General features: G+C 43.6%; 4 protein-coding genes across 4 annotated transcripts; 1 reads left to right on the top strand and 3 right to left on the bottom strand.

Moving 5' to 3' along the window:
- Positions 1-11,922: 11,922 nt before the first annotated feature.
- On the bottom strand, positions 11,923-12,873 carry LOC307029806 (olfactory receptor 6N2-like; the record flags this gene model as incomplete). The annotated part of the gene is made up of 1 exon (XM_079665890.1): positions 11,923-12,873. The coding sequence occupies one exon, from the start codon at positions 12,871-12,873 to the stop codon at positions 11,923-11,925; it is 951 nt and encodes a 316-aa protein (XP_079522016.1).
- A 24,305-nt stretch (positions 12,874-37,178) lies between these two features.
- On the bottom strand, positions 37,179-38,129 carry LOC307029805 (olfactory receptor 6N2-like; the record flags this gene model as incomplete). The annotated part of the gene is made up of 1 exon (XM_079665889.1): positions 37,179-38,129. The coding sequence occupies one exon, from the start codon at positions 38,127-38,129 to the stop codon at positions 37,179-37,181; it is 951 nt and encodes a 316-aa protein (XP_079522015.1).
- A 12,917-nt stretch (positions 38,130-51,046) lies between these two features.
- Positions 51,047-51,997, top strand: LOC307029804 (olfactory receptor 11A1-like; the record flags this gene model as incomplete). Its single annotated transcript, XM_079665888.1, has 1 exon — positions 51,047-51,997. The coding sequence occupies one exon, from the start codon at positions 51,047-51,049 to the stop codon at positions 51,995-51,997; it is 951 nt and encodes a 316-aa protein (XP_079522014.1).
- A 15,705-nt stretch (positions 51,998-67,702) lies between these two features.
- LOC307029803 (olfactory receptor 6N2-like) lies at positions 67,703-68,653 on the bottom strand (the record flags this gene model as incomplete). The annotated part of the gene is made up of 1 exon (XM_079665887.1): positions 67,703-68,653. The coding sequence occupies one exon, from the start codon at positions 68,651-68,653 to the stop codon at positions 67,703-67,705; it is 951 nt and encodes a 316-aa protein (XP_079522013.1).
- Positions 68,654-72,089: the final 3,436 nt, after the last annotated feature.

The following is a 72,089-nucleotide window of genomic DNA, read 5'->3' as shown; positions in this document are numbered from 1 at the left end:
TCCAGGATTTGTGGGATAAGCTCCATAATCTGACAAAATCACCCAAAAATGTCACTTTTATAGCCCAAACATATATAATACAAATATATTTAAATAGTAAAAGGTACAATTGTGCTCCGAATTACCCGGAATTTGATTTATATAGCCCCATGATAGTGAATAAAAATCATTTTCATGGAAAAAACTGTTAAAACGCCTGATTAAAGCACATGCAGGACCCCAGTGAGCTCCAGACTATGTGCATTGTGTTAGGGAACCATATTAACTATGTACATGAGTGTTAAAAGTGCATTAAACTGTTTTTAATTCAACAGCTGCTGATACGGACGGAAATCTGTCCATTTAGTTAAAATTTGACTCACGAAATGTACAAGAAGGTTATAAACCGCAGAGTCACTGCTGTTTGTGTCTCAGACTCACAGGCACACACACATGCAGAGGTTCAGGGTGATGCACATGGCTTTTCTACCCAGAAATAAGTCTCTGAAACCTGGGGAAAGTGCTGTGAATAGAGGCAGAGCGCAGCCAGAGAGGAGCGGGCTGCGAGACCCCACAGAGCGCACCCAGAGAACAGAATGCTTCACAATCAAGAAAAGTGATTGAATCCTTGGTATGCATGTTTTAAATAGTAGGATACCTACCGGGCGCATCACCGCATTTTACAAGCCAGGGAAGGTGCATGGGTAAACATTGTTTAATTGTTTAAGTGTTTTTAAATGTGTGGAACAGTGTTTTGTCACTTTCAAAACTCTCCCGCCATTGACTGGAGAAATTGGGTCGATGTTGTATTCAGTCTGACCGTTAATATTCCATTGAGACGAAGTACGTACAATGACCGGAGTGATCCCATGTTCATTTAGTCCCAAAACCGGAGCATTCCCTCACCTCCGGTACACAGCACCGCAAGATGTAGTGTGGAGTTGCATTAGGTAACGCGAGATACGGCTGATACTTGCGCATTAGTTTCTGTTATGGATCAGTATCAACAGTCCTGCCAGTAACGTTACTATATTATCAATGCTACTTTAGTTATTGCCTGATATATTATAGCTAACTTCACAATGTTGTGATGTGACGTTAGCTAACATTCTGTAGCTAACGCCGGTCACTCACCAAGATAGCTGCCCGGTTCTCCACTGGTTCTCCTCACACCAAAGCTCCATTTCTCTCTGATGGCCGTTATTTATTCTAATCCTTGGCTGCTCCTGGTCTCTTGGACGCCTAGCAGGCTCATAATTATAATCATATACATTTGAATATATATTTTCAACCTCTTATGTGTCAAAACTAGCATTGTGATCCATGTTTATTCGTACGTTAGACCGGCCGCTCTCCCCCATGTTACGTCACACGCGGGAGGTCACGTGGGGAGGCTTTTTTATGTGGAAGTAAAAATGTCTTACAAAAACGATGCCAGATGCCACCGTAGAGTATATTTCTGTATATATTTTTGAAAATCTAGTTTATTCATCATTTTCCTACACATGTATTCACTGGTGTGTCTAACCTTCAAATTGATCTTTAATAAGCAGAGCCTGTCTCTCTCTCTCTCCTGACAGCCCGTCTGTGTCTCATGCAGCTCGCTGATCCAGTAATGAGTGACCCGACATGACAGTAAATAATAAACATTTATAACCAGTTTAGCTAGTTCCAGGGGTAGATACGATTGGTAAATGTGATGGTCTAACTTTTAACATTTTAAATATTTCAAGTCACGAGAGGCATTTCCACCGCAGGTTTATATTTGCGTAACAGTTGCGCGACTTGTCCACATGCAGCTGTCTCAGGGGTTGAGCTGCAGACTGAGACAGAGACATCAACAGGTATAACTTTCGAGGGGTGGAGGTATGCCCATTATTTTTTATTTGTAAGAAGAAAGGACAGGAATGTGACGGTAAGGTGCTCTGCTGCAAACACAACAACATCAATCCTCTCCAAGCACCTGCGGAGGCAACATGCTAACACCAAGCTAGTAGCTAAAGACCCTGAACCCAAAGTGATGATGATGAGTGAGTGCAGACTCCGAACATGCAGCAAAAACTAGAATCTTTACCGTTATTAACTTGTGTTATGTCTTACTTATTGCAAAAATTAATTGTTATATGTGTGCACATGTAGGCCTAAGTTATTTGTTTTGACTAGGCTGTTGCTGAGTAACGATCGTAGGTGACTTTAATATTCATGTTGACGATGATAAAAATAGCCTTACTGTTGCATTTAATTCTATATTAGATTCTGTTGGTTTCTGTCAGAGTGTAAATAAACCAACCCACTGCTATAATCACACTCTTGACCTTGTTCTGACTTATGGTATTGAAATTGAGCAACTATTAGTCGAATCGCATAATCCTGCTTTATCCGACCATTTCTTAGTAACTTTTGAAGTACTGTTACTAGACTACAAAGCATTAGCCAAAAGCTCCTGCAGCAGAAACCTATCTGTTAGTGCTATAGCCAAATTTAAGGAAGAGATTCCACCAATACTTAACTCGATAGCATGTCTGCATGTAGGGGAGGAAACTTATACAAAATGTACACCCCCCCAAATTGATCATGTTGTTGATAGTGCTACAGATGCGCTGCGAATAAAATTAGACTCTGTTGCTCCTTTGAAAAAGAAGAAAATAAAACAACATAGATTAGCTCCATGGCATAATGCCCAAACCCGCAAAATAAAGCAAAAGTCGAGACAACTTGAAAGGATATGGCGTTCCACTAAACTTGAAGAATCTCGTTTAATTTGGCATATTACTCTCAATGAATATAAGAAAGCACTGCGTAAAGCGAGAGCAGCATACTACTCTTCATTAATAGATGAGAATAAGAATAATGCAAGATTTCTTTTCAGCACTGTAGCCAGGCTGACAGAGAGCCACAGCTCGACTGAGCCTTCTATTCCCATAGCACTCAGTAGTAATGATTTTATGTGCTTTTTTAACGATAAAATTGTTACTCTTAGAAACAAAATCAATGACCTCTTGCCTTTGACCAGTATAGTGTTATCAACAGCTCCCGGAAACGTAAGTTCTAATAATATTACACTAGATAGTAAACTAGAATGCTTTTCAGCCATAAACCTTGAACAATTAAATTCAATGATTCTCTCTTCTAAACCATCAACGTGTATCTTAGACCCGATTCCAACTAAGCTGTTAAAAGAAGTTTTTCCATTAATTAGCACTTCTTTATTAAATATTATGAATATGTCTTTATTATCAGGCTATGTTCCAAAATTATTCAAAGTAGCAGTGATAAAACCGCTTCTTAAAAAGCACAACCTCGATCCAGAGGTTTTAGCCAACTATAGACCTATTTCTAATCTTCCGTTCCTCTCAAAAATTCTTGAGAAAGCAGTCGCAAAACAGCTGTGTGATTACTTAAGAAACTATGATTTATTTGAAGATTTTCAGTCTGGCTTTAGAACACAACATAGCACAGAGACAGCTCTGGTTAAAGTCACAAATGACATTCTAATAGCCTCTGACAAGGGACTTGTCTCTATTCTTGTCTTACTCGATCTTAGTGCTGCATTTGATACTATCGACCATGATATCCTATTGCAAAGACTAGAGCACTTAGTTGGCATACAGGGAACTGCTTTAGGCTGGTTTAGGTCTTATCTATCTGAACGCTCTCAGTTTGTACGTGTCAACGATGAATCTTCCATGCAAACCAAAGTTAGCCATGGAGTGCCACAGGGCTCAGTGCTTGGACCTATTTTGTTCACCCTATATATGCTTCCATTAGGCAATATTATAAGGAATCATTCTGTAAACTTTCATTGTTATGCGGATGATACTCAACTATATTTATCAATCAAGCCTGATGAAATTAATCATCTAAATAAAATTCAAGACTGCCTCAAGGACTTAAAAACGTGGATGACCTTAAATTTTTTGATGTTAAACACGACCAAAACTGAAGTTATTGTACTTGGCCCGAAGAATCTACGAAACAAATTATCTAAAGATATATTAACTATGGATGGCATTAATTTGGCCTCCAGTGAGACTGTAAGGAATCTTGGTGTTATATTTGATCAGGATTTATCCTTTAACGCCCACATAAAATCAATTTCAAGGACCGCCTACTTCCATCTACGTAACATTGCAAAAATCAGGCATATCTTGCCTCAAAACGATGCAGAGAAACTAGTCCATGCATTTGTTACTTCAAGGCTGGATTATTGTAACTCCTTATTATCAGGGTGTACCAAGAAGTCAGTCAAGTCGCTTCAGCTGATTCAAAATGCTGCAGCTCGTGTACTAACCAGAGTTAGGAAAAGGGACCACATTACTCCTGTTCTGGCTGCCTTACACTGGCTCCCTATAGAACACAGGATAGAATTTAAAATTCTTCTTCTCGCCTACAAAGCCCTTAATGGGCAGGCGCCATCTTACCTTAAAGAACTCATTATACCCTATTGTCCTACTAGGGCATTGCGTTCCAAGAATGCAGGGTTGTTGGTTGTTCCTAGAGTCTCTAAAAGTACAATGGGAGCCAGAGCCTTTTCTTATCAAGCTCCACTTTTGTGGAATCAGCTTCCAGTTTGTGTTCGGACGGCAGACACCCTATCCGTTTTTAAGAGTGCGCTTAAGACTTTCCTTTTTGATAAAGCTTATAGTTAGGGCTGATTAGATTCAGCCCCTAGTTTTGCTGATATAGGCTTAGTTTGTCGGGGGACATCTTACTTCTTCCTTCTCTCTGTCTATACCTGTGTACTCTCATGTTCCGATTAACCCAGCTTCCCCAAATTTCTTTCTTTTTGGTGTCTATATACGCCGGGATCCGGAGTCATGGATGATCCTGCGGTCCTGTGTCATGGATTGCGAGTCCTGGATCTTGAGTCGTGGCTGCGGTCCTGGATCATAAGTCCTGGATGGATATCCTCGTGGATTCATCTTCTTATTATACACACATGCATTTCAAAACATTTGGACTACCTATGTTGCAAATGTATTATCTTTTCAATTTACACACGGCATCTATTGCACGTCTGTCCGTCCTGGGAGAGGGATCCCTCCTCTGTTGCTCTCCCTGAGGTTTCTCCCATTTTTCCCTTTAAACTGTGGGGTTTTCTCTGGAAGTTTTTCCTTGTACGATGTGAGGGTCTAAGGACAGAGGGTGTCGTATTGTCATACTGATATTCTGTACAAACTGTGAAGTCCACTGAGACAAATGTAACATTTGTGATATTGGGCTATATAAATAAACATTGATTGATTGATAACGCAAAAGTAATATAAGGAGTAACAAGTTACTTTATGTAGAGAGAAACGAAGTAAAGTCATATATTACTTTTTTTTAACGTAATAAGTATATTACTTTTTTAGAGTAACGATCCCATCTCTGCCTGGGGCCCCCACCGACTCTAGGATCGCCACTGAACATTTCTACAGCATAAAAGACAATATCACAAATAACACACAATATTAAAAATACTGGAAAAATTTAATGTTGTATAAAAGACATTTATTGTTTATGTACTCTTTACATGTGGAACCTTTGTCCTTTGTTAGGCGGGTTAACTGAATCCCTGCTCCACTTTACTGTCTCTCTACAGGTCAGGACGTGATGTTACCGTGTGTAGGCATGGTGCTATGTTCAAGGTTCAAGGCTTTCATTGGTCATAAGTACGGTGTAGTTATGACGATGACAATCTGAGGTCACAGGCTCCTCCAACAGAGCAACACAATAACACAGATACACAGAAAAAATAGTGCAAGTCAATACAAAGAGTAAAATAATAAAATAGTGCAATAAGAGTATATATACAAGTGATTGGAATATGCTATATTAGATCAATAATTTCTAAGTTGCAGCCAGATTCATGTTATGGGTGCTGTTTCAAAGGTTCAGGTGTTTCACAGTCTTATGGCCTGTGGGATGAAGCTGTCCCTGAGTCTGGAGGTTTTAGTTGGACATGTTTTAGAGAGTTTCAGTAAGTTTGGAGCATTTTTTACATTTATAAGAGTAGAGGTAGTACATTAGCTCCATGAAGATGACTTTGCACTTTAGTTACAGTGAGATATAAACTCAAACAATCTGCATTTGATAAAGAAACAATGAATGCAGCTGCACTTCCTAATATGAGATGTTATAGTCATATGTCACCCTGCAGTAACTAACAGAGGATGCTATAAGCCATCTGATCAACTCAGTGTAGCTGTGAATGATCTCTAATACAACTCACTATTTACAAAGCTGCTAGAGCAAAACCAGAATAACTATCACATGGCTGAGCTGTCCTCCCTGCTGGACCACAGGTCCTTCAGTGAGGCTGCTGCACCACGGTGTTTCAGAGAGAGATACCACAGCTCCTTCAGTGAGGCTGCTGCTCCACGGTGTTTCAGAGAGAGATACCACAGCTCCTTCAGAGAGGCTGCTGCTCCACGGTGTTTCAGAGAGAGATACCACAGGCCCTTCAGTGAGGCTGCTGCTCCACGGTGTTTCAGAGAGAGATACCACAGGCCCTTCAGTGAGGCTGCTGCTCCACGGTGTTTCAGAGAGAGATACCACAGGTCCTTCAGAGAGGCTGCTGCACCACGGTGTTTCAGAGAGAGATACCACAGCTCCTTCAGTGAGGCTGCTGCTCCACGGTGTTTCACGGAGAGATACCACAGCTCCTTCAGTGAGGCTGCTGCTCCACGGTGTTTCAGAGAGAGATACCATAGCTCCTTCAGTGAGGCTGCTGCTCCACGGTGTTTCAGAGAGAGATACCACAGCTCCTTCAGAGACGCTGCTGTACCACGGTGTTTCAGAGAGAGATACCACAGCTCCTTCAGTGAGGCTGCTGCACCACGGTCTTTCAGAGAGAGATACCACAGCTCCTTCAGAGAGGCTGCTGTACCACGGTGTTTCAGAGAGAGATACCACAGCTCCTTCAGAGAGGCTGCTGTACCACGGTGTTTCAGAGAGAGATACCACAGCTATTTCAGTGAGGCTGCTGCACCACGGTGTTTCAGAGAGAGATACCACAGCTCCTTCAGTGAGGCTGCTGCTCCACGGTGTTTCAGAGAGAGATACCACAGGTCCTTCAGTGAGGCTGCTGCTCCACGGTGTTTCAGAGAGAGATACCACAGCTCCTTCAGTGAGGCTGCTGCTCCACGGTGTTTCAGAGAGAGATACCACAGCTCCTTCAGTGAGGCTGCTGCTCCACGGTGTTTCAGAGAGAGATACCACAGCTCCTTCAGTGAGGCTGCTGCTCCACGGTGTTTCAGAGAGAGATACCACAGCTCCTTCAGTGAGGTTGCTGCTCCACGGTGTTTCAGAGAGAGATACCACAGGTCCTTCAGTGAGGCTGCTGCTCCATGGTGTTTCAGAGAGATACCACAGCTCCTTCAGTGAGGCTGCTGCTCCACGGTGTTTCAGAGAGAGATACCACAGCTCCTTCAGTGAGGCTGCTGCTCCACGGTGTTTCAGAGAGAGATACCACAGCTCCTTCAGTGAGGCTGCTGCTCCACGGTGTTTCAGAGAGAGATACCACAGCTCCTTCAGTGAGGCTGCTGCACCACGGTGTTTCATGGAGAGATACCACAGCTCCTTCAGTGAGGCTGCTGCTCCACAGTGTTTCAGAGAGAGATACCACAGGTCCTTCAGTGAGGCTGCTGCTCCACGGTTTTTCAGAGAGAGATACCACAGCTCCTTCAGTGAGGCTGCTGCTCCACGGTGTTTCAGAGAGAGATACCACAGCTCCTTCAGTGAGGCTGCTGCTCCACGGTGTTTCAGAGAGAGATACCACAGCTCCTTCAGTGAGGCTGCTGCTCCACGGTGTTTCAGAGAGAGATACCACAGCTCCTTCAGTGAGGCTGCTGCTCCACGGTGTTTCAGAGAGAGATACCACAGCTCCTTCAGTGAGGCTGCTGCTCCACGGTGTTTCAGAGAGAGATACCACAGCTCCTTCAGTGAGGCTGCTGCTCCACAGTGTTTCAGAGAGAGATACCACAGGTCCTTCAGTGAGGCTGCTGCTCCACGGTGTTTCAGAGAGAGATACCACAGCTCCTTCAGTGAGGCTGCTGCTCCACGGTGTTTCAGAGAGAGATACCACAGCTCCTTCAGTGAGGCTGCTGCTCCACGGTGTTTCAGAGAGAGATACCACAGCTCCTTCGGTGAGGCTGCTGCACCACGGTGTTTCATGGAGAGATACCACAGCTCCTTCAGTGAGGCTGCTGCTCCACGGTGTTTCAGAGAGAGATACCACAGGCCCTTCCTTCCTGCAGCGGTCGGACTGTACAACCACCACGGCCCCTAGTAGACCACCTCAAATGCTGGAATAACCCTGATGGGGAATGTCACTGTCTGTAACAATATTTGAGGAACAGACTAAATATGTTTGAAGAATTCTGTGAACCTTTTCCTTAGAAATGCAAACCTCAAATATACGTTTAACATAAGTAAACAATCTTCTAGTACCTTAAACATATTATGCACCGGAACGGTATTGACAGTATTCTTAATATTTCCATCCATCCATCTTCTCCCGCTTATCCGTGGTCGGGTCGTGGAGGTATCAGTTCCAGCAGAGAGCCCCAAACTTTCTTTTCTCTGGCCACATCAACCAGCTCTGACTGGGGGATCCCAAGGCGCTCCCAGGCCAGCGAAGAGATATAATCCCTCCATCTGGTTCTAGGTCTACCCCTTGGTCTCTTCCCAGCTGGACGTGCCTGGAACACCTCCCTAGGGAGTCGCCCAGGTGGCATCCTAACTAGGTGCCCGAACCACCTCAACTGGCTCCTTTCGACGCGAAGGAGGAGCGGTTCAACTCCGAGTCCCTCCCGGATGACCGAACTTCTCACCTTATCCCTAAGGGAGACACCAGCCACCCTGCGGAGAAAACCCATCTCGGCCGCTTGTACCCGCGATCTCGTTCTTTCGGTCATGACCCATCCTTCATGACCATAGGTGAGGGTAGGAACAAAAATGGCGCTGTAGACAGAGAGCTTTGCCTTCTGGCTCAGCTCCCTTTTCGTCACAACGGTGCGGTAAAGAGACTGCAGTACCGCTCCCGCTGCTCCGATTCTCCGACCCATCTCACGCTCCATTGTTCCCTCACTCGAGAACAAGACCCCGAGATACTTGAACTCCTTCACTTGGGGTAAGGACTCATTCCCTACTTGGAGTGGGCAGTCCATCGGTTTCCTGCTGAGAACCATGGCCTCAGATTTGGAGGTGCTGATCCTCATCCCAGCCGCTTCACACTCGGTTGCGAACCGATCCAGTGAGTGCTGAAGGTCGCAGACCGATGAAGCCATCAGAACCAGATCATCTGCAAAAAGCAGTGGTGCAATCCTTAGTCCACCGAACTGCAGACCCCCTCCCCCACGACTACCCCTCGAAATCCGATCCATGTATATTACAAACAGGATTGGTGACAAAGCGCAGCCCTGGCGGAGGCCAACCCTCACCTGAAATCGGTCCGACTTACTGCCGAGGACCCGAACACAGCTCTCGCTTTGGGAGTACAGAGATTGGATGGCCCTGAGTAGAGACCCCCTCACCCCATACTCCCGCAGCACCTCCCACAGTGACTCCCTGGGAACTCGGTCATACGCCTTCTCCAAGTCTACACAACACATGTAGACTGGATAAGCATACTCCCAGGCCCCCTCCAGGATCCTTGCGAGAGTAAAAAGCTGATCCGTCGTTCCACGACCAGGACGGAATCCGCATTGTTCCTCCTCAATCTGAGGTTCGACAATCGGCCTGACCCTCCTTTCGAGTACCTTTCGATTAAACTTTCCCGGGGAGGCTGAGTAGTGTGATGCGTCTGTAATTGGCACACACCCTCTGATCCCCCTTTTTAAAAAAGGGAGCCACCCCCCCGGTCTGCCACTCCTTCGGTAGTGTTTCCGACTTCCACGCAACGTTGATGAGACGTGTCAACCATGACAGTCCCTCAACACCCAGAGCCTTCAGCATTTCTGGGCGGATCTCATCCACCCCCGGGGCTTTGCCACTGTGAAGTTGTTTGACGACCTCAGTGACCTCCCCCCGGGAGATTGGTGTCGATCCCCCGTCATACTCCAGCTCTGCCTCTAACATAGAGGGCGGAGTTGTCGGGTTCAGGAGTTCCTCAAAGTGCTCCTTCCAACGCCCTAACACTCCATCAGTTGAGGTCAACAACGTCCCATCCTTACTGTACACAGCTTGGATGGTTCCCTGCTTCCCCCTCCTGAGGTGTCGGAGAGTTTTCCAGAACAACTTTGGTGCCGCCCGAAAGTCTTTTTCCATGTCTTCTCCGAACTTCTCCCACACCCGCTGCTTTGCCTCGGCCACGGCTGAGGCTGCTGCCCTTCGGGCCTGTCGGTACCTTGCCACTGCCTCGGGAGTCCCCCGGGATAACAAATCCCTGAAGGCCTCCTTCTTCAGTCGGACGGCTTCCCTGACCACCGGTGTCCACCAGGAGGTTCGAGGGTTACCGCCCCTTGAGGCACCTAGGACCTTGAGACCACAGCTCCCCGCCACGGCTTCGGCAATAGAGGCTTTGAACACCGACCACTCTGGTTCAATGTCCCCAACCTCCACAGGAATGCCCGAAAAGCTCCGCCGGAGGTGTGAGTTGAAGGCCTCCTGAACTTGGGCCTCCTCCAGACGTTCCCAGTTCACCCGAACTACACGTTTGGGCTTACCAGGTCTATCCAGAGGCTTCCCCCGCCACTCGACCCAACTCACCACCAGATGGTGAGCAGTTGACAACTCCGCCCCTCTCTTTACCCGAGTGTCCAAAACATACGGCCTCAGGTCCGATGATACGATAACAAAATCGATCATGGACCTTCTGCCTAGGGTGCTCTGGTACCACGTACACTTATGAGCATCCTTATGTTCGAACATGGTGTTTGTTATGGCCAATCCATGACTAGCACAGAAGTCCAGTAACAAACCACCACTCCGGTTCAGATCAGGGGGGACGTTCCTCCCAATCACTCCCCTCCAAGTGTCTCCATCATTGCCCACATGTGCGTTGAAGTCTCCCAGCAAGATTAAAGAGTCCCCTTCAGGAGCCCCATACAGGACTCTTTCCAGGGTCTCCAAGAAGGCCGTATACTCTGAACTGCGGTTGGGTGCATAAGCACACACAACAGTCAGAGTTTTCCCCCCCATAACCCGCAGGCGTAGGGAGGCAACCCTCTCGTCCACTGGGGTAGACTCCAACAACGAAGCACCCAACCGGGGACTTGTGAGTATCCCCACACCCGCCCGGTGCCTCACACCTTGAGCAACTCCGGAGAAGAATAGAGTCCAACCCCTATCCATAAGTAAGGTTCCAGAGCCGACGCTGTGCGTAGAGGTGAGCCCAACCAGATCCAACTGGTAACGCTCCACCTCCCGCACAAGCTCCGACTCCTTCCCCCCCAGGAGAGGTGACGTTCCACGTCCCCAAAGCCAGCTTCTGTCGCCCGGGTCTGGTCCGTTGAGACCCTCTGCCTTCACTGCCACCCTTCTGGCAGCACACCCGACCCCATCGCTGTTTCCCGTAGGTGGTGGGCCCGCGGGACGGAGAAGCGGAGGTGTTGCCCACGTCGCCTTTTCGGGCTGTGCCCGGCCGGGCTCCGTGGCAAGCCCGGCCACCAGACGCTTGCCGACGAGTCCTCCTTCTTAATATTTTGTTTACGTATTTATACTTTTTAATTTCTAGTTTTTGTATTTGTTCATACATTTTGGTACTTTCTTTTATGTCACCTATTCATATTTGATTAGATATAGAAGTTGACAGGACCCTCTAGGGGAGGACGGAGACGGGACCCTCTTGGGGATGGCCCATGGGGACGTGGAGCCGAGAAGGAGGCCTAGAAAATGTTTCCCGCTCTCAGTTATGTTCGTGGTGATCAACTGAATATGGGCCACACTGTTTCCCCTGATGTGCACCAAGTGCTTCTGTCTACATGGACCTTTGTGTGGGGCAATCAAACAGTGTTGGGATCAGCTATCTCTGCGGCAGCTCAGCAGCCTCTTCACATGCGTGAACACCTCCTTTAACTTCAGTCCGTACACCACGGGGTTCAGTACAGTGGGTACTAACATCATCAGGATGGAGGTGATGAGGGTGGAGTCAGAATCTCTGTTGCTCTGCAGGCGGCGAAGCATCAGATCTAAGAAGACGCTGATGGAAAAGTTAAAGAAGACGAGCAGGTGAGGAAGACAGGTTTGTAGAGCTTTGTTGCTGAAGCTACGTGAGCGCCGCAGACAGATGAAGAGGATCCTAGCGTAGGAGAAGAGAATGAAGGCGGAAGGCAGGAATATGATAACTGCTGTGAACAGCAGAATATATATTCCACTCAGCTGCGCTTCAGCACCACCGCAGCTCAGGCTCACAAGGCTGTAGATGTCGCAGTAGACCCTGTTGAGCTGTGCCCTGCAGAGCGGTAAGCGGCTAACCAGCATCGTTGTGACTCCCCCTAAAATAACAGGCAGCATCCAGCAGAGAAGCAGCATCAGCACCACCTTGGCAGGAGTTACCAGCACAGCGTAGTGCATCGGGTGGCAGATGGACAGGTAGCGGTCAAAGGCCATGGCCGACAACAGCATGATGCTAGCTCCACCAAGAGAGTTAACTAAGAGACCCTGGCACAGACACAAAGTCCAGGAGACCTGCACCAAGCCGGAGCCGGACAGCAACAGATCTGACAGAAGTTTAGGATAAGTCAGTGTGCTGACTGTGAGAGAGTTCAGCAGAAATGATGCCACGAAGGCAAACATGGGCCGGTGAAGAGCTCGCTGCGAACAGATGATATAAATCACCAGAGAGTCACTGAACAACACGAAGAGGTACAGCAACAAAAACACGAAGAAAAAGAGCGAGCTGTGGCCAGACAGCGAGGAGAAACCGACCAGCGTCAGGGACGAGGTCACGTTAAACCCTGCTGACGTCATGAGGAGACCCCAACAAACAACACGCTGTGACCTCAGGTCAACAACAACAACAGTAACAACAACAGAGCTCACCAACCTGTTAACATCTAAATAAAGGATATAACATTAGTTTATATCACATTGACATATACAGTAGTAATAAGGAAACTGGAATATTTAGAACACACATTTATTTAACATTCATATTTAAAACGTGTCTTCATAGAATATGAATTCACAGATAATTAATCAGATACTAAAATATCTGCTTTAACATTAATGTATAAGTCAATGATAAATATCTATCATGAATCAGAAACAGGCAAAAGCATCATCGCAATGAACACGAAAAATGAGAAACATGAGATTAATATATGAAATTAGTCATAAACCAGCAGAACAATCACAAGGAACACGAAACATGAGGAGAAACTGACCTGAATCCACCTGTTTCAACATTTATGTTAATATATACACAGAAAATTAATAGTTATAATATTCATTTAAAGAATGTTAATATATGATTAATCATGAAAACAGAGAAACATAATCTCAGTAAACATGAGGAGAAACTGACCTGAGACCAGCTGGTGAAACATTAATATCACATTAATGTAGATATGATGAAGCACGTACAGACAGAGACAGCCTCTCAGTAAACCTGAGGAGAAACTGACCTGAGACCAGCTGGTGAAACATTAATATAACATTAATGTAGATATGATGAAGCACGTACAGACAGAGACAGCCTCTCAGTGAACCTGAGGAGAAACTGACCTGAGACCAGCTGGTGAAACATTAATATAACATTAATGTAGATATGATGAAGCAGGTACAGACAGAGACAGCCTCTCAGTAAACCTGAGGAGAAACTGACCTGAGACCAGCTGGTGAAACATTAATATAACATTAATGTAGATATGATGAAGCACGTACAGACAGAGACAGCCTCTCAGTGAACATGAGGAGAAACTGACCTGAGTCCAGCTGGTGAAACATTAATATAACATTAATGTAGATATGATGAAGCACGTACAGACAGAGACAGCCTCTCAGTGAACCTGAGGAGAAACTGACCTGAGACCAGCTGGTGAAACATTAATATAACATTAATGTAGATATGATGAAGCACGTACAGACAGAGACAGCCTCTCAGTGAACATGAGGAGAAACTGACCTGAGACCAGCTGGTGAAACATTAATATAACATTAATGTAGATATGATGAAGCACGTACAGACAGAAACAGCCTCTCAGTGAACCTGAGGAGAAACTGACCTGAGACCAGCTGGTGAAACATTAATATAACATTAATGTAGATATGATGAAGCACGTACAGACAGAGACAGCCTCTCAGTGAACATGAGGAGAAACTGACCTGAGTCCAGCTGGTGAAACATTAATATAACATTAATGTAGATATGATGAAGCACGTACAGACAGAGACAGCCTCTCAGTGAACATGAGGAGAAACTGACCTGAGACCAGCTGGTGAAACATTAATATAACATTAATGTAGATATGATGAAGCACGTACAGACAGAGACAGCCTCTCAGTGAACCTGAGGAGAAACTGACCTGAGTCCAGCTGGTGAAACATTAATATAACATTAGTGTAGATATGATGAAGCACGTACAGACAGAGACAGCCTCTCAGTGAACATGAGGAGAAACTGACCTGAGACCAGCTGGTGAAACATTAATATAACATTAATGTAGATATGATGAAGCACGTACAGACAGAGACAGCCTCTCAGTGAACATGAGGAGAAACTGACCTGAGTCCAGCTGGTGAAACATTAATATAACATTAATGTAGATATGATGAAGCACGTACAGACAGAGACAGCCTCTCAGTGAACATGAAGCTGTGTTGCTGCTTTTATCACCATCCTTCTTCCTCCGTGGAGATCATTATACATTCATTAAAGGTCATCGGCCAATCACAAATATCTTGTTGTTTGGAATGGCAGGTTCTGAGAAGGCAATGTCAAGTTAATGTAAAACAGACAAACATCTTAAAATAGTAAATATTGAAAGCGTTCCTTTGATTAGTTCAGTGCTTTGTTTGATGTTAGTAATATGTTCAGGTATCAGATACACACAGGGGTTAAGTTGGAGCCCGGCTCATTGGACGATGCTCTGACTTCCTCACCCTCACATATTTGTCATATGTTTACTAAAAAATACATATATGTTAAAACCTTTCTCGTTCTTAACATAGACTCTATTTAGGGTCGATATGGGTTGAACTGAGATTTCCACACACACATTTTAAGATGTTCTGATACGCCCGACCAATACAAAGCACGGCTTTGAAGGAAAGGATAAAGTCACTAATCATGTAGTTGCTTTGAACTGTTCTTTGGTAAGTGTGCAGAGCAATGCTGATTTAAAATGGTAATTTGAAGGTTGAATATTTGTGTATATGTTAATAATTAATGTAAATGAATTCCAGTTAAATGTAACTATTAAGAAGACGGTTCTGTTTGTAATACTTTCTATTTTCATTGTGTTATTTGGTGGCATCAATGTGTGCATTTGATACAGGAGCAGTGTCTTTAGGGCCTCACAGCCCTTAAGGTCAGAATAAACAGATCCTCGACCACGCACCGCATAGAAAGGTTCAAACTGTCTGGGAATGGATGCAAAACATCTATGTCTCATTATCCATCTATTTGCTGGATGATGTTTGGTTTTGAGTCTAAACGTGTTAAAGGAGGAACACGTGCAGCGCTGTGGGCCGCTGGTTAGCATCTGTTCCCTTCATGAGCACATCCAGTGTGACTGACATCCAATTAACATTCATGACAGAGCACACATTTAATTAACCAGAAAAACACAATCTTTCACTTATTCGGGATGGACATGATCCTCAGAGACATTTTATTACATTTCAATCATCCGTCTTTCTTGTTCATTGTGCAATATTACTCATTATGAATAAAACACACCAGGAGACAGCTCTTCGTGTCCCGTGGGGAAATACCCGTTGTGTCCTCGTTACGGCCTCTAATGTAATCTGACTGGCAGCTCAACCCCCTCTCTCCATCACTGTGCTGGACAAAGACGACAACTCCACTCATTTAATACAAAAAAGCCAAAGTTAGACAGCTAATTAGAAATGCTTCTACGACAAAATACGTTGGTGAATTTACTTTTTACGTTTCCTCTGGTTTGACCGGTATGATGCACCATCCAGTACTGAGAGTGCATTTTAACATACTACATATTGGCCCTCATGCTCTCAGACAGTACACGTACATACTAAAGTACTGAGATGTCACTCACATAAAGTGAAGCCTGCAGGGCAGAGGTCAGGGCGGTAAAAACATCCTGCAGATGATGAAATTATGTTTGTGGTTAATGAGCTGCAGCTTGGACTCTGTGGACTAACGAGCTCCGGCCTTAATGAGAGCTGTTAACGAGCTGCTCTCAGGTGACCTAATTCACACACTGACCTGTTTGCTTCTTTACATTATCCTGCTGTAAACATTGTAAGAAATTAAAATCAATGTTTATATGGCGTAAATTAGATTAAATATACTCTTTTAATTAAAGCTGTTTTATTCTGAAAAACCGGAAGTTCACACACACTCTCTTAACTTAAAATTCTTCATTTCCGGTTAGCATTAGCATGTGGCTAATGTTACATTTTTAACCTGTTAAGCCCCGAGCCTGTTTTTCAGGCCTCATGCTCGAAAATGACATGCCCAGAACAAATGACAATATCTTCCCTTCTAAAAGGCGTAAATTAATAATCTTTTTTCTCAAAGCAATGATAAACCTGTGAGTTGGATGTAGATGAGTTTTATTTGATTTGAAAGGGGACATATCATGCTATATTTGAACAATATATTGTAGGGCCATACCTAGGGATGGGTATCATTTGAAATGTATCGATTCCGATTCCGCTTATCGATTCCCCATTTCGATTCCAAAATTGTAAAAGAAAGAGGTCAAACGTTTAGACAACAAAATTATTTTTATTCTTTTAAGCTTTAACTGACATTTTTATAAACAAAAAATATACAAGCAAGACAAATGTATTGCACAATAGCTGTGCTTTATTTTAACTGAGCTATGCCTGTGGGGAAACTGTGGACCTCTGTCGCCGCAACTTACATGATGCCGTTTTAAAAAATGAAGGGCGGTGCTGGCCGTCAACGGCCCGCTGACGACTGGCCGTTCTGTGATTCTCCAGAAAATACATAGATGGCCAGTCCGCCCCTACCCCACTTTAGAGGCAATGGACGTCCACTCTCGGGAGACTTCCGAGAGTGGTGCGGTTACCCAAAGTGACAGACCTAATTTTACCCTATTTAGAGGCAATGGACGTCCACTCTCGGGAGACTTCCGAGAGTGGTGCGGTTACCCAAGGTGACAGACCTAATTTTACCCAGGGAGAAGTGGTGAAAATGAGAAAATGTATCCGAAGATAGTGCCTCATAATGCGGGCATGTGGACAGTAGCCAGAGACTCACAGACACACACACATGCAGAGATCCAGGGGGCGGAGCACATGGCTTTTTTTACCCAGAAATAGGTCTCTGAAAGGCGGGGAGACTCCACGGATGGCGCACACCCAGAGCAGTTTGAAACCATTTGAAATGACTCTGAGACATTACCTGGAAGAATGCTTGCATGTGGATAGTAGCCAGAGAGGAGCAGGCTGCCCCTATTTAGAGGCAATGGACGTCCGGGGCGGGGAAACTCCACGGATGGCGCACACCCAAAGTGACAGACCTAATTTTACCCACGGAATAGTGGTGAAAATGAGAAAATGTATCCAAAAATAGTGCCTCATAATGCGGGTAAGTGGACAGTAGCCAGAGACTCACAGTCACACACACATGCAGAGATCCAGGGGGCGGAGCACATGGCTTTTTTTACCCAGCAATAGGTCTCTGAAAGGCGGGGAGACTCCACGGATGTCACACACCCAGAGCAGTTTGAAACCATTTGAAATGACTATGAGACATTACCTGGAAGAATGCTTGCATGTGGACAGTAGCCAGAGAGGAGCAGGCTGCCCCTATTTAGAGGCAATGGACGTCCGGGGCGGGGAAACTCCACGGATGGCGCACACCCAAAGTGACAGACCTAATTTTACCCAGGGAAAAGTGGTGAAAATGAGAAAATGTATCCAAAAATAGTGCCTCATAATGCGGGTAAGTGGACAGTAGCCAGAGACTCACAGTCACACACACATGCAGAGATCCAGGGGGCGAAGCACATGGCTTTTTTTACCCAGCAATAGGTCTCTGAAAGGCGGGGAGACTCCACGGATGGCGCACACCCAGAGCAGTTTGAAACCATTTGAAATGACTCTGAGACATTACCTTGAAGAATGCTTGCATGTGGACAGTAGCCAGAGAGGAGAAGGCTTCCCCTATTTAGAGGCAATGGACGTCCGGGGCGGGGAAACTCCACGGATGGCGCACACCCAAAGTGACAGACCTAATTTTACCCAGGGAAAAGTGGTGAAAATGAGAAAATGTATCCAAAAATAGTGCCTCATAATGCGGGTAAGTGGACAGTAGCCAGAGACTCACAGTCACACACACATGCAGAGATCCAGGGGGCGAAGCACATGGCTTTTTTTACCCAGCAATAGGTCTTTGAAAGGCGGGGAGACTCCACGGATGGCGCACACCCAGAGCAGTTTGAAACCATTTGAAATGACTCTGAGACATTACCTGGAAGAATGCTTGCATGTGGATAGTAGCCAGAGAGGAGCAGGCTGCCCCTATTTAGAGGCAATGGACGTCCGGGGCGGGGAAACTCCACGGATGGCGCACACCCAAAGTGACAGACCTAATTTTACCCACGGAAAAGTGGTGAAAATGAGAAAATGTATCCAAAAATAGTGCCTCATAATGCGGGTAAGTGGACAGTAGCCAGAGAATCACAGTCACACACACATGCAGAGATCCAGGGGGTGGAGCACATGGCTTTTTTTACCCAGCAATAGGTCTCTGAAAGGCGGGGAGACTCCACGGATGGCGCACACCCAGAGCAGTTTGAAACCATTTGAAATGACTGAGACATTACCTGGAAGAATGCTTGCATGTGGATAGTAGCCAGAGAGGAGCAGGCTGCCCCTATTTAGAGGCAATGGACGTCCGGGGCGGGGAAACTCCACGGATGGCGCACACCCAAAGTGACAGACCTAATTTTACCCAGGGAAAAGTGGTGAAAATGAGAAAATGTATCCAAAAATAGTGCCTCATAATGCGGGTAAGTGGACAGTAGCCAGAGACTCACAGTCACACAAACATGCAGAGATCCAGGGGGCGGAGCACATGGCTTTTTTTACCCAGCAATAGGTCTCTGGAAGGCGGGGAGACTCCACGGATGGCGCACACCCAGAGCAGTTTGAAACCATTTGAAATGACTCTGAGACATTACCTGGAAGAATGCTTGCATGTGGATAGTAGCCAGAGAGGAGCAGCAGGCCGCCCCTATGTAGAGGCAATGGACGTCCGGGGCGGGGAAACTCCACGGATGGCGCACACCCAAAGTGACAGACCTAATTTTACCCAGGGAAAAGTGGTGAAAATGAGAAAATGTATCCAAAAATAGTGCCTCATAATGCGGGTAAGTGGACAGTAGCCAGTGACTCACAGTCACACACACACATGCAGAGATCCAGGGGGCGGAGCACATGGCTTTTTTTACCCAGCAATAGGTCTTTGAAAGGCGGGGAGACTCCACGGATGGCGCACACCCAGAGCAGTTTGAAACCATTTGAAATGACTCTGAGACATTACCTGGAAGAATGCTTGCATGTGGACAGTAGCCAGAGAGGAGCAGGCTTCCCCTATTTAGAGGCAATGGACGTCCGGGGCGGGGAAACTCCACGGATGGCGCACACCCAAAGTGACAGACCTAATTTTACCCAGGTAAAAGTGGTGAAAATGAGAAAATGTATCCAAAAATAGTGCCTCATAATGCGGGTAAGTGGACAGTAGCCAGAGACTCACAGTCACACACACATGCAGAGATCCAGGGGGCGAAGCACATGGCTTATTTTACCCAGCAATAGGTCTTTGAAAGGCGGGGAGACTCCACGGATGGCGCACACCCAGAGCAGTTTGAAACCATTTGAAATGACTCTGAGACATTACCTAAAAGAATGCTTGCATGTGGATAGTAGCCAGAGAGGAGCAGGCTGCCCCTATTTAGAGGCAATGGACGTCCGGGGCGGGGAAACTCCACGGATGGCGCACACCCAAAGTGACAGACCTAATTTTACCCAGGGAAAAGTGGTGAAAATGAGAAAATGTATCCAAAAATAGTGCCTCATAATGCGGGTAAGTGGACAGTAGCCAGAGACTCACAGGCACACACACATGCAGAGATCCAGGGGGCGGAGCACATGGCTTTTTTTACCCAGCAATAGGCCTCTGAAAGGCGGGGAGACTCCACGGATGGCGCACACCCAGAGAAGTTTGAAACCATTTGAAATGACTCTGAGACATTACCTGGAAGAATGCTTGCATGTGGATAGTAGCCAGAGAGGAGCAGGCTGCCCCTATTTAGAGGCAATGGACGTCCGGGGCGGGGAAACTCCACGGATGGCGCACACCCAAAGTGACAGACCTAATTTTACCCAGGGAAAAGTGGTGAAAATGAGAAAATGTATCCAAAAATAGTGCCTCATAATGCGGGTAAGTGGACAGTAGCCAGAGACTCACAGTCACACACACATGCAGAGATCCAGGGGGCGGAGCACATGGCTTTTTTTACCCAGCAATAGGTCTCTGAAAGGCGGGGAGACTCCACGGATGGCGCACACCCAGAGCAGTTTGAAACCATTTGAAATGACTCTGAGACATTACCTGGAAGAATGCTTGCATTTGGACAGTAGCCAGAGAGGAGCAGGCTTCCCCTATTTAGAGGCAATGGACGTCCGGGGCGGGGAAACTCCACGGATGGCGCACACCCAAAGTGACAGACCTAATTTTACCCAGGGAAAAGTGGTGAAAATGAGAAAATGTATCCAAAAATAGTGCCTCATAATGCGGGTAAGTGGACAGTAGCTAGAGACTCACAGTCACACACACATGCAGAGATCCAGGGGGCGAAGCACATGGCTTATTTTACCCAGCAATAGGTCTTTGAAAGGCGGGGAGACTCCACGGATGGCGCACACCTTGAGCAGTTTGAAACCATTTGAAATGACTCTGAGACATTACCTAAAAGAATGCTTGCATGTGGATAGTAGCAAGAGAGGAGCAGGCTGCCCCTATTTAGAGGCAATGGACGTCCGGGGCGGGGAAACTCCACGGATGGCGCACACCCAAAGTGACAGACCTAATTTTACCCACGGAAAAGTGGTGAAAATGAGAAAATGTATCCAAAAATAGTGCCTCATAATGCGGGTAAGTGGACAGTAGCCAGAGACTCACAGTCACACACACATGCAGAGATCCAGGGGGTGGAGCACATGGCTTTTTTTACCCAGCAATAGGTCTCTGAAAGGCGGGGAGACTCCACGGATGGCGCACACCCAGAGCAGTTTGAAACCATTTGAAATGACTGAGACATTACCTGGAAGAATGCTTGCATGTGGACAGTAGCCAGAGAGGAGCAGGCTGCCCCTATTTAGAGGCAATGGACGTCCGGGGCGGGGAAACTCCACGGATGGCGCACACCCAAAGTGACAGACCTAATTTTACCCAGGGAAAAGTGGTGAAAATGAGAAAATGTATCCAAAAATAGTGCCCCATAATGCGGGTAAGTGGACAGTAGCCAGAGACTCACAGTCACACACACATGCAGAGATCCAGGGGGCGGAGCACATGGCTTTTTTTACCCAGCAATAGGTCTCTGAGAGGCGGGGAGACTCCACGGATGGTGCACACCCAGAGCAGTTTGAAACCATGCGTGAGTGGTATAAGCGCATTAAACTGTTTTAATCCGACAGCCGCTGATGCGCACGGAAATCTGTCCATTTCGTTAACATTCTGATAGGCAAATGGACGGAAATCCGTCCTTTTCATGAACATTTGAATAGCCAAATGGACAAGCAGGTAAAAACGAAAGAGTCACTGCTCTCAGGGCCCCAGGCTCACAGGCACACACACATGCAGAGGTCCAGGAGCAGGAATCCTGGGTACGTGGGTGTTAAAAGTGCATTAAACTGTTTTAATCCGACAGCCGCAGGTGCTGACGGAAAGCAGGCGGAAACAAATGGATTATTTTACCCAGGAATAAGTGTTTGCAAGACGGGGAAAGTGTTCCTGCATCCCCTCCATAACGGTAATAATGATTAGAAATGATTTGCAGGGCAGAAAGCGGTTTTTAAAAGTGGAAAAGCTATTTTAAACCGTTTGAAATGACTCCCAGGGTGCTGATGGAAAGCAGGCGGAACAAATTGATTATTTTACCCAGGAATAAGTGTTTGCAAGGCGGGGAAAGTGTTCCTGCATCCCCTCCATAACGGTAATAATGATTAGAAATGATTTCCAGGGCAGAAAGCGTTTTTTAAATGTGGAAAAAACTATTTTAAACTGTTTAAAAAGCACAAAGTGATTTGAGTGCAGTTCTCATGTGTCCCCACAGGAGGGCGTATCATCCCAGGGAGCACAGTGCATTAACAGTAAAAAATACAACAAAAACAGGGCAAATCAATGGATTTAAAGTCCAGGGAAGCTCCGCAGCACACACAGGTACATTCCTAAATACCCACCATGGTGACCATGGTGATTTAAACTAGTTTCTACAGGGAAAAGAGTGCTAAAAATCTGATTAAAGCCTGCTAACAGTGTGGTAAAAGTCTGATTGTTTCAGAGACCCATAGTAATGCAGGGTTGGGCAGGGTCAGTACTTGGATGGGAGACCGCCTGGGAATACCCGGTGCTGTAAGCTTTATTTAAATACAGGTACATCCATGGTGATAAGATAAGATTTATACCCTAAAATAGCATGCTAAGCGTGGGTGTATTAGTTTCAAAGCATGCACACTCTGCTCATGTCAGACTTCCATGAAATAGACCGGGAAAAGCACCTCTCTGTGGCTGCTCACAGACCCCCGAAGTAGCTCCAGCTCAGCTTCCTAATACGGGCAAACAGGTTTTTTCACACCTCCAGGACAGGGACCGGGAAAAGCACCTCTCTTTGGCACCTCACAGAGCCCCAAAGGACGGCTTAATGACCTCCAGCCTCTCTCCTTCACATGGAGATCAGGTTATTTCATACATCCAGGAGAGGGACCGGGAAAACCACCTCTCTGTAGCCCCTCACAGAGCCCCAAAGGACGGACTGAGGACCTCCGGCAACAGTGGCACTTCCATAACCTCGTGTACCGTGAGTCCCCGGGCCACCGGACTTAAGCACTCCTCCACGGACTAAACCCAGATGATCACACCCGACAGAACCTCATGCCCCTGGTAACCCTAAAGGGGGTGGATTTTGCGGTGTTTTACCGTCCGCAAATCGGCATCCATATTCTGCCTTATTCACGGCACCACCACCCCTTCTTTGGAGGATATTCTCATGCTCCTGGTAACCCTTTAAATAATCTGATACCTCAAGGGCTCATCACCGCACTTTACAAGCCAGAAATAATATTTAAATGGTCGGGGAAAGTGTTTTTAAACGTCTGGAAGAGAGTTGTAGCCTGTCATTTTGCACGATATAATTTAACATGTAACCTCTCCTGGAAATGCACAGAATATGTGCATTTCCAGGAGAGGTTACATGTTAAATTATATCGTGCAAAATCACAGGCTATAACCCAGGAATAAGTGTTTGAAAGGCGGGGAAAAGTTGTTTCAAATAGTCTGATACCTCCAGGGCGCATCACCGCATTTTACAAGCCAGGGAAGGTGTCTGAATCATGGGTAAACATTGTTTAAATAGTCTGACACCTGGGAACCTTCAAGGTTATACTAATGTTTTATTATTTATTTAATTATCACACGATCTTTACAAAAACAGTATACAGAATATACATAATAAACATAATAACAACATGATTAACAGGGGCCTGGGGGCCATTTTAGCCGTCTAACTTGTACGGTACAGCGGGGAAAAAAGGTTGAGTCCATGGCCCCTGTCCCCTCATTAGGAGTATCAACCGGCCCTGAAGAAAAGGTGTCGCTGCTCTCCGCCCCTAAGCCCTCTTCGGAGGTATCTGATGGCGGTAGACCTCCTTCTAATGATGCTGCTGCAGTGGCTGCCGCCCTGAACATGGAGCGGATCTCCAATCCCTCCTTTATTTCAGGCGTATTCGCGTAGAACCGGTCTGCAGTGCTTACGTCGTGACACATAAACCTGGCGAGAATTTACCTGCTTTCTGGATCTCTGTGATGCTTGATATTGTCAGCCAGGGCAGTGCGCAAGATGGTGAAGGTGACGGCTGTTTCTAGCCCAGCATCAGCCCAAGCCCTCTTCAAGTGAGCGTTCAGGTTCTTGGAAGCGTGCTTCCCATTGTGAAAAGGAAGAATTCATTCTGAGGACCAGACAAGCCCTCTTTTATCCCCATCCACCGCATGACCCAGCTAAACTCCTTTATTGTAAGCACCAGCTGTGCTTCACCAAATGTCTTGGCAGTCTTGTGATCCTGCACGTGGATAATGTAGCCCTCAGCAGTTCCCCTTCTGTCCGCCTCAAAGACCTCTGTGTTGGTCATCTTTGCGTACACACCCGGACGGTGGCCATACAGGAGGCTCCAATGGAGGGTTAGATAGCCATATAGCAGGTACTGGGTGATTGAGGTCGGATTGCTAGCCATCAGGTCAAGGAGATCAGGGATGCGCTTCTCAGCGTGCCAGATCTTGTAGCAGACTCGAAGTCCATTTGCCATAAAATGTACTGGCATCGCCTCCATAATCACTGCAACGGATTTACTTGGGTTTGTAAAATAGGGGGACGCATCGGGAGTCTAGGGGGAGCAGCACACCCTCCCGGCCATCAGAGACGAACCCGCAGGTCGGAGGAACCGACTGCCAGAGTACCGGCACGAGGCCGGGCTGGCGGAGGCCCTCTGATGGCAGGTCGCATTTGCCATTCGATCAGTGAGAAATCAGAAAAAAGTCTGAGTTAACTTGTTGGAGATCCATAGAAAAAGGGTGAAAATGAAAAAAAAGTATCCAAAAATAGTGCCTCATGACCCCACAAGAGAGTCTGTCATCTCTCGGTCCTATCCTCCAGGCAAGGCGGCGGCGGCCAAAATTGGGTGAAATTGAGCAAAAAGTTAAAATAAATAAAATAATTCATCCATAAAAAAAGGGTGAAAATTAAAAAAAGTATCCGAAAATATTGCCTCATAATGCGGGTAGAGTCCCCTGGCAACTCCCCTTACATTCCTCCAGAGGCCAGTTCAAAAACTTAAAGTTTGGTAAGAACCATGCTGGGGGGTCTCCGGGCAACAAATGTATCCGAGCCAGAGTGCACATGGAGCGGATGAATTCCTCCATGATGTTACACAGTCGTTTTTTTTCTGAGTCCTCTCAAAAACCGGGTTTCCGATTTCGTGCAGACAGTAGTCTGAAAATGATGAATGAATTTTTTGGACGGAGTAGGGGAGGCTTGGTTTCCCCTCTCCGTTGTAAGTTGCAACGGGGTGGGGGTGGAAAAGTGTCCGGGGCTTCGGGCCGAAGCGCCGAAGGGTTGAGCTTTTCGGAGCCCCTTCTCCTTTGGCACTCAGTCGTTTTTTCGAGAATGTTTGAAAACTTCATATTTGATTATTTTAAGATATAATTGACCGTTTTCTTTCATTTTTTCTTCTTTCCACGGGTGGGGGCGCATAACAGGCCGCCTATGAGCTCCCAAAATCGGCCAGGAACCTCCAGGATTTGTGGGATAAGCTCCATAATCTGACAAAATCACCCAAAAATGTCACTTTTATAGCCCAAACATATATAATACAAATATATTTAAATAGTACAAGGTACAATTGTGCTCCGAATTACCCGGAATTTGATTTATATAGCCCCATGATAGTGAATAAAAATCATTTTCATGGAAAAAACTGTTAAAACGCCTGATTAAAGCACATGCAGGACCCCAGTGAGCTCCAGACTATGTGCATTGTGTTAGGGAACCATATTAACTATGTACATGAGTGTTAAAAGTGCATTAAACTGTTTTTAATTCAACAGCTGCTGATACGGACGGAAATCTGTCCATTTAGTTAAAATTTGACTCACGAAATGTACAAGAAGGTTAAAAACCGCAGAGTCACTGCTGTTTGTGTCTCAGACTCACAGGCACACACACATGCAGAGGTTCAGGGTGATGCACATGGCTTTTCTACCCAGCAATAAGTCTCTGAAACCTGGGGAAAGTGCTGTGAATAGAGGCAGAGCGCAGCCAGAGAGGAGCGGGCTGCAAGACCCCACAGAGCGCACCCAGAGAACAGAATGCTTCACAATCAGGAAAAGTGATTGAATCCTTGGTATGCATGTTTTAAATAGTAGGATACCTACCGGGCGCATCACCGCATTTTACAAGCCAGGGAAGGTGCATGGGTAAACATTGTTTAATTGTTTAAGTGTTTTTAAATGTGTGGAACAGTGTTTTGTCACTTTCCAAACTCTCCCGCCATTGACTGGAGAAATTGGGTCGATGTTGTATTCAATCTGACCGTTAATATTCCATTGAGAAGAAGTACGTACAATGACCGGAGTGATCCCATGTTCATTTAGTCCCAAAACCGGAGCATTCCCTCACCTCCGGTACGCACCACCGCAAGACGTAGTGTGGAGTTGCATTAGGTAACGCGAGATACGGCTGATACTTGCGCATTAGTTTCTGTTATGGATCAGTATCAACAGTCCTGCCAGTAACGTTACTATATTATCAATGCTACTTTAGTTATAGCCTGATATATGATAGCTAACTTCACAATGTAGTGATGTGACGTTAGCTAACATTCTGTAGCTAACGCCGGTCACTCACCAAGATAGCTGCCCAGTTCTCCACTGGTTCTCCTCACACCAAAGCTCCATTTCTCTCTGATGGCCGTTATTTTTTCTAATCCTTGGCTGCTCCTGGTCTCTTGGACGCCTAGCAGGCTCATAATTATAATCATATACATTTGAATATATATTTTCAACCTCTTATGTGTCAAAACTAGCATTGTGATCCATGTTTATTCGTACGTTAGACCGGCCGCTCTCCCCCATGTTACGTCACACGCGGGAGGTCACGTGGGGAGGCTTTTTTATGTGGAAGTAAAAATGTCTTACAAAAACGATGCCAGATGCCACCGTAGAGTATATTTCTGTATATCTTTTTGAAAATCTAGTTTATTCATCATTTTCCTACACATGTATTCACTGGTGTGTCTAACCTGCAAATTGCTCTTTAATAAGCAGAGCCTGTCTCTCTCTCTCTCCTGACAGCCCGTCTGTGTCTCATGCAGCTCGCTGATCCAGTAATGAGTGACCCGACATGACAGTAAATAATAAACATTTATAACCAGTTTAGCTAGTTCCAGGGGTAGATACGATTGGTAAATGTGATGGTCTAACTTTTAACATTTTAAATATTTCAAGTCACGAGAGGGATTTCCACCGCAGGTTTATATTTGCGTAACAGTTGCGCGACTTGTCCACATGCAGCTATCTCAGGGGTTGAGCTGCAGACTGAAACAGAGACATCAACAGGTATAACTTTCGAGGGGTGGAGGTATGCCCATTATTTTTTATTTGTAAGAAGAAAGGACAGGAATGTGACGGTAAGGTGCTCTGCTGCAAACACAACAACATCAATCCTCTCCAAGCACCTGCGGAGGCAACATGCTAACACCAAGCTAGTAGCTAAAGACCCCGAACCCACAGTGATGATGATGAGTGAGTGCAGACTCCGAACATGCAGCAAAAACTAGAATCTTTACCGTTATTAACTTGTGTTATGTCTTACTTATTGCAAAAATTAATTGTTATATGTGTGCACATGTAGGCCTAAGTTATTTGTTTTGGCTAGGCTGTTGCTGAGTAACGCAAAAGTAATATAAGGAGTAACAAGTTACTTTATGTAGAGAGAAACGAAGTAAAGTCATATATTACTTTTTTTTAACGTAATAAGTCATATATTACTTTTTTAGAGTAACGATCCCATCTCTGCCTGGGGCCCCCACTGACTCTAGGATCGCCACTGAATATTTCTACAGCATAAAAGACAATATCACAAATAACACACAATATTAAAAATACTGGAAAAATGTAAATGTTGTATAAAAGACATTTATTGTTTATGTACTCTTTACATGTGGAACCTTTGTCCTTTGTTAGGCGGGTTAACTGAATCCCTGCTCCACTTTACTGTCTCTCTACAGGTCAGGACGTGATGTTACCGTGTGTAGGCATGGTGCTATGTTCAAGGTTCAAGGCTTTCATTGGTCATGCGTACATAAGTACGGTGTAGTTATGACGATGACAATCTGAGGTCACAGGCTCCTCCAACAGAGCAACACAATAACACAGATACACAGAAACAATAGTGCAAGTCAATACAAAAAGTAAAATAGTGCAATAAGAGTATATATACAAGTGATTGGAATATGATATATTAGATCAATAATTTCTAAGTTGCAGCCAGATTCATGTTATGGATGCTGTTTCAAAGTGCAGGTGTTTCACAGTCTTATGGCCTGTGGGATGAAGCTGTCCCTGAGTCTGGAGGTTTTAGTTTGACATGTTTTAGAGAGTTTCAGTAAGTTTGGAGCATTTTTTACATTTATAAGAGGAGAGGAAGTACATTAGCTCCATGAAGATGACTTTGCACTTTAGTTACAGTGAGATATAAACTCAAACAATCTGCATTTGATAAAGAAACAATGAATGCAGCTGCACTTCCTAATATGAGATGTTATAGTCATATGTCACCCTGCAGTCACTAACAGAGGATGCTATAAGTCATCTGATCAACTCAGTGTAGCTGTGAATGATCTCTAATACAACTCACTATTTACCTAAGCTGCTAGAGCAAAACCAGAATAACTATCACATGGCTGAGCTGTCCTCCCTGCTGGACCACAGGTCCTTCAGTGAGGCTGCTGCTCCACGGTGTTTCAGAGAGAGATACCACAGCTCCTTCAGTGAGGCTGCTGCTCCACGGTGTTTCAGAGAGAGATACCACAGCTCCTTCAGTGAGGCTGCTGCTCCACGGTGTTTCAGAGAGAGATACCACAGCTCCTTCAGTGAGGCTGCTGCACCACGGTGTTTCAGAGAGAGATACCACAGCTCCTTCAGTGAGGCTGCTGCTCCACGGTGTTTCAGAGAGAGATACCACAGCTCCTTCAGTGAGGCTGCTGCTCCACGGTGTTTCAGAGAGAGATACCACAGCTCCTTCAGTGAGGCTGCTGCTCCACGGTGTTTCAGAGAGAGATACCACAGCTCCTTCAGTGAGGCTGCTGCTCCACGGTGTTTCAGAGAGAGATACCACAGCTACTTCAGTGAGGCTGCTGCTCCACGGTGTTTCAGAGAGAGATACCACAGCTCCTTCAGTGAGGCTGCTGCTCCACGGTGTTTCAGAGAGAGATACCACAGCTCCTTCAGTGAGGCTGCTGCACCACGGTGTTTCAGAGAGAGATACCACAGCTCCTTCAGTGAGGCTGCTGCTCCACGGTGTTTCAGAGAGAGATACCACAGGCCCTTCCTTCCTGCAGCGGTCGGACTGTACAACCACCACGGCCCCTAGTAGACCACCTCACACGCTGGAATACCCCTGATGGGGAATGTCACTGTCTGTAACAATGTTTGAGGAACAGACTAAATATGTTTTTTTTTTTTTTTTTTTGTCTGAATTATATTTTTAATAAGGTTTTCTCCGCTCAACAGCCTCAAAATGTAACCCTGAATGCAGCTTGAATACACCTGCAGTGCTTGACAGATGTTTTGAATGACATTGTAGATAATACACTAAGTCTGTGTTTCTTCCCTGCAAGGTCAAAACAAGAGGTTCGGTGTCAAGCTTGCGTTAGCTAGACTATACAACACAGCCATGGAAAAAACATTAACTTTCCAGATGTGTTCTCATGTCTTTTAACCCTGTAATAATAAATTACAATTAAAAGATAGGTTCACAATTGTTCAAGTCTGTGTTCAAAACATATGGACTAAATGGTGAAGTTCTTCTTTTTTTCTTTTTTTTTTCAAAATCTTTTTATTGGCTTTTTGACAGACATCACAGTTGCAATACATTAGGTACACACGTAGAGAAGATGGTCTGTAGGAAGACTAAATAGTTACCCCACCCCCCCACCCTCGCTCACCCTCACCCCTATGGGCTATGATCACATTATAAACAAGACATCAATCAAAAAGTTACAAAACACCAACATAAAAAAAATAATAATAAAAAAGATAAAAGGGGATAAAAATGACATGAAATACGAAGACCAATAACTGAAAATTACATAAAAATACAGATGCTTCTTCATGTTATTAGTCAGTAAAAATAAATACCAGGGAAATAATGGTACTGCAAGTTACATGAGGAAACAGAGAAGACAAACAAAGCAATGGTCAATATATTAGGGAGATAAGGAAAGGGGGAAGTGAAGGTCTCTTCCCCCCCCCCCCGGGTTCATTCACAACTCATCAGCATCAGGGTTGATTTTCAGGTCATTGATTAGCAGTAGTAAGGGAGTCCAGGTCTTATGAAAGAGTGTCAGGGATCCTTGAAGTGAAAATCGTATCTTTTCGAGATTAATACACTGTAATAGTTCCTGTATCCACCTGTCATGTGTGGGCGGGGAAACGTGCTTCCACTTCAGAAGAATGGAACGCCTGGCCAGCAGGGTTGTGAAGGCGATGACCCGCTGGGTCGTGGTGGGCATGTTCTGTGTTGGGGGGATGCCGAACAAGGCAGTTAGAGGGTTAAGGGGTATGGGTGTGTTAAGGGCCTGTTCAAGGGTTTTGAAAATACTAGACCAGAATGCATTCAGGCTGGGGCATGACCAAAACATATGCGTGTGATTGGCAGGAGATTGCTTGCATCTGTTACAGGCATCGCTTCTAAGAGGAAATATTTTGGCTAGTTTAGCATTGGTAAAGTGAGCCCTGTGGAGCACCTTACACTGCATTAGACCGTGCCTAGCACAGATAGATGAGGTTTGCACCAAACGAAGAATGTCCCTCCACTTACTGTCAGATATGTCTACACCCAACTCACCCTCCCAGGACTCTTTTACAGATGTAGTAGAGGCTAGGTCAAAGGAGGCAAGTTTTCCATAAATAGTAGATACCAGCCTTTTTTGGTCACAATCAAGGGTGAGAAACTGGTCAATTCCTGACTCAGGGGGGCGGTTGGGAAAATGGGGAAATTGCTTTTGAGCAAAATGTCTAATTTGGAAGAAGCGGAAAAGATGACTATTTGGCAGGTGATATTTGGCTGACAAGGATGCAAAGTCAGAGAAAACCCCATCCTTGTAAAGATTACTGATTGTGACAAGCCCGTTACCAGCCCACATACGGAAGGTGGGGTCCGAGCAGGATGGGGAGAATGAGTGATTATTTAGTATTGGAGCTAGGATTGAGGCTCTGTGTAAGCCATGTTGCCTTCTGAATTGAAGCCAAATCTTAATAGTACTGGTAACAATTGGGTTGACTGAGATTTTGTGCGTCATTACGGGAAGTTGGGAGCAAATCACAGAGTGTAAGGAGCTAGAGGAGGAGGAGATCTCCATGGAACCCATGGTGGGCCGGAGTTAGGAGTCTTGGGGCCAATCCAGTAAAGGAGTCGGTTAATATTAGAGGCCCAGTAGTAGTGACGGAAGTTCGGGAGTGCCAAGCCACCCTCCGACTTGGGGAGCTGAAGAATTGATTTTTTAAGATGGGCGGGTTTATCATCCCAAATGAACGCATTTAGTTGACTGTCAAGACTGGTGAAAAAAGATTTATTGATGTAAATTGGGATATGCTGGAAGAGATATAAGAATTTCGGCAGAATTACCATTTTAATAAGATTGACACGGCCAACAAGGGATAAGGGAAGGGAAGACCACCTAGATAGATCCGATTTGCATTTAGCTAAGAGTGGTTGAACATTTTTGGGAAACAGATCTTTAAAGGAGCTGGTGATGGACACCCCCAAGTATCTGAAGCCATCTGATGCAATATTAAAGGGAAAAGCGGTTGGGGGGAGTGTCTTCGCCAGTTGGTTTACAAAAAATAGTTCGCTCTTTTGGAGATTTAATTTGTAGCCTGATAAACGACCAAACTGCTCAAGGATTGACAATATAGGAGGGAGAGAGGACACAGGATTGGAGACGTATAGGAGAAGGTCATCCGCGTAAAGGGAAAGTTTGTGAACTATACCATGACGAGTGATGCCCTCAAACCCATTATGGCCTCTGAGCCATATAGCTAGAGGCTCGATGGCTAAATTAAACAATAGGGGAGAAAGCGGGCAGCCCTGGCGTGTCCCACGTTGGAGAGGGAAAGCAGACGATTGAATGCCATTTGTGTTTACCGATGCAGAAGGTGAGGCATATAAAAGCTTAATCCAAGAAATACATTTTGAGTCAAAGCCACATTTTTCTAAAATGAAGAACAAGTAGCTCCACTCCACCCTATCAAAAGCTTTTTCCGCATCGAGTGAAACTATGACTTCGGGGACATTGGACGGGGCGAGAAAATAACATTAAGTAGCCTCCTGGTGTTGAAGAAAGAGTGTCTCCCTATCATAAAGCCTGTTTGGTCAAGCGGAACTATAGAAGGTAAGACAAAATCTTAGCCAGTATTTTTCAATCAACATTTAGGAGAGAAATTGGTCTGTAGCTGCCACAGAGAGTAGGATCTTTATCCTTCTTCAATAGTAGAGAGATGGATGCCATGGACAGGGTTTGAGGTAATCTGCCTTCTTTAAGGGAATCATTATACATCGTTGCTATAATTGGGGCCAAAAGAGACGAATATGCCTTGTAGAATTCGACTGTGAAGCCGTCCGGACCAGGGGATTTCCCATTTTGCATAGATTTGATGGCTTCCTGTATCTCTAAAGTGGAAATGGGGTCCCCCATTCCGCCTGCGTTAACTACGTCAATTTGGGGGAAAGTTAAGGAGTCAAGAGGATTTGGGTTTATTGTGCCAATTGTGGGGCATTCAGAAGTGTACAAATTATTATAAAATTCAAAGAAAGACTTGTTTATTTCAATCGGGTCAGAGACTAAATTGCCTTCGGGCGACTTTACTTTGGGGATTAATCTGGAAGCGTTAACTGCCCGAGCCTGTTGAGCCAGAAGCCTCCCAGCCTTGTCCCCCTGTTCAAAAAAGCGCTGCTTAGTTTGCCTCAGTTGTCTCTCCACTACGCTCGTCATTAAAAGGTCATGTTCCAAATGTAATAATATGCGTTCTTTATATAAGGTTGGTGAGGGGGAGAAGGAATACGTTTCATCAATTCGGAGAAGTTCTTCCAAAATTGCCGACAGCCGAACCCTTTCATCCTTTCTTAGTTTGGAAACATACGATATAACCTGCCCACGAACATAGGCTTTGAGAGCCTCCCACAGTGTTCCACAACTTAGGTCAGCAGTGTCATTAATTTCGATATATAAACGAATCTGAGAGTTAACAAAGTCCTTAAACTTGTCATCTGACAGCAGGTGGGAACTGAACCTCCACAACTTAGCGAGAGTAACACTAAGAGGGAAGTGGATGTCAATTGATACAGGGGCGTGATCTGAGGTGGCTATAGGATGGTATTGACACTGGCAAGGTGTAGCAAGCTGTCATCAAGCAGAAACAAATCTATTCGCGAGAATGTGTGGTGGACGTGTGAGAAAAAAGAGAAAGCTTTACTTTGAGGGTTTTTAAATCTCCAAGGGTCTGAGATTCCTAATTGTGCTGCATAATTTGAGACTACATTGGCGGATTTTGAGAGAGTGCCAAGTTTAAGGGATGACCTGTCGAGATGCACATCTTGAATCAAGTTAAAATCTCCACCCACGATTATGCGGTGATTGTCTGCGTTCGGGATTTTAGCAAAAAGGTTCATAAAGAATTGGTCATCATCCCAGTTGGGTGCGTAAACAGAAACCAAAATTACAGGCATGCCCTGCAAGACACCTGAAACTATGACGTAGCGGCCATTATTGTCGAGAATAGTATTTGTTGGTACGAACATCACACTCTTGTGAATAATAATGGCAGCACCTCTGGCTTTACTAGAAAATCTTGAGTGGAAGTAATGGCCCATCCACGCCCGCTTGATGCGAAGGGTGTCAGATGTTTTAAGGTGTGTTTCTTGTAAAAATATAATGTCCCCTTTAAGATGTTGCAAACGAGTCAAGACCTTACCAATTTTAATAGCTTTGTTCATTCCTCTGGTGTTCCAGGAGATCAGGCGCACACTTCTGCCAGCAGTCGTCATACTGTTAGTCATATGGGGAGTCTAATGAAGGTGGTCTGAAAACGTTGTGCTTCCCGAGGACTGAGGGGAGAGGAGTGGTGGGGGGGAAGAAGAAGACCGGGGAAGGGGAAAAAACAGTACAAAAAAAACAAGCAAAGGCAAAAATAGACAAACCATAAACAAAACACAACCCATAAACCCAAATGTGACCATACCCGGAGCATCGCAAATACAAACCCTGACTGAGCGCTATATATCAAAGCTCAACAGCAGAACTTATCTTCCGGGGTCCCGTTCCCTATACTAAAAGCGGGAAGCCCATTGTAACACGGAAGAGTATCAAGTGAACAAACAAAAAAACAAAAAACTCAAGTGTATATATATATATATGCATAAAATAGCAATTATACTAACATCCATAGATAGGTAAACAGCCTACCAATATAGGCATAGCAGGGGGCAATAAGGCACTGACATAGATCTCAAGTAACATACATAAATAAAATAAGGCCCAGAGATCAAGTAAAACAAAAATAGAATTGCACTTTAAGGGTTAAAACCCATAGAAGGAATCAGTTCAAACAGCATTCAGAACAGTCCAAGTACCTGGGTCCCATGTAGTGTAAACAGTAGCAGGTACATTCATGTTCATTGCAATATCAGCACTAGGCTCAAACTATCAGTGCAAATACCAGAGCGGCCAAAGTGCATGTACAAAAAGTGTCCATGAAAGCAGAATACAAAAAAAAGTAATAATAGTCTCTTACTAAACGTCCCATCAGACGCGTGAGACTGATTCAGCGTCAGGACGAATGGATGCTATGTAGCATTTAGCCTCTGCCACCGAGGAGAATATCTTCTTACCTCCCTCCTTCGATACGATGGAAAGCCTCGCAGGGAACAGCAGGGCTGGCTTGAGCCCTAGGTTGTAAAGCTCCGCCATCACCTCTCGGTATTTGTAGCGCTGTTCCATCACTTCGGGTGCGTAGTCCTCGTAGATGGCGATGGGCGTACCTTGGTATTGTAGCTTGCCTCTCCTGGCCCGGGCCTCACGGATAATATTCTCCTTCTGCTGGTACCTGTGGACGCGGATGATGACCGGCCGTGGCCTCTGTCCCGGCTTGGGCTTGTCGGTGAGTGAGCGGTGGGCCCTGTCGCACTCCGGCGGCGAATCAAGGACGCCCTCACCAAGGACCTCCATCAGCAGCTTCGGGAAGAATGTCGAGGGATGAGGGCCCTCAATGGATTCTGGCAAACCGACAATTCTTATATTGTTGCGCCGGCTGCGGGACTCGAGATCAGTGACCTTGGCCACCAGTTTAGCATTGCTGTCCGTTAGCGTAGCACAAGTAGCCTCCAGGGCTAACATGCGTTCGTCCTGCAAGTTAGCATTGGACTCGAGCGAAGCAATTGTCTGCCCGTGGTCTGACACAGTCGCTTGGATTCGGTCTAGTTTGGCTTCAAGAGTTGAGATGGCAGACTTAAAGTCGGCAGAGAGAGCTCTACGGTGGTCTTCAAGGAGGCTAGCCATGTCCGCCATGTTGAGATCGTTGCTAGCTAGCTCGGGGCTATCGGTCCCGGCGGTTTTTTCTTTTTTGTTGCTTTTCGCCAATTTGGACGGCATAGTATGGTGGCGTTGTGAGCGGAATAATATTAATGTTCACTTGAATGTAAGTTAAAGAAAAGTTATGGGCTTCAGAAAAGTTACAGCACAAAAGTTTGCGGGAGCAGAACTACGCACGTCTCTACTCCGTCATGCCCAACCGGAAGTTCCCGACTAAATATGTTTGAAGAATTCTGGGAACCTTTTCCTTAGAAATGCAAACCTCAAATATACGTTTAACATAAGTAAACAATCTTCTAGTACCTTAAACATATTATGCACCGGAACAGTATTGACAGTATTCTTAATATTTTGTTTCCGTATTTATACTTTTTAATTTCTAATTTTTGTATTTGTTCATACATTTTGGTTCTTTTCTTTTATGTCACCTATTCACATTTGATTAGATATATAAGTTGACAGGACCCTCTAGGGGAGGACGGAGACGGGACCCTCTTGGGGATGGCCCATGGGGACATGGAGCTGAGAAGGAGGCCTAGAAAATGTTTCCCGCTCTCAGTTATGATAGTGGTGACGCGTGCAACTGAATATGGGCCGCACTGTTTCTCCTGATGTGCAACAAATGCTTCTCTACATGGATCTTGTTAACTGTGTTCGTTATTCTCGCATCCAGGGGAGAAGCTTTAAAAAAAATGAGACTAAATGGAGTCTCTTGGAAGGTTCAAATGGGTACTTTAATTAAAAAAAGCGTGGGAGTGTTACAAGCAGAATATTGTTCAGACAGAAAACAGCTGTGTTCTGGCTCTCGTTAGCGAAGAAAAGAGAGCGAGCTCCACTTTTTCAGCTGTTATATATCCGCTGCTGGGGGCCGGCCCTCCACGTCTTTAATATCCGTTGTTGCGTTAAACAGAGGATTCAGACATTGTCCATTCAATATATATTTAAACACGCCTCTTCTCCTCATATTCTCTTTCATCACTTTTCATTTAACACATTCTAAACGCTGTAATCCATACTCTAAAAGATACAGGAAATACTTCAGGCTGGTTATTATTTCCGGTAGTTCCGGATGTTGTCACATGCCACCCACATCTGTAAACAAACGTATTCAAATAAACTGTACCTTCATTTAATATTCAGCAATAATAATATCTCAAAGTCTATAGTTGTAGTGTTAGAATCAGTAGGTTAGGTTTCGGTGTGTGACACTCTGTGTTATTTCGCTTCTAAATTCACCTCTATAGGAATTGGTATATTAGCCACATGCTAAATGCTAACCGGAGATGAAGGATTTTCAGAATAAAAGCTTAACAACTAGTTGTGCACGAGATCTTCTGGTTTTTCAGTATAAAAGAGCATTTAAACTGGCGGTATGTTTAAGCTACTTTATGCCATCAAAATATTGATTTTAATTTCTAACAATCTTTGTGTGGTGCAATCAAACAGTGTTAGATTCAACTGTCTCTGCGGCAGCTCAGCAGCCTCTTCACATGCGTGAACACCTCCTTTAACTTCAGTCCGTACACCACTGGGTTCAGTACAGTGGGTACTAGCATCATCAGGATGGAGGTAATGAGGGTGGAGTCAGATTCTCTGTTGCTCTGCAGGCGGCGAAGCATCAGATCTAAGTAGACACTGATGGAATAGTTAAAGAAGACGAGCAGGTGAGGAAGACAGGTTTGTAGAGCTTTGTTGCTGAAGCTACGTGAGCGCCGCAGACAGATGAAGAGGATCCTAGCGTAGGAGAAGAGCATGAAGGCGGCAGGCAGGAAGACGGTAGCTGTGACGATCAGCAGACTGTATATTCCACTCAGCTGCGCTGCAGCACCACCGCAGCTCAGGCTCAAAATGCTGTAGATGTCGCAGTAGGCCCTGTCGAGCTGCGCCCTGCAGAGCGGTAAACGGCTAGCCAGCAGCGTTGAGACTAACACTAGAATAGCAGGCAGCATCCAGCAGAGAAGCAGCATCAGCACCACCTTGGCAGGAGTTACCAGCACAGCGTAGTGCATCGGGTGGCAGATGGACAGGTAGCGGTCAAAGGCCATGGCCGACAATAGCATGAAGCTAGCTCCACCAAGAGAGGAAACAAAGAAACCCTGGCACAGACAAAAAGTCCGGGACACCTTCACCAAGCCGGAGCCGGACAGCAACAGGTCTGACATAAGTTTAGGATAAATCAGTGTGCCGGCTGTGACAGAGTTCAGCAGAAATGATGCCACGAAGGCAAACATGGGCCGGTGAAGAGCTCGCTGCGAACAGATGATATAAATCACCAGAGAGTCACTGAACAACACGAAGAGGTACAGCAACAAAAACACCAAGAATAAGAGCGAGCTGTGGCCAGACAGCGAGGAGAAACCGACCAGCGTCAGGGACGAGGTCACGTTAAACCCTGCTGACGTCATGAGGAGACCCCAACAAACAACACGCTGTGACCTCAGGTCAACAACAACAACAGTAACAACAACAGAGCTCACCAACCTGTTAACATCTAAATAAAGGATATAACATTAGTTTATATCACATTGACATATACAGCAGTAATAAGGAAACTGGAATATTTAGAACACACATTTATTTAACATTCATATTTAAAATGTGTCTTCATAGAATATGAATTCACAGATAATTAATCAGATACTAAAATATCTGCTTTAACATTAATGTATAAGTCAATGATAAATATCTATCATGAATCAGAAACAGGCAAAAGCATCATCGCAATGAACACGAAAAATGAGGAGAAACTGACCTGAGTCCACCTGTTAAAATATTAATACATAAAACATTATGCATCACCACAGTGAACCATTGAATGTATGTGAACACGAAACGTGAGAAACATGAGGAGAAACTGACCTGAGACCAGCTGTTTCAACAATTATGTTAATATATACACAGAACATTAATAGTTATAATATTCATTTAAAGAATGTTAATATATGATTAATCATGAAAACAGAGAAACATAATCTCAGTAAACATGAGGAGAAACTGACCTGAGACCAGCTGTTAAAACATTAACGTGAATATATAACAATAATGTAAGAAACATTTATGATTTCAAAATAACATTTATAAGTGAAATATTAAACTAACGTTAGCACAAGGAACACGAGACCTGAGGAGAAACTGACCTGAATCCACCTGTTTAAACATTAACTTCAATTTATATAACATTAATATATACAGCATTAATATAAAGTACATATTTAGTTTCATAATGAATCAGGAAAAGACAGAAAGATTATCACGTGAACCCGAGACCTGAGGAGAAACTGACCTGAGACCAGCTGGTGAAACATTAATATAACATTAATGTAGATATGATGAAGCACGTACAGACAGAGACAGCCTCTCAGTGAACATGAGGACAAACTGACCTCAGACCAGCTGGTGAAACATTAATATAACATTAATGTAGATATGATGAAGCACGTATAGACAGAGACAGCCTCTCAGTGAACATGAGGAGAAACTGACCTGAGACCAGCTGGTGAAACATTAATATAACATTAATGTAGATATGATGAAGCACGTACAGACAGAGACAGCCTCTCAGTGAACCTGAGGAGAAACTGACCTGAGACCAGCTGGTGAAACATTAATATAACATTAATGTAGATATGATGAAGCACGTACAGACAGAGACAGCCTCTCAGTGAACCTGAGGAGAAACTGACCTGAGACCAGCTGGTGAAACATTAATATAACATTAATGTAGATATGATGAAGCACGTACAGACAGAGACAGCCTCTCAGTGAACATGAGGAGAAACTGACCTGAGACCAGCTGGTGAAACATTAATATAACATTAATGTAGATATGATGAAGCACGTACAGACAGAGACAGCCTCTCAGTGAACCTGAGGAGAAACTGACCTGAGACCAGCTGGTGAAACATTAATATAACATTAATGTAGATATGATGAAGCACGTACAGACAGAGACAGCCTCTCAGTGAACCTGAGGAGAAACTGACCTGAGACCAGCTGGTGAAACATTAATATAACATTAATGTAGATATGATGAAGCACGTACAGACAGAGACAGCCTCTCAGTGAACCTGAGGAGAAACTGACCTGAGACCAGCTGGTGAAACATTAATATAACATTAATGTAGATATGATGAAGCACGTACAGACAGAGACAGCCTCTCAGTGAACATGAAGCTGTGTTGCTGCTTTTATCACCATCCTTCTTCCTCCGTGGAGATCATTATATATTCATTAAAGGTCATCGGCCAATCACAAATATCTTGTTGTTTGGAATGGCAGGTTCTGAGAAGGCAATGTCAAGTTAATGTAAAACAGACAAACATCTTAAAATAGTAAATATTGAAAGTGTCCCTTTGATTAGTTCAGTGCTTTGTTTGATGTTAGTAATATGTTCAGGTATCAGATACACACAGGGGTTAAGTTGGGCCCCGGCTCATCGGACGATGCTCTGACTTCCTCACCCTCACATATTTGTCATATGTTTACAAAAAACTACATATATGTTAAAACCTTTCTCGTTCTTAACATAGACTCTATTTAGGGTCGATATGGGTTGAACTGAGATTTCCACACACACATTTTAAGATGTTCTGATACGCCCGACCAATACAAAGCACGGCTTTGAAGGAAAGGATAAAGTCACTAATCATGTAGTTGCTTTGAACTGTTCTTTGGTAAGTGTGCAGAGCAATGCTGATTTAAAATGGTAATTTGAAGGTTGAATATTTGTGTATATGTTAATAATTAATGTAAATTAATTCCAGTTAAATGTAACTATTAAGAAGACGGTTCTGTTTGTAATACTTTCTATTTTCATTGTGTTATTTGGTGGCATCAATGTGTGCATTTGATACAGGAGCAGTGTCTTTAGGGCCTCGCAGCCCTTAAGGTCAGAATAAACAGATCCTCGACCACGCACCGCATAGAAAGGTTCAAACTGTCTGGGAATGGATGCAAAACATCTATTGTCTCATTATCCATCTATTTGCTGGATGATGTTTGGTTTTGAGTCTAAACGTGTTAAAGGAGGAACACGTGCAGCGCTGTGGGACGCTGGTTAGCATCTGTTCCCTTCATGAGCACATCCAGTGTGACTGACATCCAATTAACATTCATGACAGAGCACACATTTAATTAACCAGAAAAACACAATCTTTCACTTATTCGGGATGGACATGATCCTCAGAGACATTTTATTATATTTCAATCATCCGTCTTTCTTGGTCATTGTGCAATATTACTCATTATGAATAAAACACACCAGGAGACAGCTCTTCGTGTCCCGCGGGGAAATACCCGTTGTGTCCTCGTTACGGCCTCTAATGTAATCTGACTGGCAGCTCAACCCCCTCTCTCCATCACTGTGCTGGACAAAGACGACAACTCCACTCATTTAATACAAAAAAGCCAAAGTTAGACAGCTAGAAATGCTTTTGATTAAAGCATATGCAGGACCCCAGTGAGCTCCAGAGTAGGTGCATCGTTTTAGGGAACCATGTTAATGATAAAATAAATCACTTGAATTCAAAAGTATTGATTATAAATCATTTTTAGTGAGAAGCAAGCACCTCACTTTCTAACCCAGGAAAAGTGCTTTAAATGTGGGGCAAAGTGTTTTAAATGTGGGGGAAAGTGTTTTAAATGTGGGGGAAAGTGTTTTAAATGTGGGGGAAAGTGTTTTAAATGTGGGGGAAAGTGTTTTGAATAGGAGGAGAGAGTCATTAACTGTTACCCAGAGAACAGTCTGCAGCACCTCAAATCCTGGGTAAAGGTATTCCATCCACTCATGAACACCAGCGTGACCCCCACCTCCATAACCTGGCACACCAGCTGAACCTGTGTACCCAGAATTTCCTGTCCGCCCCTCAGCATCCAGCTCCCCTCCAGCAGGGAAATGTATGTCAGTGCAGTTTTCCAGACTTCCAGCCAGTTTCAAGGACTTAGCACTTGAAATTGACATCACATTTCCATTGTGAGGAAGTGTGTCGAATATTAGGAACCATCCCATGGTTGGTGTGCCAATAAGGGGGAACTTTCCCTTACTAATGCCCTATCAAACGTTCAATAGCTAGCTTACGTTAGCTTTCTAAAAACACGAACATTTTGGAGGACTGCCTCAGCCCAGCTGTATTCGCCTCTAAGAGCTGATAAGCCATGTTGCTACAGGATCAAAACAAACTTCCTTAACGGGTTTTATAAGTATATCTTATCCTATAGTGAGGCGAAGTCACGCCCATCTACTTCCGCCCCATGGGACCTTATTTCTGAAAAATTATGTATTGAAGTCAATGGAGAGAGAAAGATTATCTTTCGATCCCGTTTGAGTTGTGCCACAAATTACACATATGATGTTTGTCAATCTTAAAAAATAATTTCCATGTCAAAAAAGTCACAGTTTGTCGTAAAACTGTTGAAATATAAGACTATGAAAAATATGCAACTAGAAAGACTACAAATCCCAGAGTTGCGTAAGTGATGTCATAACTCATGTCTAACTTTATAACTTTATTTATTTTCCTCCACTAAATAAGAGATAGCTAAGATAAGATAACTTTAACAAGATGCCTGTGTGCTTAGTACCAGGTTGTTATCATACCAGCAATGGGTCTTGCTCATTCTTTCGCTTCCCGTCTGATGAAAGGAACAGGAGTGGCTGGATCAAGTTAGCTACCTAGCTAGTAGCTAGCACGTTAGTTAGCATTACAGTCTTGTCATTTTTATTAGCCTTAACATGAAATGACATTAAGTAACCCAACATGTTAAACAGTAAGAGTAGTAGTCATATTTCGTGAACCCTTTGAAGAGTACTGTCACACCGGTGTGATCATTCTATAATACACAATTTAAGCCCGGGGGAGAAATGCTAACGCTACATTAGCATCTGCGATCTTTTCATTACACATTAAAAAGACCAGGCAGTTCAGAGAGAATCAAAGGAAGGCAGGCAGCTTTGCATGACATTCTTCGAGACGTTTTTCATTGTGGTGATAGTGAGGGTAGACATTCTCTTTTTTGGACAGTAGTGACGGCCATCTTGGTGAAGTGTGTTGTTGTGAGAGACCAGAGTTGTAGTTTATTGAGCATTTCACACAACAAAAATGTGTTATTTCACAGTTTTACGACATATTTTTTTTTTTTACTTGCAAAATTTTCTTTTAAATTGACAAACATTATATGTGTAATTTGTGGCACAATTCAATCGGGATCGAAAGATAATCTTTCTCTCCCCATTGACTTCAATACATACTTTTTCCGAAATAAGGTCCCATGGAGGTCCACCGGAAGGGGAGGGACTTCGCCTCTCTATAACCACCTCAAACACAACCACGAGGGTGGGTTTGTGTTCAAATAAGCATACAATGTAGTTATGGCTGGTATGTATAACGTGTTGTAGTTCCATAGTAGTAACATCCATAATTTAAAACAACAATATTTTTTTCAATATTACGGAGCTGTGAGATCCCGTTATATCGTGGCTCAAATTATTTCTGGTCCCACATTCATCAGGTTAGGATATCCTTTATTGAAAAAATGGTACCATGCATACCGATCTGATCTGAGACATATTATATAAACAGCAGACAACGAAAGACCTTTCACATGTGACCTGCTCCATCGAACTCAGTCGCATTGACCCGAAGACACATTTTGAGTTGTATACACTGCTGGAAAGAGGATATTCCTAGCTTTCTAATGATATCAGGATTGTTGTTGTACTCCAAATATTAAGCGAAAGATGTCACATTATATAATGAATGTCACCGAGTCATCATTTTGAGAAAAACGCCTTCAAAGTTTCCCCTTCTATGGAATCCATCGATCTGATTGATTATTAGCAAATTATCAAAATACTACGGAGGGAAGATATTTTCGTTTGGATTACTGGTCTGGGGGAAGCTCGCAAGTGCGTGTATCTATACGTGTGTGTGTGTGTGTGTGTGTGTGTGTGTGTGTGTGTGTGTGTGTGTATGTGTGTGTGTGTGTGTGTGTGGTTGTGTAATTTTGCGTTTGTGTGTATTGTGTTTGTTTCCCGGGGAAAACCCTCACGAGAAACACCGGCTGTTGTTACGCCTGCTGTGACGTCAAGTTACTCCGTTCTTCTCTTCTCATTATGCCGAAGCTTCAAAGTTGTATTTATCATCTGAATTTGCCGAAACAAGTTTAATATTCAGAAAGCCAAGACTTTGAAAATCAGATGAAAACAAACTATAACAGACCCTGCCGTGTTATTTATGATTGCTCTACGCTTACATTCATAATGTCAGCCGGAGGGAGGGGGGGCGGCGCTGCGGAAGAGCAGATTGCCTGTCCTCTTCCCTTTACAAGTTTAAATAATGTATTTATCGTATTATTGGAAATAAAAGTTTCATATTCTGAAAAGCCAAGACACGAGACGAAAACACCCGAACCCCGAAAAAATGGTTTGTTGCGCAAATCCACGTTTATTTTGAAATGAGCCGTTGTTTGCGATATCCGACTGATTTCGATAGAGCGGGTCACATGTGTTATAAATGAGATATAGATGCAGGACTCTCGGCTAACTTTTTTCACCATCCTCCCGGAACCGTCCCGAAATACAATCTAAGTCGTCCCGAAATTAATGTGGACTGTCCCGAATTTAAAATATTATTTTTTCTACATTATCATAAGTTAAAATCATTCAAAGTGACCTTTAACATAAATAAAGCATCATAAAAATCTAGATGATAATTCATCAACCTCTTTATTTGAGAAAATCAGTCAAACACAGAAATATATTTTTAAAAAACACACAAACGAGAAAGTTACTCTAATATTGAATCCAATCGAGTCCCATCCAACTAACAAAATAATCCAACACTCTGTCCTGAAGACAGAACCCAGAGTAACCACCAGGAGGACAGTCTGTAATGTTAGAGTATTCGTTGTTCTCACGTCCAGGAGAGAAGCTTAAAACAATGAGACTAATGGAGCCTCTGGCATAAGGTTCAAATGGGTACTTTAATTAAATGGCGTGGCAATGAAACAAACAGAAGGAGGTTGGTGGGAGAGAGAGGCTGCAGCTCCCTCTCCCAGTGGCGGCCGTCGAGAAGTGCCTTAGATCGCGTTGTCCTCCGTCTGTATCGATCCAGCGCTCCTCATTCAATGGCGGCTGGTGACGTCGTTCTCCCACCTCTTTCTCCAATGTCCGATATCGCACATAACAGATGATTTAAACGTTGTGTGGTCATTGTATAACTTCCACACGCATTTTCTCCTCATACTCTCTTTCCTGAGTTTTTATTTAATGCATTATAACGGCTGTAATCGATCTTAACGGTCTTGCAGTCTGAGTCGGGGAAACAACAGAGGGGACGATGTTGATTGTTAGGTCAAGAGTGGGACAATCTTTTCCCGGAAGGAAAAGCAGTTCAGTCTTGTCAAGGTTGAGCTTGAGGTGGTGAGCAGACATCCACTGAGAGATGTCTGCTAGACAAGCAGAGATGCGTTCGACGACCTGGGTCTCTGAGCGGGGAAAGGACATAATTAGTTGGGTGTCGTCAGCGTAGCAGTGGTATGAAAAACCATGCGGGCTAATGACTGATCCGAGCGAGTTTGTGTACAAGGAGAAGAGGAGGGGACCGAGAACAGAGCCCTGAGGGACCCCTGTAGTTAATTGACAAGGGTCAGACTCGGACCCTCTCAAAGTTACCCTGTAGGTGCGGTCTTTGAGGTATGCTAATAGTGAGTTTGGAAGTAATAAGCTGTATAATAGTGATTGAGTATTATTGTATTCTCTTTTTTTGGAGTTGCACTTTGCAGACGATCCCTGAGCACTCGTTTCTTCTCCGGCTGCAGATAGAGACCAATGTAATGTGTCCAGCTCGGAGGACGACGCGTATTAGCTTTTTTTTAATTTATTGTGATTGTAGTTTGTTGTCAACCTTACCGCGGTACTTAGGAGACGTCCTCTGTGTCTGAATAACGTTTTGTTCGTGAAATCAGAATCTCCCAATATCGTTCCAACTTTACTGAACTAAGCCAGAAGACTGTCTCATTTCGTAGACCGCTTGGTTTGCTGTTCCTTCACTTTATTCTTATATACATTTATTTTTGAGGAAACGCATGTGTGGCGTGAGATATGTGTTAATTGCTTGACTCTCACGCTCAATGAGTGAGTGTTGGCTGCCCTGCATAAGACGTATATTTTTGAAATATCTCCAGTACCATAACGTCAGAGTTTAACGGTACCACGTTCTTTAATAATTCAGGCCCGGGGCCCGTTTGATACCGGGGCTCGGTACCCATCTCTACATGGGGAGAGGTTCAGCATATTGCTAAGGACTGAATGCGATGGAGAGTTCTCATTATTCGCGGGCCAGGAATTTGCGGGCAGCTGTGCCGCTGGCTGTCGGGATACGTACTCTGTGTGTGTGTGTGTGTATTTCGCGGGTTGCTAAATGTTCTGTGCGTGTGTGTTTATGTTGACAAGGAGGTTTAATAACTGTGTGCTACACATTTTCATGGCCGTTCGTAGTACAGTTAGCAGGGTCTTTTTATTTTAACTCTCGTCCCAACATTTTTTTTTATCCTCCCCGACCCCATTTGTTTCGGCCCCGGGACGACGAGACGCCCTTAACCCTTCTCTTGCGTTAGGTCATACCCCCTTTCCCATGCTATTTTCGTTCAAAATTGACCGGTGTGTTTTGCACAGGGATATCTCTGGAACACCTTATCCAATTTTGATGGTTGACATCTCATTTGAAAAGTAAAAGTAAGTAGAATCAAGGGATGACAGACAGAATGACACCAGGGTTGCATTTCATATTAATTTTGACAGTAAGTTCAAAGATAGTGCTTATTTTACATTACTGTATATTATACAAATGCTTGCCATGTAAGCTGTGTTTACTGGAGATGGAAATGATTTAGTTGGTGTTGTAGCTGAGATTCTTCCCGTTCGAATGATGTATGGGATGTATTGATTTGATACAAGCAAGCCAGTGTTTCATGTCATGGTCGGACCCACCGGTGGGCCCATCAAGTTCAGCATTCACTGTGATGAATATAAAATAAGACACTGATACTGTTTTCTTCAATGAACATGTATTGAAAGAGAAATATACCATAACAGAACGTGTGTGTGTGTGTGTGTGTGTGTGTGTGTGTGTGTGTGTGTGTGTGTGTGTGTGTGTGTGTGTGTGTGTGTGTGTGTGTGTGAGTGCGTGTGTGTGTGTGTGTGTGTGTGTGTGTGTGTGTGTGTGAGTGTATATAGATGTTTTCCATCTGCAGGATGAACATAATATACTCATACCCATTCATGTTTTATGGCGGTAAAATCAGACCGAAAACGTCAAGGGTGTTTCACTGTTGAATAAATCACTAAAGATTCAATGCAAGTGGTGATCATCAATTGTATATATTCGGAGGCCTAGTGTGGAGGATAACATAAGGTATTGAGGCAATTGGATGAAAAACACAATATTTATGATTAAAATAAAAGTAATTTGTTCAATTTTGACCCGAAACGCAAGAGAAGGGTTCTCGAGCCCAGTATAGATGTCCTTATTTCAAGGTGTAGGTTTGGCACTTATCCTTTTTGTGTCTATTGATGATCATTATATTTACAGCTTGGGCGCGTTCAGAATATGTGCTGCACTAACACTCACTAGAGCACCTAAAGTGGATTATTCTGCCACTCTGTACAAACTGAGTATTTCCTTCAATGTGTTTTGATACAAATTATTTAAAAAATGACAGAATAAATAGCACCAAAGGAGCTTTGACGTTATTTTCTTTAAGGATTCACTCTTTAATTGGTTTTCATTATTGTTTTGTCTTGTTTGTGCAGGTTTAGCCTTCTGCGCCTCTGGGTGTTTACAGCAGCACAATGTAAAGAAGCAAACAGGTCAGTGTGTTAATGAGGTCACCTGAGAGCAGCTCGTTAACAGCTCTCATTAAGGCCGGAGCTCGTTAGTCCACAGAGTCCAAGCTGCAGCTCATTAACCACAAACATCATTTCATCATCTGCAGGATGTTTTTACCGCCCTGACCTCTGCCCTGCAGGCTTCTCACTTTATGTGAGTGACATCTCAGTACTTGAGTATGTACGTGTACTGTCTGAGAGCATGAGGGCCAATATGTAGTATGTTAAAATGCACTCTCAGTACTGGATGGTGCATCATACCGGTCAAACCAGAGGAAACGTAAAAAGTAAATTCACCAACGTATTTTGTCGTAGAAGCATTTCTAATTAGCTGTCTAACTTTGGCTTTTTTGTATTAAATGAGTGGAGTTGTCGTCTTTGTCCAGCACAGTGATGGAGAGAGGGGGTTGAGCTGCCAGTCAGATTACATTAGAGGCCGTAACGAGGACACAACGGGTATTTCCCCACGGGACACGAAGAGCTGTCTCCTGGTGTGTTTTATTCATAATGAGTAATATTGCACAATGACCAAGAAAGACGGATGATTGAAATATAATAAAATGTCTCTGAGGATCATGTCCATCCCGAATAAGTGAAAGATTGTGTTTTTCTGGTTAATTAAATGTGTGCTCTGTCATGAATGTTAATTGGATGTCAGTCACACTGGATGTGCTCATGAAGGGAACAGATGCTAACCAGCGGCCCACAGCACTGCACGTGTTCCTCCTTTAACACGTTTAGACTCAAAACCAAACATCATCCAGCAAATAGATGGATAATGAGACATAGATGTTTTGCATCCATTCCCAGACAGTTTGAACCTTTCTATGCGGTGCGTGGTCGAGGATCTGTTTATTCTGACCTTAAGGGCTGTGAGGCCCTAAAGACACTGCTCCTGTATCAAATGATTGATGCCACCAAATAACACAATGAAAATAGAAAGTATTACAAACAGAACCGTCTTCAGAACGCGTTACTGTAATAATATTACTTTTGTCGGTAACGGAGTAGTGTAACGCGCTACTTTTATAATTCAGTAATCACACTACAGTTACTAACATTGCCCCGACACGCGTTACTTCGTTACTTACTAAAAAACAGTCATAATCACACTGACAGACAAGAGGGGTTTCCGCCGCAGGTTTATATATGTACGTAATCTGCGCGACTTGCGCGTCCACATCTCCACGTGCATAAACATGGCTGAGTCAGCGATAACTTTCGAGGGGTGGAGGTATGCCCATTATTTTGAGTTTGTCCGAAGAATAGACAGGAATGTGACGGTGAGGTGCAAACTGTGTCCAGGCCAGAAGCTGTTATCCACTGCTGTAAACACCACGTCCTCAACAAGCACCTGCAAAGAACACATGCTAAGGTCAAGCTAACGCACACGCTATTTGTCGTTTGTTTATATCACGCAGTCTGTTCTTCTTCTCTGTCTTCCGGTTGTTGCCTGTTTTGAATGACAAATACACACTACCGCCCCCTGCTGGTAAGGAGAGTTATTGCCACTCACGCATGCGCAGTTCGTACATGCTCGCCGATTTAAAGTAACGAGTAAAGTAACGAGTTACTTGATGTAGATAGTAACGAAGTAGTGTAATATATTACATTTTTTTAGTAACAACCCCATCTCTGCATATGACAAATATGTGAGGGTGAGGAAGTCAGAGCATCGTCCGATGAGCCGGGGCCCAACTTAACCCCTGTGTGTATCTGATACCTGAACATATTACTAACATCAAACAATGCACTGAACTAATCAAAGGAACACTTTCAATATTTACTATTTTAAGATGTTTGTCTGTTTTACATTAGCTTGACATTGCCTTCTCAGAACCTGCCATTCCAAACAACAAGATATTTGTGATTGGCCGATGACCTTTAATGAATATATAATGATCTCCACGGAGGAAGAAGGATGGTGATAAAAGCAGCAACACAGCTTCATGTTCACTGAGAGGCTGTCTCTGTCTGTACGTACTTCATCATATCTACATTAATGTTATATTAATGTTTCACCAGCTGGTCTCAGGTCAGTTTCTCCTCATGTTCACTGAGAGGCTGTCTCTGTCTGTACGTGCTTCATCATATCTACATTAATGTTATATTAATGTTTCACCAGCTGGTCTCAGGTCAGTTTCTCCTCATGTTCACTGAGAGGCTGTCTCTGTCTGTACGTGCTTCATCATATCTACATTAATGTTATATTAATGTTTCACCAGCTGGTCTCAGGTCAGTTTCTCCTCATGTTCACTGAGAGGCTGTCTCTGTCTGTACGTGCTTCATCATATCTACATTAATGTTATATTAATGTTTCACCAGCTGGTCTCAGGTCAGTTTCTCCTCAGGTTCACTGAGAGGCTGTCTCTGTCTGTACGTGCTTCATCATATCTACATTAATGTTATATTAATGTTTCACCAGCTGGTCTCAGGTCAGTTTCTCCTCAGGTTCACTGAGAGGCTGTCTCTGTACGTGCTTCATCATATCTACATTAATGTTATATTAATGTTTCACCAGCTGGTCTCAGGTCAGTTTCTCCTCATGTTCACTGAGAGGCTGTCTCTGTCTGTACGTGCTTCATCATATCTACATTAATGTTATATTAATGTTTCACCAGCTGGTCTCAGGTCAGTTTCTCATCAGGTTTCGGGTTCACGTGATAATCTTTCTGTCTTTTCCTGATTCATTATGAAACTAAATATGTACTTTATATTAATGCTGTATATATTAATGTTATATAAATTGAAGTTAATGTTTAAACAGGTGGATTCAGGTCAGTTTCTCCTCAGGTCTCGTGCTCCTTGTGCTAACGTTAGTTTAATATCTCACTTATAAATGTTATTTTGAAATCATAAATGTTTCTTACATTATTGTTATATATTCGCGTTAATGTTTTAACAGCTGGTCTCAGGTCTGTTTCTCCTCATGTTTCTCATGTTTCGTGTTCACATACATTCAATGGTTCACTGTGGTGATGCATAATGTTTTATGTATTAATATTTTAACAGGTGGATTCAGGTCAGTTTCTCCTCATGTTTCGTGTTCCTTGTGATTGTTCTGCTGGTTTATGACTAATTTCACATATTAATCTCATGTTTCTCATTTTTCGTGTTCATTGCGATGATGCTTTTGCCTGTTTCTGATTCATGATAGATATTTATCATTGACTTATACATTAATGTTAAAGCAGATATTTTAGTATCTGATTAATTATCTGTGAATTCATATTCTATGAAGACACGTTTTAAATATGAATGTTAAATAAATGTGTGTTCTAAATATTCCAGTTTCCTTATTACTGCTGTATATGTGAATGTGATATAAACTAATGGTATATCCTTTATTTAGATGTTAACAGGTTGGTGAACTCTGTTGTTGTTACTGTTGTTGTTGTTGACCTGAGGTCACAGCGTGTTGTTTGTTGGGGTCTCCTCATGACGTCAGCAGGGTTTAACGTGACCTCGTCCCTGACGCTGGTCGGTTTCTCCTCGCTGTCTGGCCACAGCTCGCTCTTTTTCTTCGTGTTTTTGTTGCTGTACCTCTTCGTGTTGTTCAGTGACTCTCTGGTGATTTATATCATCTGTTCGCAGAGAGCTCTTCACCGGCCCATGTTTGCCTTCGTGGCATCATCTCTGCTGAACTCTCTCACAGCCGGCACACTGATTTATCCTAAACTTCTGTCAGACCTGTTGCTGTCCGGCTCCGGCTTGGTGCAGGTCTCCCGGACTTTTTGTCTGTGCCAGGGTTTCTTAGTTAACTCTCTTGGTGGAGCTAGCTTCATGCTGTTGTCGGCCATGGCCTTTGACCGCTACCTGTCCATCTGCCACCCGATGCACTACGCTGTGCTGCTAACTCCTGCCAAGGTGGTGCTGATGCTGCTTCTCTGCTGGATGCTGCCTGCTATTCTAGTGTTAGTCTCAATGCTTCTGGTTAGCCGCTTACTGCTCTGCAGGGCACAGCTCGACAGGGTCTACTGCGACATCTACAGCCTTGTGAGCCTGAGCTGCGGTGGTGCTGAAGCGCAGCTGAGTGGAATATACATTCTGCTGATCACAGCAGTTATCATGTTCCTGCCTGCCGCCTTCATTCTCTTCTCCTACGCTAGGATCCTTTTCATCTGCCTGTGGCGCTCACGTAGCTTCAGCAGCAAAGCTCTACAAACCTGTCTTCCTCACCTGCTCGTCTTCTTTAACTTTTCCATCAGCGTCTTCTTAGATCTGATGCTTCGCCGCCTGCAGAGCAACAGAGAATCTGACTCCACCATCATCACCTCCATTTTGATCCTGATAACACCCACTGTACTGAACCCCGTGGTGTACGGACTGAAGTTAAAGGAGGTGTTCACGCATGTGAAGAGGCTGCTGAGCTGCCGCAGAGACAGCTGATCAGGTTATAGTATAAAATAATCAACAATAAAAAAGATTCCTAATGGTGCGAATAAAAGTGTTATATTGACCACAATTTGGTCTGATCTGAGGCCTTTAGCTGGGACTGGGGTTGTTCACCACTCCTATTACTCGCAATCATTTTTGTGTATGTGTTCCGTTTTAGTGCTTTTATCATTTATCTGTTTTATTTCAAAAAAACTTTTAAAAAACTCGAAGCACTTATTGAGTTAATTAAGGCCCTGTAACTGATTCACCACTTCCCTTGTATGATGCTTGAAGTGCAAATATCGGCACTTTCCTTATTGTTCGGAGTTTGATTATTTATGGTTTTGCACTTATTGTACCTCGCTTTGGATAAAAGCATCAGCTAAATGGTACTGTATGTAATGTAATGTAATTTGTCGAATAAATAATTGTAACTCTCTTTTCAAGGTGTTGGTGTTTGGTATTTTTAATGTTGGTCTGTGTGGGTTTTTTGGTATTATCTTAATGTTTATCTTATCTTAAATTCAGAGATGGCAAAAGTACACACATCTTTTATTCAAGTAGACAGATACTCGTGTTTAAAAATACTCTGGTGAAAGTAAAAGTACTGACTAAACTTCTTTCCTCAAGTAAAAGTAAAGAGGGCTTTGAAATGTACTTCAGTAAAAAGTACCCAGAACTAGCAGCTGTTTTAACCTGTTAAGCCCCAAAGGCCCCTTCGGCGGGTCTTTTTTTTTTTTTCGACATTGTGTCTCAGAGCATCTTAATATTTAAGAACCTATTAATGTGTTATACCAGATTAATGGGAAGAATCTCAGCTAACTGACGATACAAACCATTTTTACCAAAACAAAACACAGGTCTCATAAGAAGCATCTAAATGACCCTGAGCGAAAAATGCAAACGCACTTTGGCACAGAATTCAAGATAAAGATACCCTTATTACTTATCGTAGCTGCACATACAATATATCCGATTAACGCTGAGGTTCCACAGATTATATAGGTATATATATCATCACTGAGTGATCCGAACTCGCGACACGGGAAGCAAACACAGACATCACAACGCGTACCTTTAGGGAGCTTTTATGGGAGATCGTCTCAAAGTAGCTGTCAATCTGATCAAAAGACGTGTTCAATGGCATTAAAACAAAAAAAAAACGCATCTGAATCGGTTAATCCATAGGTTGATAATGTGTCTGTCGCTTTGAAAAAATTATTTATAATCCATAATTGTATTTTTATGTAAAAATCGGAGAGTAAAAGTTAGCTGCTAATGTTAGCCACCAGAGTTATCGCAGCTTCCGGTTTTGGCTATTCGTCACTCTCACTCCTTATTTGGTAATGTGTATGTGGGAGTTCCCCTCGATTCCATTGGCTCTGACGGTTAGAAAGAGATGTCAATCATCAAAATCGAGCAAGATATGGAAAATCCACCCAAATAAACACAGAAGTTTTTTTGTTTCCATTGGTCCCTCTTCTTTAGAGAAGACCAGATGGATACACGGATCGTGTTCAAATCAATAGGCACGCAATGACTCTAAATAATAATGATCACTACACCAAACACAAATTCAAACTAAAGGAACCAGCCTGTTTGGAAAATGTGAGAAGTAGAAAGTACAGGTATTTGTGTTCAACATGTAAGAAGTAGAAAGTACAGGTATTTGTGTTCAACATGTAATAAGTAGAAAGTACAGGTATTTGTGTTCAACATGTAAGAAGTAGAAAGTACAGGTATTTGGGTTCAACATGTAAGAAGTAGAAAGTACAGGTATTTGAGTTCAACATGTAAGAAGTAGAAAGTACAGGTATTTGAATTCAACATGTAAGAAGTAGAAAGTACAGGTATTTGTGTTCAACATGTAAGAAGTAGAAAGTACAGGTATTTGTGTTAGAAATGTAAGAAGTAGAAAGTAAAGGTATTTGTGTTCAACATGTAAGAAGTAGAAAGTACAGGTATTTGAATTCAACATGTAAGAAGTAGAAAGTACAGGTATTTGAATTCAACATGTAAGAAGTAGAAAGTACAGGTATTTGTGTTCAAAATGTAAGAAGTAGAAAGTAAAGGTATTTGTGTTCAAAATGTAAGAAGTAGAAAGTACAGGTAATTGGGTTCAAAATGTAAGAAGTAGAAAGTACAGGTATTTGTGTTCAACATGTAAGAAGTAGAAAGTACAGGTATTTGGGTTCAACATGTAAGAAGTAGAAAGTACAGGTATTTGAGTTCAACATGTAAGAAGTAGAAAGTACAGGTATTTGAATTCAACATGTAAGAAGTAGAAAGTACAGGTATTTGTGTTCAACATGTAAGAAGTAGAAAGTACAGGTATTTGTGTTCAAAATGTAAGAAGTAGAAAGTACAGGTATTTGAGTTCAACATGTAAGAAGTAGAAAGTACAGGTATTTGTGTTCAACATGTAAGAAGTAGAAAGTACAGGTATTTGAGTTCAACATGTAAGAAGTAGAAAGTACAGGTATTTGTGTTCAACATGTAAGAAGTAGAAAGTACATGTATTTGTGTTCAACATGTAAGAAGTAGAAAGTACAGGTATTTGTGTTCAACATGTAAGAAGTAGAAAGTACAGGTATTTGTGTTCAACATGTAAGAAGTAGAAAGTACAGGTATTTGTGTTCAACATGTAAGAAGTAGAAAGTACAGGTATTTGAGTTCAACATGTAAGAAGTAGAAAGTACAGGTATTTGGGTTCAACATGTAAGAAGTAGAAAGTACAGGTATTTGGGTTCAACATGTAAGAAGTAGAAAGTACAGGTATTTGAGTTCAACATGTAAGAAGTAGAAAGTACAGGTATTTGTGTTCAACATGTAAGAAGTAGAAAGTACAGGTATTTGGGTTTAACATGTAAGAAGTAGAAAGTACAGGTATTTGAGTTCAACCTGTAAGAAGTAGAAAGTACAGGTATTTGGGTTCAATATGTAAGAATTAGAAAGTACTGGTATTTGTGTTAAACATGTAAGAAGTAGAAAGTACAGGATTCAGTGAATCAGTGAGGATTCAAGTATTCAGCGACATACCATTTTAAGGAAATAGACTGTTAGTGGTGTTGGGTTCAGAATTCCAGAAGAGACAGACTACTTCTAAGTTGAACTATTTATTGTAAAGAGAGCAAAATATATATATCACTTGGCAAAGGACTCATCACGTCTTTGGGAATCACAGGCAGCAAAGCTGTAATCTGTAACCACCAAATCCATCAAGAGCCTCGAACCTCGTGCAACAATACATTTTATTATACAGGGCGTTGCCCATACATTTATGATTGGTCCAGACTAGCTGAAGAGATACCGCGGTGTAGACTTGGTTCTCTTTAGTGCGCAGACTCAGATAGAGTCTCTTGGCAACACGATCCTCCAATCAGCATTCGACCGGCCTGTGGAAGTCCCTCCCTACTCTGGCACCATCATACTAATTTGTTTTCTCTAACGTTTCTTCAGATATAGCGGGAAACCATAATGGTGCTTCCTAGCTTTGTGGGGGAGCACCGCTCCCATACAAAGTGAAGGCCGGTGCGATGTGCTGTTCTGACTACCTCTTTGTGTTCTCTCAGTCTCTGCACTCCACCTTGCTACTTTCTTTTTTTTTTTTCTTTTTTTTTATTCTTTTTTTTAACAGACATTGCACCAGATAACAAACCGTACATCAAAACATGTAACAATAAACAACTAAACAAAACGTAACGGGGGAGGGGGAGGGGGGGGGGGGGGGGTGGATGCAAGGATGACTTCCTAAGACAGCTGATTGTGACATACACAGGACATTACATACACAATACATTATACATTACACAGGAGATGCCATATTGACAGGGTTAGACAGGAGAGCTGCGGACAGTGAACCGCAATCCTCCTGTCTCCCCTCAAAATCCCCCAGCAGAGAAGCTGCACGCTCCATGTTCAGTAGGTCCAGATACTCCCTCAGCCATGAGTCCCTAGTAAAGCAGGCTGGTTTGCGTTCCTTCCAGTTTAATAGGATGAGTCTTTTTGTGGCTAAACAGCCCAATGTCCAGAGCCCATCGGTAGTCCTTGCAGGATTGCCATCTGGCTTGAGACCCAGTAGACATGCAATGGGACATGTAGGGAAACTAACTTTTAAAGATTCAGACAATAAGGATATTACTTCTGACCAAAGTTTTTTTACCGCTGGGCATTCCCAGAGTAGGTGCAACAATGTACCTCGCTTGCCACATTCATGCCAGCATAAATCTCCGTGTTTATTGTCCATCTTGGATTTTGTAACAGGGGTGATGTGAGCTCTATTTAGAATTTTGAACTGTATGATCCTGAATCTTACACATTTAGAAGAGAACATAGCTGACTGCCAAATGGAGTTCCATTGCAAAGCAGACAGAGAGATATTCAAGGTATGCTCCCAGGACAGTTGAACAGGAGAATAGGTATTCGGGGCAGCCCTAGATAATAATTTATAAATGTTAGAGACCACACCTGATGATATGATTGCTTTCTTGAGGCGCTGGTCCTCTTCCATACATGAAGCAGGCATGGCTCCCTCCTTACATTTTGTACTAATAATCGATGCTAGTTGTGCATATGATAGAAAAGACGAGCCTGAGAGACCATACTGATTTTTGAGTTGTTGAAATGGAAGGGTTTGGTCTCTATATATCTGTCCAATTGTAGTAATACCAGCCTTCTGCCAGATATTATTACTTAAAGTGCCTCCTCCTGCAGAAATACAGGGGTTACTCCAAATGGGGCAAGATGGTAAAGAGAGCCCCTCTATTTTGAGTCTCCTGTGCAGTTGCTTTAAAATAGAGCATGAAAAGCGGATGATGGTATTATCCATTGAGGGTGGTGGTTTTGGGCAGTACCACATTGATGCCAGAGATATGTTTTGGTTTACAGACATGATGGATTGCTCCAGCCATTGCCAACTGCCTACCGAAGAGGCACTTTTGTACGCCCACGATAATGGATACTTTGCATTGAAGGACAGATAATACTGGAATACATCTGGGACTCCCAAACCTCCCATTGATCTTGGAATGATCAACTTATTATGTGCGATTCTGGGTTTCTTATTATTCCAAAGGAACTGAGTGAATAGGGATTTGATATCTTTAAACAATTTTAGTGGGAATTCAAGAGGGATAGAGGAGATAATATGAGAAAGCCTTGGGAGAACATTCATTTTCAAGGTGTCTGCTCTGCCCCATAGAGAGAGTGGTATGGCCATCCACCTGTTGATGTCCTCCTTAATGGACTGGAAAATAGCAGGGCCGTTAAGGCTAAAGATTTTAGAGATAGGAGAGACGATGTTAATTCCCAAATACCTCATTCCATTTGTTTTCCAAATAAAGGGGGTGCTCATTAGGTTGTGTTTATATGTATACAGGACTGTCTCAGAAAATTAGAATATTGTGATAAAGTTCTTTATTTTCTGTAATGCAATTAAAAAAACAAAAATGTCATACATTCTGGATTCATTACAAATCAACTGAAATATTGCAAGCCTTTTATTATTTTAATATTGCTGATTATGGCATACAGCTTAAGAAAACTCAAAAATCCTATCTCAAAAAATTAGAATAGTTCCTCAGACCAAGTAAAAAAAAAAGATTTATAAAAGCAAAACACAATCAAACATTTGAAAATGTCCATTAATGCACTCAGTACTTGGTTGGGAATCCTTTTGCACGGATTACTGCATCAATGCGGCGTGGCATGGAGGCAATCAGCCTGTGGCATTGCTGAGGTGTTATGGATGCCCAGGATGCTTCATTAGCGGCCTTTAGCTCATTAGCATTGTTGGGTCTGGTGTCTTTCAGCTCCTTCTTCACAATACCCCACATATTCTCTATGGGGTTCAGGTCAGGGGAATTTGCAGGCCAATCGAGGACAGTAATGCCATGGTCAGTACACCAGTTACTGGTGGTTTTGGCACTGTGGGCAGGTGCCAGATCATGCTGGAAAATGAATTCCTCATCTCCATAGAGCTTTTCAGCAGACGGAAGCATGGAGTGCTCTAAAATCTCTTGGTACACAGCTGCATTTACTCTGGGCTTGATGAAACACAGTGGACCAACACCAGCAGCTGACATGGCTCCCCAAACCATCGCTGACTGTGGGAACTTCACACTGGATTTCAAGCAACTTGGATTTTGCTCCTCTCCAGCCTTTCTCCAGACTCTGGCGCCTTGACTTCCAAATGAAATACAAAACTTGCTTTCGTCTGAAAAGAGGACTTTGGACCACTGTGCAACTGTCCAGTGCTTCTTTTCCTTAGCCCAAGTCAGACGCCTCTTCCGTTGTCTTGAGTTCAGAAGTGGCTTGACCATGGGAATACGGCTATTGTAGCCCATTTCCCGGACACGTCTGTGAACAGTGACTTTTGATACCTGGACTCCAGCTTCAGTCACCTGTCTTTGAAGCTCCCCCAAATTCTGGAAGCGACTCTTCTTCACAATGCTGTTAAGGCTGCGGTCATCTCTCTTGGTTGTGCAGCGTTTCCTGCCACATTTCCCCCTTCCAACAGACTTTTTGTGGATGTGCTTTGAAACTGCACTCTGTGAACAGCTTGCTCTTTGAGACATTTCTTTTTGTGTCTTACCCTCCTGATGGAGGGTGTCAATGACGGTCCTCTGGACAGCAGTCAGATCAGCAGTCTTCCCCATACTTGTGATTTAGTTTACTGAACCAAGCTGAGTGTTTTTCAAGGCTCAGGAAACCCTTGCAGGTGTTTCGAGTTAATTAGACGATTCAAGTGATTCGTTGAACACCCTACTAGTATACTTTTTCATGATATTCTAATATTTAGAGATAGGATATTTGAGTTTTCTTAAGCTGTATGCCATAATCAGCAATATTAAAATAATAAAAGGCTTGCAATATTTCAGTTGATTTGTAATGAATCCAGAATGTATGACATTTTTGTTTTTTTAATTGCATTACAGAAAATAAAGAACTTTATCACAATATTCTAATTTTCTGAGACAGTCCTGTATGAGTTAAGTGGGATTGCTTCACTCTTGTTCCAATTTATCTTATATCCAGAGAAGCTGCCAAATAAATGTATCATATCAAGAACTGCGGGTATAGAGAGTGCTGGCTTGCTCAAAGTAAGAACTATATCGTCAGCGTACATATTTAATTTGAAATCGTGTCCATGAATGTTCACACCATATATGTCACCATTAGCGCGAATTGCACAGGCTAATGGTTCTAGAGCCATAATAAAAAGTAGGGGACTAACAGGACACCCTTGCCTCACACCACGGTGTAAGGGGAAAGGTTTTGAGATTAACCCATTAGTTCTAACAGAAGAGAAGGGAGCGCTATACAAAGCCTTTACCCAGCTAATCAACTTGGGCCCAAAGCCAAATTTTTTGAGCGTGTAAAACAGATATTTCCATTCTATTTGGTCAAAAGCTTTCTCAGCATCTAGTGATGCTGCAATCTTTGGCAAATTGCTGGAGCTTGCTTCTAGGATAATCTTATCCTAGAAATAGTTATTTGAGGACTGGCGGCCTGGAATGAAACCTACTTGGTCTAGATGCACTATAGATGGAACCACCTTCTCCAAACGGAGTGCCAGTATCTTGGCTAGAATCTTGTAGTCACAGTTTAGAAGGCTTAAAGGGCGGTGGTTACCCATCAGAGAAGGATCTTTGCCTGGTTTAGGCAACAATGAGATAATGGCCCTGCTAATGGAGGGAGGCATGGCTTCAGATTCTAATATTTCATTGAATAACAACAGTAAATATGGTGAAAGCTGTTCTTTAAAACATTTATAGAACTCTGTTCCAAAACCGTCGTCCCCTGGAGTTTTCCCTGATGCCATCTTCATGATTGCGTTTTCTATTTCATTTTGGGAAACAGGTGCCTCCATAGCAGATCTGTCAGCCAAGCTGACGCTCGGGAGGTTAAAATCTCCGAAAAAGCTATCTAAGGCTTCTTCATTCAAGTTATTTTTTGTGCTATATAATTTAGAATAATAGTTCTTGAAAGATTCATTGATTTTGGCTGCATCACACTGTAGCCTGTCATGCTCATCTCTGATCGCTGGAATAATCTGTCTGTTTTCTATTTGTTTCAATCTATGAGCTAACATTTTCCCTGTTTTGTCTCCGGATTCAAAGTATCTTCTTCGTAAACGAAAAAGGGCAAAAGCTGTCTCCTCATGTACAAGTTTCTGCAAATTAGTCCACCTTGCTACTTTCAATATTGCAAACTAAACTTTCTTCTGACTATTCCCTCGTTGGTATCCAACCCATCAGAACCTGGGATTAGTGATTGTGTCTAATTATTCTATAGTCATAGCAATCTCATGAGCACAATAAGCATATCATGTAATAATAATAATCAGTCTTGTAATGCAGTGGCGGCTGGTGGAAAATATTTTAGGTGGGGCTGTGGAAATGGTTACCAAAAAATACTAGGGTGGTCCGGGGGGATGCTCCCCCGATAACAAACATTGAGAAAAGACCCCTTAAATTATTACTTCTGGTGATGTTAGAGGGGGGGGGGAGGACAAATTGAGGCTTAAAAATATGAGAAGACTGATCAATACCTCCATAATCTTCAGTGTGGTTAGCTACACCTTGTCCTGGACATAGTTTCAACAGTATAAACTGTGCAACAGTACAGTAGCCCCACACAAACTGCAGAACACCTGGGCTTTGGGAACACTCACAATTACTTAAAATGATTCAATTCCCATTCAACCTGTTAAGGGGCTTTTCCCCCCCGTTTTTTTTCTCACAAAACTGTGTCTCAGGGCTTCTTAAAATGTAATAAACTATTCATGTGTCCTGCTCATTTAACAGGAAGAAACTCAGCTAACTGATGATATGAACCATGTTTACCGAAACAAAACACAAGTCTCACAAGAAGCGTCTAAATGAGCCCTGAGCGAAAAAATGCTAACGCACTCTAGGTATAAATCAATCTATATACTTATATAGCACAAACAAGCTTAGCTAACAAGCTGATATTCCACAGATTCTAGAAATATAATTATCATCACTGAGCGATCAGAACTCGTGACAGGGGAAGCAAATACGGACATCACACGACTCAGCTTTAGGTAGCAAACAGGGCCGTGGGAAGTAGGGGTGCTGAGGGTGCTGCAGCACCCCCTGATGGAGGACAGGGGATCTGCACTTCCACAAGATTAAATACAAATATAATACAGAAAAAATGAATTTTCAGCCTTGCGTGAGAGAGAGAGAGAGAGAGAGAGAGAGAGAGAGAGAGAGAGAGATAGATAGATAGAGAGAGGGGGTGCGCCGGTACCGGCGGGGAATTTTGTTAGCTTCTGCTGCGCTAACGGATATAAGAAGCAGTTTCTAAAACAATGTGGAGGGAGAGCTCTCCTGTCAGACTGAGAGGCTCAGTGAGGTAAAGGACTTTGAGGGTTTAGATAGTTCACTTTAGTCTAAATTATCTCAGTGGGTCTCAAACGGTTTGATCACAATTTATGTAAACAAATATTTCCAAGGCACTCCTTTATAATTATTAGGATAAATAAAAACAGGTTTCAAATCATTCTAATGTATACTATAGGACAGTAAACCAGAAATGTTGTTTAAAACTGGAGATATTTGAGGAAATAAAAGCTACCATAATCCCCATCCCTGATGTTTCTTCATTTGAACACCTGATCTTTAAACTCTCTGGTCCCACTCCCCCTGGTCACAGCCATCATCTACCGTCCCCCGAAGCCAAACCCCTCCTTTCTCTCCGACCTCTCTGACACTCACTCAGCTTTCTGCCATATCCCCATCTGTTCTCCTCTTAGGGGATTTTAACATTCATGTTGAAGACCCGACCTGCAAATATGCCTCTGAATTTAAGGAAACCCTTCATTGCTGCAACTTCTCTCAACACATCAACTTCCCAACACACAGCCGTGGTCACATCCTGGACTTGGTCTGCTCCACTGGTCTCACCATCCATCATCTGTCCAGCCTCAATCTCCACATCTCTGATCACCTGGCCATCATCATGGATATCAACATCCCCATCCCCGCCCAAAAGCAAAAATGCACAATAACCTACAGAAACCTCAAATCCATCTCACCTTCAGCAATCACTGCCTCCATTACCTGCAAGATGTCTGCCTCCCCCCCCCACTTTCTGAAAACCCATCTGAACTTGTGGACTATTATAACAGCACCCTCTCCTTCTGTCTCAATGAACTGGCCCCCACAAAAACAAAAAATGTCTCTTTCATACACTCCGCCCCCTGGTATACCCCCGAACTCCGCCAAATGAAATCAAGGAAACGTCAACTTGAACGCCAACACAAGAAAACCACACTAACAGTCCATCTTCAAATCTACAAAGACTATCTCCAGCAGTACAGTAACGCACTCAAAGCAGCCCGGTCTAATTACTACTCACAACTCATTCAGTCTGGCTCCAGCAACCCCAAGCATCTGTTCTCCACCATCAGCAAACTTCTCAAACCCTGTGACAACGCCACCTCGTCCTTCACCACCGAACAGTGCAACTCCTTGCTTTCATTTTTCCAAACCAAAATCAGCAACATTTACAGCAATCTGACCCCTCATCAGCACCCCCCACCTCCTCTCCTGGCTCCCCCCCCTTCACCTCACAGCCCCTGTCCCACTTCTCCCCTGTGACCCCCATGCAACTGTCCCAATTCATGACTGGAATTAACTCCGCCTGCACACTTGACCCAATGCCCTCCCAATGTGTTAAAGAGAGCCTCCCTGCCATGTCCCAGCTCATCGCCACCATCATTACCTCCTCCCTCAGATCTGGATCAGTTCCCCCCTCTCTCAAACTGGCTGCTGTCACACCCATTCTCAAAAGACCTGGACTCACACCTGACATCATGTCCAACTTCCGGCCCATCTCAAATCTCCCCTTTCTGTCAAAAATACTTGAAGGTGTCATTGCCTCACAACTAAAATCCCACCTCAGCTCCAACGACCTCTTTGAGCCATTTCAATCCGGTTTCCGATCAAAACACAGCACAGAAACAGCTCTTCTGAAAATCACAAACGACCTCCTCCTCTCCTCTGACTCCGGCAACCTGAACATCCTCATCCTCCTCGACCTCACCGCAGCATTCGACACCATCAACCACACCATCCTGCTGTCCCTCCTCGAATCATCACTCAACATCACTGACACTGCACTCTCCTGGCTGAAATCCTACCTCACTGACAGACATCAGTTTATCAACAACTGCACCTCCTCCACTGCTCCTCTGTCCCAAGGCGTCCCCCAGGGTTCGGTGCTTGGCCCCCTCCTCTTCATCCTCTACATGCTCCCCCTTGGCAAAATAATTTGTCGCCACAACCTTCAATTTCACTGCTACGCCGATGACATCCAACTTTATATCTCAACAAAAACCATCACCCCCACAACACACTCCACTCTCACCAACTGTCTCTCAGAAAGAAAAGCATGGATGCAAACAAACTATCTCCAACTGAACAGTGCCAAATCAGACATCATCATCATCGGCCCCCCATCCCGGATCAAAGACATCCAGAATTTCAACTTCACCATTGACAGCCACACTCTATCCCCCCCCCCTCACATCCGCAACCTCGGAGTCATTTTCGACAGTCAGCTCAAATTCAACCACCACATAAATCACATCACCAGGACCGCCTTTTTCCACCTCAAAAACATTGCCTGTCTCCGCCCATCACTCTCCTCCTCTGCTGCTGAAACTCTGATTCATGCATTCATCACTTCACGACTCGACTACTGCAATAGCATCCTCTATGGCATACCATCCAACCTCCTCAATAAACTCCATCCAGAACTCTGCTGCCCGCCTCCTCACCCACACCCGCTCCCGAGACCACATCACTCCCATCCTCCAGAACCTCCACTGGCTCTCCGTCCGTCAAAGAATCCACTTCAAAGTCCTCCTCATAACTTACAAAGCCCTCAACAACCAGGCCCCCCCCCTACCTCACAGACCTGCTGCAACACCACACCCCTTCCCGCTGCCTCCGCTCATCAGAAGCCAACCTCCTATCCATCCCCACCCGCACCAATCACCGGACCTGGGGGGACAGAGCCTTCTCCATCGCTGCCCCCTCCCTCTGGAACTCACTCCCACAACCCATCAGAGACTGCACCGACCTCACCACCTTCAAAAAACTCACAAAAACTCACCTCTTCAATCTGGCTTTTCATGTGTGATTGTTTTTGTATTATTTGACTTTAACTTTAACTATTTATTTATTTGTTGTTCCTTTCTTTTCTTTTCTCTTCACTATATCTGTAAAGCGTCTTTGAGCACCTGTAAAAGCGCTAACAAATTAAATATATTACTATTATTATTATTATTATTATATGTTTCAAACGGACAATTAGAACCCCGTCACAGTGGCCAACACCGGAAGCTGCGATACACTCTGGTGGCTACCATTAGCAGCTAATATTAATTCTCAGATCTTTACATAAAAATGGAATTATGGATTATCAATATTTTTTCAAAGTGACAGACACATTGGATCTATGGATTAACTTTCAGGCACGTTTTTCTCGTTTTAATGCCATTGAACACGACTTTTGATCAGAATAACAGCTAAAGGTGAGCATATCTCCGTGTTTTGCTACCTAAAGCTACGTCATGTTTTTTTTTTCACCACATTGTGTCTCAGGGCTTCTTAATATTAAAAAAACTATGAATGTGTCATACCATCCTTGCGGGAAGAAATTCAGCTAACTGATGATACGAACTATTTTTACCGAAACAAAACACAAGTCTCACAAGAAGGGTGCTACTTTTATAAATTCAGTAATCACACTATAGTTACTAACATTCAGAAGTGGACAGTCACTTTGGATAATAACACGGTGTGTTTAATAAGCAGAGCCTGTCTCTCTCTCCTGACAGCCCGTCTGTGTCTCATGCAGCTCGCTGATCCAGTAATGAGTGACCCGACATGACAGTAAATAATAAACATTTATAACCAGTTTAGCTAGTTCCAGGGGTAGATACGATTGGTAAATGTGATGGTCTAACTTTTAACTTTTTTAAATATTTCAAGTCACTGGAGGGATTTCCACCGCAGGTTTATATTTGCGTAACATTTGCGCGACTTGTCCACATGCAGCTGTCTCAGGGGTTGAGCTGCAGACTGAGACAGAGACATCAACAGGTATAACTTTCGAGGGGTGGAGGTATGCCCATTATTTTTTATTTGTAAGAAGAAAGGACAGGAATGTGACGGTAAGGTGCTCTGCTGCAAACACAACAACATCAATCCTCTCCAGAGGCAACATGCTAACACCAAGCTAGTAGCTAAAGACCCCGAACCCACAGTGATGATGATGAGTGAGTGCCGACTCCAAACATGCAGCAAAAAATAATTTTCACTGTTATTAACTTGTGTTATGTCTTACTTATTGTGTGCACATGTAGGCCTAAGTTATTTGTTTTGGCTAGGCTGTTGCTGAGTAATGCAAAAGTAATGTAAGGAGTAACAAGTGACTTTATGTAGAGAGTAACGAAGTAAAGTCATATATTACTTTTTTAGAGTAACGACCCCATCTCTGCCTGGGGCCCCCACCAACTCTAGGATCGCCACTGAACATTTCTACAGTAGAAAAGACAATATCACAAATAACACACAATATTAAAAATACTGGAAAAATGTAAATGTTGTATAAAAGACATTTATTGTTTATGTACTCTTTACATGTGGAACCTTTGTCCTTTGTTAGGCGGGTTAACTGAATCCCTGCTCCACTTTACTGTCTTTCTACAGGTCAGGACGTGATGTTACCGTGTGTAGGCATGGTGCTATGTTCAAGGTTCAAGGCTTTCATTGGTCATGAGTCTGGAGGTTTTAGTTCGAGATGTTTTAGAGAGTTTCAGTAAGTTTGGAGCATTTTTTACATTTATAAGAGGAGAGGTAGTACATTAGCTCCATGAAGATGACTTTGCACTTTAGTTACAGTGAGATATAAACTCAAACAATCTGCATTTGATAAAGAAACAATGAATGCAGCTGCACTTCCTAATATGAGATGTTATAGTCATATGTCACCCTGCAGTCACTAACAGAGGATGCTATAAGCCATCTGATCAACTCAGTGTAGCTGTGAATGATCTCTAATACAACTCACTATTTACAAAGCTGCTAGAGCTAAACCAGAAGAACTATCACATGGCTGAGCTGTCCTCCCTGCTGGACCACAGCTCCTTCAGTGAGGCTGCTGCTCCACGGTGTTTCAGAGAGAGATACCACAGCTCCTTCAGTGAGGCTGCTGCACCACGGTGTTTCAGAGAGAGATACCACAGCTCCTTCAGTGAGGCTGCTGCTCCACGGTGTTTCAGAGAGAGATACCACAGCTCCTTCAGTGAGGTTGCTGCTCCACGGTGTTTCAGAGAGAGATACCACAGCTCCTTCAGTGAGGCTGCTGCTCCACGGTGTTTCAGAGAGAAATACTATAGCTCCTTCAGTGAGGCTGCTGCTCCACGGTGTTTCAGAGAGAGATACCACAGCTCCTTCAGTGAGGCTGCTGCTCCACGGTGTTTCAGAGAGATACCACAGCTCCTTCAGTGAGGCTGCTGCTCCACGGTGTTTCAGAGAGAGATACCACAGCTCCTTCAGTGAGGCTGCTGCTCCACGGTGTTTCAGAGAGAGATACCACAGCTCCTTCAGTGAGGCTGCTGCTCCACGGTGTTTCAGAGAGATACCACAGCTCCTTCAGAGAGGCTGCTGCTCCACGGTGTTTCAGAGAGAGATACCACAGCTCCTTCAGTGAGGCTGCTGCTCCACGGTGTTTCAGAGAGATACCACAGCTCCTTCAGTGAGGCTGCTGCTCCACGGTGTTTCAGAGAGAGATACCACAGCTCCTTCATTGAGGCTGCTGCTCCACGGTGTTTCAGAGAGAGATACCACAGCTCCTTCAGTGAGGCTGCTGCTCCACGGTGTTTCAGAGAGAGATACCACAGCTCCTTCAGTGAGGCTGCTGCTCCACGGTGTTTCACGGAGAGATACCACAGCTCCTTCAGTGAGGCTGCTGCTCCACGGTGTTTCAGAGAGAGATACCACAGGCCCTTCCTTACTGCAGTGGTCGGACTGTACAACCACCACGGCCCCTAGTAGACCACCTCAAATGCTGGAATACCCCTGATGGGGAATGTCACTGTCTGTAACAATATTTGAGGAACAGACTAAATATGTTTGAAGAATTCTGGGAACCTTTTCCTTAGAAATGCAAACCTCAAATATACGTTTAACATAAGTAAACAATCTTCTAGTACCTTAAACATATTATGCACCGGAACGGTATTGACAGTATTCTTAATATTTTGTTTCCGTATTTATACTTTTTAATTTCTAGTTTTTGTATTTGTTCATTCTGGTACTTTCTTTTATGTCACCTATTCATATTTGATTAGATATAGAAGTTGACAGGACCCTCTAGGGGAGGACGGGGACGGGACCCTCTAGGGGAGGACGGAGACGGGACCCTCTTGGAGAGGACGGAGACGGGACCCTCTTGGAGAGGACGGAGACGGGACCCTCTAGGGGAGGACGGAGACGGGACCCTCTTGGGGATGGCCCATGGGGACGTGGAGCCGAGAAGGAGGCCTAGAAAATGTTTCCCGCTCTCAGTTATGTTCGTGGTGATCAACTGAATATGGGCCGCACTGTTTCCCCTGATGTGCACCAAGTGCTTCTGTCTACATGGACCTTTGTGTGGGGCAATCAAACCTTGTTGGGATCAGCTGTCTCTGCGGCAGCTCAGCAGCCTCTTCACATGCGTGAACACCTCCTTTAACTTCAGTCCGTACACCACGGGGTCCAGTACAGTGGGTATTATCAGGATCACAATGGAGGGGATGAGGGTGGTGTCAGATTCTCTGTTGCTCTCCAGGCGGCGAAGCATCAGATCTAAGTAGACACTGATGGAATAGTTAAAGAAGACGAGCAGGTGAGGAAGACAGGTTTGTAGAGCTTTGCTGCTGAAGCTACGTGAGCGCCGCAGACAGATGAAGAGGATCCTAGCGTAGGAGAAGAGCATGAAGGCGGCAGGCAGGAATATGATAACTGCTGTGACCAGCAGACCGTATATTCCACTCAGCTGCGCTTCAGCACCACCGCAGCTCAGGCTCACAATGCTGTAGATGTCGCAGTAGGCCCTGTCGAGCTGTGCCCTGCAGAGCGGTAAGCGGCTAGCCAGCAGCGTTGAGACTACTCCTAGAATAACAGGCAGCATCCAGCAGAGAAGCAGCATCAGCACCACCTTGGCAGGAGTTACCAGCACAGCGTAGTGCATCGGGTGGCAGATGGACAGGTAGCGGTCAAAGGCCATGGCCGACAACAGCATGAAGCTAGCTCCACCAAGAGAGGAAACAAAGAAACCCTGGCACAGACACAAAGTCCAGGAGACCTGCACCAAGCCGGAGCCGGACAGCAACAGATCTGACAGAAGTTTAGGATAAATCAGTGTGCCGGCTGTGAGAGAGTTCAGCAGAAGTGATGCCACGAAGGCAAACATGGGCCGGTGAAGAGCTCGCTGCGAACAGATGATATAAATCACCAGAGAGTCACTGAACAACACGAAGAGGTACAGCAACAAAAACACGAAGAATAAGAGCGAGCTGTGGCCAGACAGCGAGGAGAAACCGACCAGCGTCAGGGACGAGGTCACGTTAAACCCTGCTGACGTCATGAGGAGACCCCAACAAACAACACGCTGTGACCTCAGGTCAACAACAACAACAGTAACAACAACAGAGCTCACCAACCTGTTAACATCTAAATAAAGGATATAACATTAGTTTATATCACATTGACATATACAGTAGTAATAAGGAAACTGGAATATTTAGAACACACATTTATTTAACATTCATATTTAAAACGTGTCTTCATAGAATATGAATTCACAGATAATTAATCAGATACTAAAATATCTGCTTTAACATTAATGTATAAGTCAATGATAAATATCTATCATGAATCAGAAACAGGCAAAAGCATCATCGCAATGAACACGAAAAATGAGAAACATGAGATTAATATATGAAATTAGTCATAAACCAGCAGAACAATCACAAGGAACACGAAACATGAGGAGAAACTGACCTGAGACCACCTGTTAAAATATTAATACATAAAACATTATGCATCACCACAGTGAACCATTGAATGTATGTGAACACGAAACATGAGGAGAAACAGACCTGAGACCAGCTGTTAAAACATTAACGTGAATATATAACAATAATGTAAGAAACATTTATGATTTCAAAATAACATTTATAAGTGAAATATTAAACTAACGTTAGCACAAGGAACACGAGACCTGAGGAGAAACTGACCTGAATCCACCTGTTTAAACATTAACTTCAATTTATATAACATTAATATATACATCATTAATATAAAGTACATATTGAGTTTCATAATGAATCAGGAAAAGACAGAAAGATTATCACGTGAACCCGAGACCTGAGGAGAAACTGACCTGAGACCAGCTGGTGAAACATTAATATAACATTAATGTAGATATGATGAAGCACGTACAGACAGAGACAGCCTCTCAGTGAACATGAGGAGAAACTGACCTGAGGCCAGCTGGTGAAACATTAATATAACATTAATGTAGATATGATGAAGCACGTACAGACAGAGACAGCCTCTCAGTGAACCTGAGGAGAAACTGACCTGAGACCAGCTGGTGAAACATTAATATAACATTAATGTAGATATGATGAAGCACGTACAGACAGAGACAGCCTCTCAGTGAACCTGAGGAGAAACTGACCTGAGTCCAGCTGGTGAAACATTAATATAACATTAATGTAGATATGATGAAGCACGTACAGACAGAGACAGCCTCTCAGTAAACATGAGGAGAAACTGACCTGAGACCAGCTGGTGAAACATTAATATAACATTAATGTAGATATGATGAAGCACGTACAGACAGAGACAGCCTCTCAGTGAACATGAGGAGAAACTGACCTGAGACCAGCTGGTGAAACATTAATATAACATTAATGTAGATATGATGAAGCACGTACAGACAGAGACAGCCTCCTAGTGAACATGAGGAGAAACTGACCTGAGTCCAGCTGGTGAAACATTAATATAACATTAATGTAGATATGATGAAGCACGTACAGACAGAGACAGCCTCTCAGTGAACATGAGGAGAAACTGACCTGAGACCAGCTGGTGAAACATTAATATAACATTAATGTAGATATGATGAAGCACGTACAGACAGAGACAGCCTCTCAGTGAACATGAAGCTGTGTTGCTGCTTTTATCACCATCCTTCTTCCTCCGTGGAGATCATTATATATTCATTAAAGGTCATCGGCCAATCACAAATATCTTGTTGTTTGGAATGGCAGGTTCTGAGAAGGCAATGTCAAGTTAATGTAAAACAGACAAACATCTTAAAATAGTAAATATTGAAAGTGTTCCTTTGATTAGTTCAGTGCTTTGTTTGATGTTAGTAATATGTTCAGGTATCAGATACACACAGGGGTTAAGTTGGGCCCCGGCTCATCGGACGATGCTCTGACTTCCTCACCCTCACATATTTGTCATATGTTTACTAAAAACTACATATATGTTAAAACCTTTCTCTTTCTTAACATAGACTCTATTTAGGGTCGATATGGGTTGAACTGAGATTTCCACACACACATTTTAAGATGTTCTGATACGCCCGACCAATACAAAGCACGGCTTTGAAGGAAAGGATAAAGTCACTAATCATGTAGTTGCTTTAAACTGTTCTTTGGTAAGTGTGCAGAGCAATGCTGATTTAAAATGGTAATTTGAAGGTTGAATATTTGTGTATATGTTAATAATTAATGTAAATTAATTCCAGTTAAATGTAACTATTAAGAAGACGGTTCTGTTTGTAATACTTTCTATTTTCATTGTGTTATTTGGTGGCATCAATGTGTGCATTTGATACAGGAGCAGTGTCTTTAGGGCCTCACAGCCCTTAAGGTCAGAATAAACAGATCCTCGACCACGCACCGCATAGAAAGGTTCAAACTGTCTGGGAATGGATGCAAAACATCTATTGTCTCATTATCCATCTATTTGCTGGATGATGTTTGATTTTGAGTCTAAACGTGTTAAAGGAGGAACACGTGCAGCGCTGTGGGCCGCTGGTTAGCATCTGTTCCCTTCATGAGCACATCCAGTGTGACTGACATCCAATTAACATTCATGACAGAGCACACATTTAATTAACCAGAAAAATACAATCTTTCACTTATTCGGGATGGACATGATCCTCAGAGACATTTTATTATATTTCAATCATCCGTCTTTCTTGGTCATTGTGCAATATTACTCACTATGAATAAAACACACCAGGAGACAGCTCTTCGTGTCCCGCCGGGAAATACCCGTTGTGTCCTCGTTACGGCCTCTGATGTAATCTGACTGGCAGCTCAACCCCCTCTCTCCATCACTGTGCTGGACAAAGACGACAACTCCACTCATTTAATACAAAAAAGCCAAAGTTAGACAGCTAATTAGAAATGCTTCTACAACAAAATACGTTGGTGAATTTATTTTTTATGTTTCCTCTCAACTGTTTGACCGGTATGATGCACCATCCAGTACTGAGAGTGTATTTTAACATACTACATATTGGCCCTCATGCTCTCAGACAGTACACGTACATACTAAAGTACTGAGATGTCACTCACATAAAGTGAGAAGCCTGCAGGGCAGAGGTCAGGGCGGTAAAACTACTTTTTTTAACGTCATACGTTAAACGCGTCATATTACCTCGCATGGGGGAGCAACTTTCTCGGACTCGTTCTCTGCCCAATCCGCGGTAGTTGTTTGTAGTTGGTTTGAGCGGTTGTGATTTAGTGAGCTGGTATTTTTTCGGTATTTCTACATTGCATTTCACCATTTATAATCATGGAGAGCTTTTGTTTGTGCAGGTTGCACAAACTCCAGCCTGTCAGGACATCGAGTCCACGGTTTCTTTAACAGGAAAAGGACCAGAGCTAGCTTTCGTTCCTGGGTGCGTTGTGCATCCACCTCCCTGCAGCACATACTCTCTACAGCGGAAGCTTATCAAACAAAACGTTTATCAAGAAACCGTATTACATCCCTCT

Source organism: Notothenia rossii (genome assembly GCF_949606895.1).
Source record: "Notothenia rossii genome assembly, chromosome: 2".
In the NCBI taxonomy this organism is placed as follows: domain Eukaryota; kingdom Metazoa; phylum Chordata; class Actinopteri; order Perciformes; family Nototheniidae; genus Notothenia; species Notothenia rossii.
This window is presented reverse-complemented; position numbering and strand designations above follow the sequence as displayed.